Source organism: Saimiri boliviensis, chromosome 12 (genome assembly GCF_048565385.1).
Source record: "Saimiri boliviensis isolate mSaiBol1 chromosome 12, mSaiBol1.pri, whole genome shotgun sequence".
In the NCBI taxonomy this organism is placed as follows: Eukaryota; Metazoa; Chordata; class Mammalia; order Primates; family Cebidae; genus Saimiri; species Saimiri boliviensis.
In genome coordinates, this window is record NC_133460.1 from 62,649,673 (window position 1) to 62,720,302 (window position 70,630).

A 70,630-nucleotide genomic window follows, 5' to 3' on the forward strand; every position below is an offset into this window, starting at 1 on the left:
GCTTTTAGAAATCTTCTTTAGGTCACCTCATGTGGCACTGAGGATGGCAAGAGGAAAGAAGGACAGACAGAAGTAAATGGAAGAACAAGACTTTGAGGCAAAAATTATGTTAAGAAGAAGAGAAACAGACAGAGGAAGCACATATGGTTGGCAAGGATTTAAGAGTGGAATTTAGTCTACTGAGAAGCTTTTCCAGAGAGAGAACAGAGGCCTTAAGACTATATATGTATGCATAGATGTCTAAGTATCAGCTTTTAATTAAGTCAACTTTTGACTATAGAGTTCTTTAAAAAGTATTTTTATCAGATTTTAGCTGGGAAAAGAGCAAATATTCCTGTTTCTTGGCTTTTCCTTTCTTAAATTAACTCTTGTTTAAAATCAGATCTCAGAAGGAATGCTGCTTAGCTAATTCCCTGGATGTTAACATTTCAAAGACATGGTAAGATTTACATCTCCAAGGAACTGAGGGGCTTTCTTCAAAAAAGAAAAAGAAAAATACTTTTAGATACAAAAGCCTAAAATCCCAAAGGTATACCTACTTTAATTGTGACTTAAAACCAGTAGGTTTTTTATGACTTATAACCAGACACAAGAATTACGTCCCCCAAGAGGGTGGAAAAATGCAATCTCTTTTGAGATCTGAAGTTCTTCCAAAGATGGCCTAAGAAAGTAAAGACCCTCATTATTAGCAAGGCAATGCAGGTTGAGGCAATTAAGACAAATTCCCAAGAGCCAGCACATTTGGACAGACATCTCGGTCCCCCAGCTGGACTCTCAGCTGGCTGCCTGACAGAAGCCCAGGAACTTATGCCCACAGGGTGGCAGAGACTAGAGAATAAATTTGCTGGTTACAAAGCCACACTTCTCCAGAAACAAGAATTTTATTATGATGTTTCTTCTTATGAAAAACCACAGACAGGATTAGAAAACAAAGACCATAGTTAGAAAACTAAAGATCCCAATAACCAAGTAGGTACCTACAAATCCACATGTGTCACAGATTTGAAGAACTAATTACATACATAATCTATATTTGGGGTAGGGAGGCATCAATCTGAACCTATAAAGAAAAGGATAAGGAAGAAATCTGACCTTTTTCTGCTGGCATTTGCCAGTCCTCCCAGGATTCTATCCATAGGTCCTAGAGTGAGTGGAGTTGTTCCTGGAGGAATGAGATTTGGCTGCTTGTTCTCGTGATCTAATAACAAGATGCAGACAGACTGGGTAAGAAGGGAATTTATTTCTGCAACTGGTTATAAGGAGAAGATCAGGGAAACTCACCAGGCCAACTCAAAGTTACAAGTTTTGCTCCAGTACTTAGGTACATTTTAAGTTCTATGCCAACGTGTGGGAGTGCACTACTAGCAGGAGCTTTCATTCAATCGGTATCTAATCCTTAACTAGGGTCTGTGGTCTGGAACGTTTTCTCTAGAGCTTTGGAAAGTTTCTTAGTCTTAAGTGGGCCATGGTACGAGGTGTATATGTAAGAATGCTTTTATCGTTCAATCAGATTTTAGGGTCTGAGAAAACTCCGGTGGGGTCTTAATGAGTTTGTTTTTTTCATTGCACCCCTTATACTCAGGCTCCGGTTTCTCCAGTTCTTTAATGTTTAACATGCATTCATCAGATTTATAGTAAAGGGTTACTGGAAACTGGCCGCTCTGGTTGGTAACGGAAACCCGGCCTGCCACAGTGTCCCTGTTTCTCCTGGCTGGGTTGCCAAATCGTAGGGGAGAAAAACAATTCTCTTTTTAGGTTCTTAGTGGAGACACTCTCCTGAAAACAAAAGTCAGATTAACAAAAGAAAAACAAACAGAATTTTATTAACCTGTGCTTGTTAATGAACTCCTGCTTGTTGATTAACAAGCCTCAGTCCAGAAGTATTTCACTCTCAAGGAAGTGGCTTAGGGACCTTGCTTAAATAGTATGTTAACAAAGAGCCATAAACCCTACATTGTCACAAGACAAAAAAGAGAGCAGTTCTAGTCTTTAAAAAAAAAATAAAATGTGGGAAGATAGTAAAATCTGTTCCTGATTCCTGCTTTTTGGGGCTGCTATTTGACAAGAACATTTTCAAACATGGCAGGTAAGCTTCATCAGGGACTGATACAAAGGAATTCACTCCAAAAATAAATATATGATCTATATTTACAGAGTAATGAGCTCAGAACCATCTGTTATAAACCAGTAAGGAAGACATTATAAACTACTAAAGTGAGACACTAATCCAACATGATACAGAGGCTGGAAAAAGTGAGACATTAACAAACGCAGATTACAAATAGAATATAAGAAGGTATCCTAGAACACATAGTATCTATAATATATAAAAATCTATTTTATTCACCTCAAGAAAGATAATTGAAGCTATTGAAAAAAAAACAGAGAGAAGGGTAACTAAAAATTATGAAATGGTACTCTGGTTGTTTAACTCTGAATACCAGCCTAATACATTTTTCTTAAGAAAAGCTTCTGTAATTTCTGAATGTTGGTTTCCTGTTGGAAACCTGACCAGGAAGCATGACACTATTCTCAATTTTCTGCCAACGTCTGTCCCTCCACAGATACTACCCCATTAATGACCTTGTCCTTCGGCCCACTTACAGCATTTAGTTGTACATATGTGAGGCGTATTTATTGGGAAATTGTCAGTTAGGTGAATGCAAAATTGAGCTACATTTTTCTTTAAACTGCCATCGATGACACTTTCAAGGCTCCCGTCAGTTTAGAGCAGACAGCCTATTTATTCCATTCTGCAAGCTCAGAACAGTCTGACAATTTATCTGTCAGTTTCAGGATTTATCACCATCAGTCACATTGGAGTTCAAAGCCTTTTCTCCTATCCTGGGCCCTACCTGGATTAGAAACATTTACATTAAACAGGAGGGGAACAGTGCGGGTTCTCTGTCCCTCCACTCTACCTCTTGGTCAGTGCATTGTCATGCAGCTGCTGTTGAGCAGAATCTAGACGGAGCAGTCCCCATGGCTTTACTGTCTTTCTGAGGCTGGCAGGATGTAACTGTTGAGGTCGGCACAGTTTGATCTTTCACCCAAGCAAAGTCAGATGGCTCTGCCTTGTTGTACACTAAATGGTCTGTTGGCGCCCATCTGGGCATCTCACCCACGCATATTTCTAGTGTCACCTCACTACTGAGCAGCATCGTGAAGGGTGCAGACACACAGATGTGTGCTCACAACCACGTTCTCGTATTTATCTAGGCCTTGGAGATTCCGGGGGAAAACAAGACAAAGACAGGGAAGATCTACTCCCTTTCCTACCTGCTCTGCTGTCTGCCACTTAGCAACCACATGAGAAGCAGGTGTCAGTTGGTCCCTACATTCAGAAACATCTGTCACCTATCAGGAAGAAGCACCTTCCCCATCGGGGAGGGCAGAGGTTAAAGCTACAGCAAACTCCCTTTCAAACTCTCTTTCACTCACACCACATCTTCTGATGGGAAAGCGCAGTGGGGCAGGGTGAGAGCATTTATTTTAACTCAAAGTAAATAAAATATTTTCTCCTTTTTTCTTGGCTCTGAGTTTTCTTCACTATAATGCAGCACATCCCACTTAGCCAGTAAGTGGAGAATAAGGAACTCAGCAGCAGCCTGCAATAGAAACTCTGACCTAGGCCGGGCATGGTGGCTCACACCTGTAATCCCAGCACTTTGGAAGGCTGAGGTAAGCGGATCACGAGGTCAGGAGATCGAGACTATGCTGGCTAACACATGAAATCCCATCTCTATGGAAAATACAAAAAATTAGCCGTGCGTGGCGGCACGCACCTGCACTCCCAGCTACCTGGGAGGCTGAGACAGGAGAATCCCTTGAACCCAGGAGGCAGAGGTTGCAGTGAGCCAAGATGGAGCCACTGCACTCCAGCCTGGGCAACAGAGTGAGACTCCATCTCAAAATAAAAAAAAGTGACATATATATAGTCTTGGGATTTATGAATCTCATCTTTTCTTTTTTATTTACTTATTTATTTTTAAAGACAGGGTCATCCTATGTTGCCCAGGCTGGCCTTAAGCTCCTGGGCTGCCTCCCCACTAACTGGGACTACATGCATGTGCCACCATTCCCATCTTGTCCTTTCCACTCTCCTATGCTCTAAGACAGGCGTCCCCCAACTTTTTACACAGGGGGCCAGTTCACTGTCCCTCAGACCATTGGAGGGCTGCCACATACTGTGCTGAGGGGGAGGGGGGGCTGGATAAATGGCCTCAGGGGGCCGCATTCGGCCTGTGGGCGGTAGTTTGGAGACGCTTGCTCTAAGACCTTACAAGCAGACAGCTTAACAATTTAACACTTCAAATTAAGTTTTATGTATGTACTTACCCTCTTTTGCATCTCTCTCTGTATCCTATTGATAAAGTAATGATATAATTATCCACCCAACTCAGAGAGCTTCCCTCATTCTTATAGCTATATTTGATAGATCATTCAATCCTGCAAACTCTACTTCAGCAATATATCTATCATAAACCCCTCTGTGTCTTTCTACTGGCTTAATTCCAGCCTTTATCACCTTTTGCCTGAACAACTATAATAAATTCCTAATTGGTCTTCTGGTACATGGAACCTCTCCCTTCCAACACTTCCACAAGGGCATATCTTTCCCAACAATGTGACCAGATTCTTCCCCTGCCTCGAAATATCTGACACCTGTGGAAACAACAATATAGGCCCTTTGAGAAAGGAAAATACGAAATCAGGGAATTTTCCTTTCAATATGGAGAAAATAAGCTTTAAGATGAATCTTGAAGAAATCTTGAGTCATTAATGTCAGGATTTTTTATTCTGGTACTTTGTTGTAAATCCTTTCTCTTTGCTGTTAACAGAAGCTCTAGAAAAAAAGACTAGCAGGGAAGGAGCCAAACAGAAAACCCATTTGCTAGCTAATCAAATTGGGCATAGATTGAAAGAAAGATTAAATTGATCATGCTTAATCTGTTCAGTTTCACAAGTGAGATTTCTCTAGTGTTTTCCTGCCATTTTCAGCTTAGAGAGATAAGAATTGTGTTGCTGCCAGACTCTTTTATCATCCATATAGAAAGCAAGTCTTTTGTTAAGGTTAGGAATCATAAATCACAATTAACTACTGCTTAGCAGATAAAGGTTCATGAATTTTGCATGTTAATCACCTTATCTAAAATAGCACCCCTCCAGGGTTTTACTCCACTTTTTTTTTTTTTTTTTTTTTTTTTTTTGAGACGGAGTTTTCGCTCTTATTACCCAGGCTGGAGTGCAATGGCGCGATCTCGGCTCACCGCAACCTCCGCCTCCTGGGTTCAGGCAATTCTGCCTCAGCCTCCTGAGTAGCTTGGATTACAGGCATATGCCACCATGCCCAGCTACTTTTTTTTGTATTTTTAGTAGAGACGGGGTTTCACCATGTTGACCAGGATGGTCTCGATCTCTTGACCTTGTGATCCACCCGCCTTGGCCTCCCAAAGCGCTGGGATTACAGGCAAGAGCCACCGCGCCCGGCCGTACTCCGCTTTTTCTTAGCAGTATTAATAGCTACCACCTACTGGGCATAGTGGGTTATGCCTGTAATCCCAGCACTTTCGGAGGCCAAGGCAGGCAGATCACCTGAAGTCAAGAGTTTGAGACTAGCCTGACCAAAATGGCAAGACCGGGTCTCCACTTAAAAATACAAAAACTAGGGCGGGGCGCGGTGGCTCAAGCCTGTAATCTCAGCACTTTGGGAGGCCGAGGCGGGTGGATCACGAGGTCAAGAGATCGAGACCGTCCTGGTCAGCATAGTGAAACCCCATCTCTACTAAAAATACAAAAAAATTAGCCGGGCATGGTGGCGCGTGCCTGTAATCCCAGCTACTCAGGAGGCTGAGGCAGGAGAATTGCCTGAACCCAGGAGGCGGAGGCTGTGGTGAGCCGAGCTCGTGACATTGCACTCCAGCCTGGGAAACAAGAGCGAAACTCGGTCTCAAAAAATACAAAACAAAACAAAACAAAAACACTAGTTGGGCGTGGTGGTGTGCCCCTGTAATCCCAACTACTCAGGAGGCTGAAGCAGGAGAATCGCTTGAACCCGGGAGGCGGAGGTTGCAGTGAGCCGAGATCATGCCACTGCATTCCGGCCTGGATGGCAGAGCAAGTCTCCGTCTCAAAAAAAAAAAAAAAGTCATCACATCGAACGTATTTTTTCTATGTTCTATCTCCACCAGAAAGTAAAACCACAGGGCAAGGATTTTTTTTTTTTTTTTTTGCCAAAATAGTGGTAGCACGTGTTGGATTCATTTGTATGTATTTCTAGAACAGAGCTTGGTACCAAGTTGAGCCTTCAGTATTTGCCGCAGAGGGAGAGTGGGAAAAAAAAAAAAAAAAAAGTAACTCCCTCGCGCCAGAACTAGCTCTTCACCTATCAAATTACGGGCAACGGAAACATCCTGGTCGTCAGAGCAACCCAGATGCAAAGCAGAGGCGACTGTTATCAGGCCTGTCAGGCCTACTACAAATGTGAACGGGAATGTCACAAAGCAATGAAAAAACAATCTAGAAAAAAATCTTCTGGATTCCCCCGTCTAACCTTTAGCGTGAGACCCAAACCGGTCGACTCCGGTCAGAAGCAGCCACATTTGGAACGATATTTCTCTCAGAATACATTAAGGCACAAAAAGGCCTTCGAAAAGAAAAAAAAATGGGGAAACAAAATAATTTTCAACTCAAACACTACTTTCTTTCAATTTTTACATAATTATCATACCTGCGGCGAGTGAAAAGGTTAAAGAAAAAAGCAAGCGCTCCGCTGTCCAGAACAAAGATGGCCGAACGACTCCCTTGCCCACACTCAAAATGGACGCTGACTATGACGTTACCAGCAACAATCCGTAACTGCCTCGCACCACCAACTCGGAACCCCGCCTCCGCAAACCGGAACTCCGCCTCTCCCACTGTGCCCGCCTTTCCGACAAAGGCCTGACGGTGATTGGTTGCTCGTACTATTTACCTCACGCAGTACGCCGGAGGAACTGTGCGCGTTCAGGGCGTAAGGAGCGTGCGGGGGACCGGGTAGGTGGAGTGCGGGCTTCGCCAGCCCAGAAAGGAAACTGCCCGGCAGAGGTGACAGGGGGACCGAGGTACTGCTCCCGCTGGCCTGCGGGCGCCCGGGATCCCGGGTGCTCCCTACAGCTGGCCTCACGGGACCGTTGGGTGCGGCTGGGTAGGGCTGGAGGCGGCGATGCTGCTAGCTGCGTCAGGGCCGGCCTGCGCGCCAGTGTCGCGGTCCTGTGGGTAACCCGGTGGAGAGGGCGGCGGCCGCACGTCCGAGCCAGGCGGGCAAAGGCTCACTGTTCCTGTGTTTCTCTCCCCGAGCGACAAGGCGCTGAGTCATTCTTGCGGCCAGGCTGTCGCTGCGCTGGTAGCGGCCCCTGGGGCAGGGGCAGAGGGGTTTTGCGTTGCGGTGGAGGGTTGCTGCCGGGTTCTCACCGAGTCTAGCGGTCTGGGTTAACTTTCTCGGGGACCAGGCACCCAAACTCATCAATGCTCACAGAGGCCTGAGCCCTTAGGTTAAGGTCGGTAGCATTTTCCCCATTTGGTATCTGAGTCTTGAGATTTGTCTACCTTGCCGGGCGCGGTGGCTCACGCCTGTCATCCCAGCACTTTGGGAGACCGAGGCGGGTGGATCACGAGGTCAAGAGATCGAGACCATCCTGGTCAACATGGTGAAACCCCGTCTCTACTAAAAATACAAAACATTAGCTGGGCATGGCGGCGCGTGCCTGTAATCCCAGCTACTCAGGAGGCTGAGGCAGGAGAATTGCCTGAACCCAGGAGGCGGAGGTTGCGGTGAGCCAAGATCGCGCCATTGCACTCCAGCCTGGGTAACAAGAGCGAAACTCCGTCTCAAAAAAAAAAAAGAAAAGAAAAAGAGATTTGTCTACCTCACAAGGTCACCTCTAACGTGTCGGAAGCAGGGATTCCCACTCTGGGCTGTTCCGCCACATAGGGGTCACTCTGAGCTGGACCTCTTCGATCCCGACCAGTGGGCTGAGTACCGAGGAAGTTACAGGACAGCTATAGGTTGAGATGATGTAATGGCACGAAAGTTCCAGACGCGCTGAGTGTTTTCCCATAGGCCAGGTGCCGAGCATTAAGACCCTTCATAGTTCGGTTGCTGAGCTAGGACACTCAGGTATCTTAAAGCAATAGGTCTTAGCTTTTGGAGTGTTCGTCAAAACATATATTTTTGGTCCTATTATTCCTAGAGGTACAACCATTAGGAGCAAAGTAAGACCCAGGAGCCTACATTTTAAGATGTATCGGGCACTTTCAAGCAGGTAATCCTAAGGTCAACACTGGAGTCGGAACACTGAGAACCATTGTCTTAAGTTACAGATGGGGAAATGGACCCGGAAGGATAGTCACCTGTCTGAAATTCACTACGTATCATTGGCAGAGATGGGCTGGTAGCCCCAGTTGGCTTACACTTGTCATGTCATTCTGGCCTATCATAGTCACCTCACATTAATTGAGCATTACAGAAACACGGTCAGCTGACTTCTGGTTAACCACCCATCTAGTACAAGGTGCCCTGGAGCTAAGAGAATCCAGTTTTTAGCATGCTTTTTTTTTGAAGACACCATTAAAGGAATCTAAGGGAAACCTGATTGGTAACTGAGTTTAGTTTGAAAGACTAAATGTCCTTTACACATTATAGTAGAGCATATAGAATAGGTTAACTTAGAATATTTTTATATCTTATGTTGAAGGAAAGTACTATTTGGTATGATTAGCTGAAATTCATATAGTTGGGCTTCTTTAATATCTTTTAACCTTGTAATGCAGTATAACCTTGAGGAGCTATTCATGCTTTCTTTGGATGACATTATTCCTCTGCCCAAAAGTTACGTAGATTCTTTTAAATAATTTTTTCACTGAATACTGGTATAAATCTTAAGCCAGAACTACATTTGTAGAAGCTGTCACAGACCCTGTAATTACGTTCAGTTATTAATAGCCATTCTGTGTTACACGTAGTTTTTGCAGTCGTCTATCCTGTTATTGCTCAAACTGGGACTTAAACTTAATTTGTTGCTCCATCCTCAGCTGAGTTCTCAGATGGGTTTCTTGAATTACAAGGGATGGGCAAAGAATTTATTACTGAAGATTAAAAAGATTGCTTTATTTCCTTTTCTACTAAAATATAATATGTTCCTTCTTGACTCAGACTCTTGTATGTCCTTCTCTTAATTGGTTAATGGGTTGTTTTGGTTTTCTTTTTTTGGTTGTTTTTGCCTTTCTTACTAGCATTTCAGATCTGCTTGGTAGACCTGGTGCAACACCATGCTGGCTGCAAGGCTTGTGTGTCTCCGGACACTACCTTCTAGGGTTTTGCATTCAGCTTTCACCAAGGCCTCCCCTGTTGCGAAGAATTCCATCGTGAAGAATTCCATCACGAAGAATCAATGGCTGTTAACACCCAGCAGGGTAAAGATAATCTGAATGTTTACTATATTACTGCCTTTTCTATTTGTGCCCTTTCTTTTTAGCAAAGGATGGCCTCTCTGCCTTTAGTGAGTTATGTATGAATTAGCCCTGATTACACCGCCAATCAGCTCTTTCTCCCCATTAGTTTTTATCATTCTATTCCCTTCTTATTCCACATGGAATAGAAAATTAGTTTCTGTAACTCTGACTTTTGCTTACAGCTTCTGGAGTTTCTCATTTAGAAAATTTAGAGTACATTGTGAGGGATTCAGAGTTATATGCTGTAACGGAGATCCTGGAGCACACAGAAGTTTAAGAACCTGGGGATATTACCACTTGGCCAATAGCTTATTAATAAGTTATTAAAGATATTATTTCAGCTCTTTTTTTTTTTTTTTTTTTTTTCTGTTTGAGATGGAGTTTCGCTCTTGTTACCCACCACGCTGGGGTGCAATGGCGCGATCTCGGCTCACCGCAACCTCCACCTCCTGGGTTCAGGCAATTCTCCTGCCTCAGCCTCCTGAGTAGCTGGGATTACAGACACGTGCCACCATGCCCAGCTAATGTTTTGTATTTTTAGTAGAGACGGGGTTTCACCATGTTGACCAGGATGGTCTCGATCTCTTGACCTCGTGATCCACCTGCCTCTGCCTCCCAAAGTGCTGGAATTACTGGCTTGAGCCACCGTGCCCGGCCGTATTTCAGCTCTTATTTCAAGATTGATAGTATCTGTCAGGTTAGAAAGAAATCCATCTTCTTTTACAATAGATTTCTCTACTAGCATTTAAATTATAAGTTTTTTTTTTTTTTTTTTTGAGACGGAGTTTCGCTCTTGTTACCCAGGCTGGAGTGCAATGGCGTGATCTCGGCTCACCGCAACCTCCGCCTCCTGGGCTCAGGCAACTCTCCTGTCTCAGCCTCCTAAATCGCTGGGATTACAGGCACGCGCCACCACGCCCAGCTAGTTTTTTGTATTTTTAGTGGAGACGGGGTTTCACCATGTTGACCAGGATGGTCTCGATCTCTCAACCTCGTGATCCACCCGCCTCGGCCTCCCAAAGTGCTGGGATTACAGGCTTGAGCCACCGCGCCCGGCCTAAATTATAAGATTTGAAGTGTGAGGTAATGAGGACAATATACAGAAGCTAGAAGGAGACTTTTTTAAATTAACTGTTTCACTGTTGAAAAAGAGCCAAAATGGCAGTAGTAGTCTTCCCTCTTCTTAGCTTCATTTTAAGGAAGGATGGCTTTATTGAGTTCCTAACTCAGATGACACAATATAGCTAATAATGCTTATAGAATGCATTTCTTAAAAATGCAAATAGATTCTCATCTTGATATTTGATTAGGATTTAAAATATAACAGTTCTAGGTATGTAAATCTCTAGTTTGTAAAAGAAACATTTTTTCTGAAGTTGAAACTAAGAAGAATATAATGAATTACTTCCAAAGGTGGAACACAGGTAAGATCTACATTTATTTATTTTATTTTTACATTTAATTTTTTAGGTTGGCTAATAAATTTCCATAGTGAAGTTACGTATATAGAACGCACCAAAGAGAGCTTGCATTTTATTTTACTAACATTCTATTTTCATGTGGGTCGTATGTGTCTTTGTTTGCATGTATGTCAGGAATATGCCACCAAAACAAGAATTGGGATCCGGCGTGGGAGAACTGGCCAAGAACTCAAAGAGGCAGCATTGGAACCATCAATGGAAAAAATATTTAAAAGTAGGTGGCTGTCTGTAGTTTTTAACCTGGAATCTATGGATATGTTTTAAGAGATCCATGCACAACTTCCTAAAAATATATGTAGTTGTGCATTTTCTGAGAAGACCACGTTATTATTCTCAGAGATCTGATGACCCAGAAAAGTTTGGTACTTTGCACTGGATTCAGTGGTTATCAGTCATATTTCTTCCAGTGGAAATTTTACTTTCCTTTTTTTTTGAGACAGAGTTTCACTCTTGTTACCCAGACTGGAGTGCAATGGCACGATCTTGGCTCACTGCAACCTCTGCCTCCCGGGCTCAAGCAATTCTCCTGCCTCAGCCTCCTGAGTAGCTGGGACTACAGGCGCGCACCACCATGCCCAGCTAAGTTTTATATATTTTTTTTTGGAGACGGAGTTTCGCTCATTACCCAGGCTGGAGTGCAATGGCACAATCTCGGCTCAGCACAACCTCCGCCTCCTGGATTCAGGCAGTTCTCCTGCTTCAGCCTCCTGAGTAGCTGGGATTACAGGCACGCGCCACCATGCCCAGCTCATTTTTTGTATTTTTAGTAGAGACGGGGTTTCATCATGTTGACCAGGATGGTCTCGATCTCTCGACCTTGTGATTCACCCACCTTGGCCTCCCAGAGTGCTGGGATTACAGGCATGAGCCACCGCGCCCGGCCCTAATTTTTATATTTTTAGTAGAGGCGGGGTTTCACCTTGTTGACCAGGATGGTCTCAATCTCTTGAACTCGTGATCTACCCACGTCAGCCTCCCAGAGTGCTGGGATTATAGACGTGAGCCACCATGCCCGGCCTTTTTTTTTTTTTTTTTTTTTTTTAAAGAAAAGGATTAATTAATATGCCATGGTCCAAAAGGTATAGACTGTTGAGAAATTTCATTTTAAGTGTATAGAATCCTCATTCAAGCATATATTTGTTTATGTTTCAGATTAAGAATAAATCACCAACATACAGTTGTTAATAAAAGCCTAGCTGTCCAAGAAGAATCCTTTAACTGACTGCTCACATAGGGCCTCAGGAGGCCAGTACTTAAATATATTGCCAGTTTGGATGTGAACTTTTGCAAGTTCAGAAACTGGATTGTTAATCATCCTAAAGCCAATCAAAGAATACCACTGCTCCTTAGCAATCTTGCAAAATGTTTTTACAGTGGGAGAGAGCCCTAACCGGTATCCTTCGGGTCATTTCTTTCTGAATTGACCCTAGAGACCAAATCATGCAAATTATATAGTGACAGCCTAGTAATATTCTTAGTAAACAAATTTAGACAAAGAATAAGATGCTCTTTATGAATACCTCTATTGAGTTAGAATTGATAAGTTAGTTGTGTCTCAGTACCCTAAAATGGAGGCATCCTCTCACTTGATTCTGCTGCATAAACACTAATTATATTTTTTTCTCTTTTTTCTTGATTTCCATGTAAAGCATCATCTGTGTTAATACCATGCAGTGTGGTTATGCCTATTAACATTTTCTTCTCGTTTTTTACTTTGTAAGAATGTCATGTGAATATACTTCAACGTCTTATTAATAAAATAATATGTATCACAGAAGTAACTCCTCATCTATAGATATATTCCCCACTCAAATATTGTTGGAGTGAGTTTGAAGATTCACCAAGTCTGATCCTTTCCTTTTTGTACTGATTATTACACCTTTGTTTCAGGGGTGTTTTTTTCTGCTGGTTACCTAATCTTGAGGCCACCCCGTGTGCACTAATTATGGCTGTTCCTGAATATGGTACCTGATATGATTCCCTTCATAAATATTTTAAAGGCTTTGTCCAGACATGCCAGTATTAACCTGCGTTTCCTTCTGTGTTCTGCAGTTGATCAGATGGGAAGATGGTTTGTTGCTGGAGGAGCTGCTGTTGGTCTTGGAACACTGTGCTACTATGGCTTGGGAATGTCTAATGAGATTGGAGCTCTTGAAAAGGCTGTGTAAGTAAATTGTTCCTAAACAACTCCAGCCTTAAAACATCCTATCTTTAGTCGCTTTGGAATGTTTTGTGTCTAGTCTTTATCCCTGTATACACATAAATAGAGAATCTCTTCTTGCTTTCTTGACATTTATTCAAATCTTAATAAAAATCATTTAGCAAGGTTATGTGTGTTTAAGCAAGGAGAAAATATGTTGCTTTTTGTTTGTGTCAAGTGCTTGTATGTTTTATCTCATTTAATCTTTGCAGTAACTCCCAAGTGTGCATAATTATTTCCATAAGAAATGAAGTGAATAACATTTTAAAGTATAAGTGACCTATCTCAAGGTCACCCAGCCGGTATATGACTCAACCAGATACCGAATCTGTAATTTCATAAATGAACCATGTCATGTTTCTTACAGAATTTGGCCTCAGTATGTGAAGGATAGAATTCATTCCACCTATATGTACTTAGCAGGAAGTATTGGTTTAACAGCTTTGTCTGCCATGGCACTAAGCAGAACGCCTGTTCTCATGAACTTTATGATGAAAGGCTCTTGGGTGGTAAGTCAGCTATGTTTGTTTTTCTTCTAAAGATCAAAAGATTAGATGAAATATATTGGAGGGAAGGGGTATTAAATGGAAAGAACACTGTATTGAACAAGTTTTTGTCCAATTAATGTATGAATTACAGTTTGATCATCCCTAATTTGAAATCCAGAAATGCTCCAAAATCCAAAACTTTTTTTTTTTTTTTTTTTTTTTTTTTGAGACGGAATTTCACTCTTGCCCAGGCTGGAGTGCAATGGCGCGATCTCGGCTCACCGCAACCTCCACCTCCTGGGTTCCGGCAATTCTCCTGTCTCAGCCTCCTGAGTAGCTGGGATTACAGGCACGCGCCACCATGCCCAGCTAATTTTTTGTATTTTTAGTAGAGACGGGGTTTCACCATGTTGACCAGGATGGTCTCGATCTCTTGACCTCGTGATCCACCTGCCTTGGCCTCCCAAAGTGCTGGGATTACAGGCTTGAGCCACCGCGCCCGGCCAAATCCAAAACATTTGTGTCAACATGATGCTCAAAGAAAATTGTAGCATTTCTGATTTTGGGTTTTTAGATTAGGGATCCTGAACCCTAGTAACAATGAAGTGTAATGTAAATAGTCTGAAAGTTGAAATCTGAAACACTTCTAGTCCCAAGCATTTCTGATAACAGATATTCCACCTGTATTAGTGCAGCTGAGAAAAGTAGGAAGTGCATTCCAGGTAGGTCAGCTGTTATTCTTTATTAAACATGTGTTCGAATACCAGAGGAGTTAGAAATCAGACTTAGAAGAACAATGTTCTTGTTTAACAGCAGATGCCAATCTCTTTTTTTTTTTTTTTTAAGCAGTTTACTAAAAAAAAAAAAAAGCAAATGCAAAATCATCTTAGAAGTCAGAGGGAAATGCCCATCACAAAGACCTAATCATTTTATGCAGTTAAGATTAGAATAGTGCGGCTACTGTTATTCATAAGATCTTGGCCTTATAGAAAATTTTTTTTTTTAATTCAATGAGTTTCTTGCCAGGCGTGGTGGCTCACGCCTGTAATCCTAGCACTTTGGGAGGCTGAGGTGGGTGGATCACCTGAGGTCAGGAGTTCAAGACCAGCCTGGCCATCATGGAGAAACCCCATCTTTAAATAAATAAATAAAAGTAAATTCAATAAGTTTCTCTTGAGCACTTGTTATTTTGCTAGATACCAGAATATGAATATGTGTCCCCTATTCTCCTATTATTTGGCAGAAGAGATGAACTGGAATAAGTGGCACAGATACGCAATAAGAAATAGAAAGTGCAAAGTCAGTTGAGAGTTTCTGTCTTTGCATTATTAGGCAAGGTCCATGAAGGAGACATTTATTTTATCAGGATTGTTGAAGGCTAACATATTTCATTTATTTTAGAAGTAGACAAGAGGGCCGGGCGCCGTAGCTCACACCTGGAATCCCAGCATTTTGGGAGGCCAAGGCAGAAGGTTTGCTTGAGCCTAGGAAATTCTTTTTTTTTTTTTTAAATATAAATGGAGATGAGGTTTCACCGTATTGGTCAGACTGGTCTCGAACTCCTGACCTCAAGTTATCCACCCGCTTCGGCCTCCCAAAGTGCTGGGATTACAGGCTTGAGCCACCGCACCCAGCCAACACTGTCTATAATTTTTAAACAAATACGAAATACTAAAATTTTATAAAACTGGACAAGGGTAGTCCAGTGGTACCAAACAGTTTAAGCAAAGAGGAGGTAAGAAACCCCAATTTTAGAGGTGACTTACATCCCCTTGGAAGAAAGTTCAAGTGTTTCAGGTCTGGAGTGTGAAGAAGACGTGGTTAGAAATGATATGATTGTCAAGGCCAGGCGTGGTGGCTCACGCCTGTAATCTCAGCACTTTGGGAGGCCAAGGTGGGTTGAGGTCAGGAGTTTGAGACCAGCCTGGCCAGCATGGTGAAACCCCATATTAAAAAAAAGAAGAAAGGATATGATTGTCAAGCTGTGGAGAGAACCTGCTAAGCATTCGCAGGCCATTGAAGATAGTGGAACAACAAAAGTGTGATTTATATTTCAGTTTTAAGAACTAATGTGGAAGAGGCATGGAGCAGATGTACCAGCTGTGCCTTTGTAGGATCTGAAATGAGGCATGATAAGAACCTGAACTAGAGCAGAATGTGAGACTGGAGGGGAAGGAGAGTTCATGTAACTGGGCAGCCAGAGTACCTACTAGAATACTGACTCCCCACATAGGGAACTGAAATCCGTAATATTTCCACTGTATTGTACTTTACTAAAGGATAACCATTTACGGTAGCATCGCCACTTGGACATTTATATATTTTTAGGATCATGCTTTTCACGTAGATGTCATGAATCTCCCAACACAGGTTCACGAAGACACAGAATGTTCTCACTGGAAATGTCAATTTTAATCAAAAGCAAGTTGTTTAAAACAATACTTTTGTAATAACTATGACAATATTTACCTAAAATGAGGCTTCAAAGAAGTTTTGCGTTTGGATCATATCCTCAGTCTGAGCAAAAGATTACCCTCTTCCACTGTTAATAATATAGAAAATACTTGGGAAAGCCAAAGGCAAGTGCTACAGAGATGAAGGTAGAACGTTTTAGGGATGACAGACATACATATACAAACACACACATAGACACACTGATAATGTCAGTTTGTCCCAAGAGCTTCTGAGGAGAGGTATCTCACCCTGCTCCTGGGCAGCCAGGGTACCTACTAGAAAAAGCTTTTGAAGGCCGGGCGTGGTGGCTCACGCCTGTAATCCAGGCCCTTTGGAGGCCAAGGTGGGTGGATCACTTGAGGTTGGGAGTTCAAGACCAGCCTGACCAACATGGTGAAATCCCATCTTTATTTAAAAAAAAAAAAAAAGAAAAAAAGTTTTTGAGATGAAGAGGCAGTATCTCAGTAAGTCCATCAGATGTGGAAGGGGGAGGTATTCTTAGGCATGATGGTCTGAATCTGGGGCATGTTGGCAACCCTGCCAGTTCAGTATGGTTGGAATGCAGAGTTTGAAGTGAGACTGGATCATAAAAGAGCTTAAAAAATTTTAATTGCAGTAAATATCCCAAAAGTGTGAATTAGTTTATAGTAATTATTTCTCATTAGAAAATGTTGGAGTGACGATTGATATGCTTTCTTTTTAATACTTTTTAAAAATAAGAGACTTGGTCTCTATGTTTGCTGAGGCTGGACTTCAATTCCTGGGCTCAAGTTATTCCTCCCTCCTCAGCCTCCCAAGTAACTGACACTACAGGCACATACCACTGCACACCGCTCACTATGCTTTTGTTTATTAAGGTTTTCCCATACTTGGCAAAACCAGCTGTTTTGTTTACCTGTACTTTATATCAGAAGTTGAATATTTTGATGTTCGTGGGTGAGACAGATAATACGGATGAGAAGGCCTGGTGTGTCACACAGGAGATTATTGACATCTAGAGGTTACTGACCTCTAGAGTAGCCTTCTCAACTAAAAGTGGTCACCATGTTCTTTTTTTTTTTCTTTTTTTTTCATAGATTGCCAGACAAAACATCTGCTGCCTGATTTTGTCCAAGGGTTACAAGTCTGTAATCTCTGCTTTAAATTTCTTGAAGACTATCACTGTCTTTTTTCCATTATATATTACATTTCTTGTCATACGAAATGAATATTTAAATATTATAACACTGGAAATCTAAGATATGCAAAGAAAAGGAATGAGGGGGCTGGGCACGGTGGCTCACGCCTGTAATCCCAGCACTTTGGGAGGCTGAGGCAGGTGGATCACGAGGTCAAGAGATCAAGACCATGCTGGTCAACGTGGTGAAACACCGTCTCTACTAAAAATACAAAAAATTAGTTGGGCATGGTGGTGCACGCCTGTAGTCCCAGCTACTCGGGAGCCTGAGGCAGGAGAATTGCTTGAACTCAGGAGGCAGAGGTTGCGGTGAGCCGAGATCACGCCATTACGCTCCAGCCTGGGTAACGAGCGAAACTCCATCTCAAAAAAAAAAAGAAAAAAGAGGCCGGGCGCGGTGGCTCAAGCCTGTAATCCCAGCACTTTGGGAGGCCCAGGCGGGTGGATCACGAGGTCAAGAGATCGAGACCATCCTGGTCAACATGGTGAAACCCCGTCTCTACTAAAAATACAAAAAATTAGCTGGGCATGGTGGCGCGTGCCTGTAATCCCAGCTACTCAGGAGGCTGAGGCAGGAGAATTGCCTGAACCCAGGAGGTGGAGGTTGCAGTGAGCTGAGATTGCGCCATTGCACTCCAGCCTGGGTAACAAGAACGAAACTGTCTCAAAAAAAAAAAAAAAAAAAGAAAAAAAAGAAAAGGAATGAGGGGCTAGGCATGGTGGCCCATGCCTGTAATCCTAGCACTTTGGGAGGCCAAGGCTAGCGGATCATGAGGTCAAGAGTTTGAGACCAGCCTGGCCAATATGGTGAAACCCTGTCTGTACTTAAAATACAAAAATCAGCCGGGCTTGGTGGCATGTACCTGTAGTCCCAGCTACTCAGGAGACTGAGGTGGAAGAATCGCCTGAACCCAGGAGGTGGAAGTTTCAGTGAACCAAGATCATGCCACTGCACTCCAGCCTGGGCAACAGAGGGAGATTCTGTCTACAAAAAAAAGGATTGAGGACCAAATTATCCATAAACCTAGAAGGGTAGAAGTATAGAATCTTATATCTCAGCCGGGCACGGTGGCTCAAGCCTGTAATCCCAGCACTTCGGGAGGCCGAGGCGGGTGGATCACGAGGTCAAGAGATCGAGACCATCCTGGTCAACATGGTGAAACCCTGTCTCTACTAAAAATACAAAAAATTAGCTGGGCATGGTGGCTTGTGCCTGTAATCCTAGCTACTCAGGAGGCTGAGGCAGGAGAATTGCCTGAACCCAGGAGGCGGAGGTTGCGGTGAGCTGAGATCGCGCCATTGCACTCCAGCCTGGGTAACAAGAGCAAAACTTTGTCTCAAAAAAAAAAAAAAAAAAAAAAAAATCATATGTCTCATGTGCTCTGATACCTACTTTCTATTTTTCCAAGTCTTCATTTAGCAAATACGGAGTTCAAAGCAATGTGCTATATGCAATTTTTTCTTTTTTAAAAACTAATTTGTAAGTGTGACATTTCAAAGAAAATGCTATTTGTGTTATACAAAAATATGTTTTTAAATTAAGAGTTAATTATCATGGGATCCCTAAAGGGTTTTTGTTTCACCTCTGTCCAGCAAAAGTAAAATTGTTAAAAAATATGGTGTCAGGCCAAGCTTAAGTCATGAATTTGAAACTGTCTGCAAGACCTCATATATGGCAGTAGGGGGCACTCATGCTAACTTGGCCAAAATAAATAATCTGAAATAAACCTAGGGCCTTTAATGTGCCAGAAAAATATAAGCTTTCATTTTTTTAAAAAAAAAGTTTTCTTTTTCTTTTTTTTTTTTTTTTTTTTTTTTTTTTTGAGATGGAGTCTAGATCTGTCACCCCGGCTGGAGTGCAGTGGCATGATCTTGGCTCACACCAAATTCCACCTTCTGGGTTCAAGCAATTCTGCCTCAGCCTTCTGAGTAGCTGGGACTACAGGCGCATACAACTCCACCTGGCTGATTTTTGTATTTTTGGTGGAGATGGGGTTTTACCACGTTGGTCAGGCTGGTCTCAAACTGACCTGAGATGAGCCACCATGCCCGGCCTAAAGCTTTGATTTATTATCTTTAATGTTTTTACGACTTGTTTATTAGAAGTAACTAATTGTACTTCAAACCCATGGGTTTCTGCTTTGTTTTCATATAAGGATCAGTTTTTCTTAATAGTATTTGTCTTTCAGACAATTGGTGTGACCTTTGCAGCCATGATTGGAGCTGGAATGCTGGTGCAATCAATACCATATGACCGGAGCCCAGGCCCAAAGCACCTTGCTTGGTTACTACATTCTGGTATGTTCTGTTTTAAATTGTTATGAGCCAACCTTGACTAATAGCTGTTTTGGGTGGCTCTTCACAGTTTTAAATGACCTACATGTAATTTAAACCTCATGTTTGAAAAACACAATTTTCTTCATTCATTACTGGCTGCTTTATTGTAAAGACCTTTGCTTTGAAAAGTTGATTTTGCTACTAAGACCATGGACATCTTCAATACAAAACTTGTCTCTTCTGACAGTCTAGTATATGCAGAGATTTAATTTACTTTTGTATATTTTGTTCAATACCAGGAGGGTTTCATATTTAGTACACATCATTTGAGAGTTGTTTTTTGTCTGGTATATTTAGAAAAATTAAAAACTGAGCATAGAGAAAGTTGTGCTAAAAGTGTTGCTGCACAATACAAAACTGAGAGGAGTCCTAGTAGAAGTGTCTTGTTTAGAAATTTCACCCAGTGTTTTGCTTAGAGCAAAAAGTATTTTTATATTATTCATCACCATGAAATGGTATACCTTATTAGCCATATACCTTGATCTAGAAATGTTAGTCTTTAGACTAGTATTGGAAATTCAGTATCTTAATACTTTGTGCCTTGTCTGAGGTAAACTGCATTTAAGGAAAGGGTAACTTATTCTGCTTAGCACTGAAATAATGCATTATCTAAGATTTTTTTCATTTGAGTTCCATTTACCTTTGTTAAATTTTGGTGAATTTTTTACTATAATTTTTATGAAGATATTTATAAATGTCTGACAACTAAAATTACTTATATATAAACTGTTAGCAATCCTTATTATGTAAATTAACAGCAATGTCTGTCTTAGAAGTTCCCACATTTTAAGATTATCATCCTAGGCTTTTTCTCTCCTTTTACTTTATTCCCTTTTAGCAGCAGTGGGTTTGGCCTTGAGTTATTTGTTTTAAGATTGTTTATCTCAATTCTTATGTGAATGCTGTAGAAACCGGTGGTAAGCTAAGATTCAAATAGCTACGTGTAATTTAATGGTTACTAAAAATGTAGATTAGTGTTTGCTTGTGAGTTGTGATTGATTCGGAATACTGTTAATAATTTGAATAGTCACCAGTTTTTATTGTAGAATTTGGTGGGGTATTATTATCTAAAGGCAGAACTTTTTATAATCATAGTGCTTAAACAGTAAGGTAAAATATAAAGTAGCAGTTAGAAGTGATATTTTCCTTTTGGTTTTTGTTAGGAAATACTTAATGAGCACTTGCTCTTTCTCCAGGTGTGATGGGTGCAGTGGTTGCTCCTCTGACGATATTAGGGGGTCCTCTTCTCATCAGAGCTGCGTGGTACACAGCTGGCATTGTGGGAGGCCTCTCCACTGTGGCCATGTGCGCACCCAGTGAAAAGTTTCTGAACATGGGTGCACCCTTGGGAGTGGGCCTGGGTCTCGTTTTTGTGTCCTCACTTGGTAAGTGGCTGTGTTTTCATGCCTAACTCTTGGTGCATAGTTTCCTGTAATCTGAAATACTCCAGTATCCTAATTCATTGAGTCATTTAGTTTAAAAGTTCTTTTAAAGATTTATGCTATGGGGCTGGGCGTGGTGGCTCAAGCCTGTAATCCCAGCACTTTGGGAGGCCGAGGCGGGTGGATCACGAGGTCAAGAGATCGAGACCATCCTGGTCAACATGGTGAAACCCCGTCTCTACTAAAAATACAAAAGATTAGCTGGGCATGGTGGCGCGTGCCTGTAATCCCAGCTACTCAGGAGGCTGAGGCAGGAGAATTGCCTGAACCCAGGAGGCAGAGGTTGCGGTGAGCCGAGATCGCGCCATTGCACTCCAGCCTGGGTAACAAGAGTGAAACTCCGTCTCAAAAAAAAAAAAAAAAGATTTATGCTATTTTAACTGGATTTTACTACCTGGCATCATATAAAAATCATGGCAACATAGTTAACCATTATTACTGGTTTTACCAAACACGTCTAAAATGGGAAAGTTGGTCTGAAAAATGTGAATATTGCTGTGATGCAAGAACCTTCTTGTGAAATGGGCAAGTGACTCATTAGAGCAGGCATCCCCAAACTGCGGCCCCCTGAGGCCATTTATCCCACCCCCCGCCGCACTTCAGGAAGGGGCACCTCTTTCATTGGTGGTCAGTGAGAGGAGCACAGTATGTGGCAGCCCTCCAACGGTCTGAGGGACAGTGAACTGGCCCCCTGTGTAAAAAGTTTGGCGACGCCTGCATTAGAGGAATGAGTATCATGGATTTTGAACTAATGTAAATAAGGTTGGGCAGTAAGTATACCCGAGTGTCTTCTTACCTATACGGTATACCAGGGAGATTTTTTTTAAGTAATATAAATCTTAAACTCAGTTATCAGAAATCCTTTATTAAAAAAAAAAAAATCTTAATTGTTTTCCCATTTTGATTTCAGGATCTATGTTTCTTCCACCTACCACTGTGGCTGGTGCCACTCTGTACTCAGTGGCAATGTATGGTGGATTAGTTCTTTTCAGCATGTTCCTTCTGTATGATACCCAGAAAGTAATCAGGCGCGCAGAAGTAACACCAATGTATGGAGTTCAAAAATATGATCCCATTAACTCGTGAGTAATGCTTTTTATTTCACACTGTACTCTGTCACATAAGGATGCCTTTGTTTAACCTGTTTTGTTTTATGGCTGTATTAGTTTTTCTAGGGCTACTGTTTGTAACAAAATATCTCAGACTGGGTGGCTTAAAACAAAACTTAATTCTCTTGCAGTTCTGGAAGTCAGAAATATAAAATCAAGGTGTTAGCAGAGATGTACTTCTGAGGGCTCTGCGGGAAAACCTGTTCCCTGCCTCAGCTTCTTGCTACTGCTGGGAGTCCTCGACATTTGTTGGCTTGTAGATGAATCATTCCAGTCTCTCCCTCCTGTTTCACACGGTGCTCTTATGGGAGTATTTTGTCTATTTTTATGAGCTAGCCTCGGGGTTCAATAAATAATGTGCTCTTACTGGTCAGTTAATTTTTTTGGTAGTGTATTTTTACAGATTTTCAAACTGAAGAAATGAAATGTGTTAATCAAGTATTATATATTGGAAAATGTATATAATTGGAATTTTTAATGAAAGCCATTTTTATACTTCTAGAAATTAGAAACTTCAGTGTAAAGATTCTAGTTTCAGAAATAGCCAACTTTGGTTGGCATTGTTATAATTTTTTTTCTTTTCTTTTTTCTTGGAGTCTACCAAAGTAGGTTATTTTATTTAAACAATTTTCTTGAGTTTCATGGTGTCTGTCACTTTTTTTTTTTAAAGTAATTTGTTTTTCCTTATCTAAAAATAAAAATGTAATGGCTTTGGAGGGAAAAGTTGCTGTAAAGCTTACAGATTTGTAGAAGTTTTTTTTAGAGGAGTAAAGTGGATTTATTAAATGCCAGACTTGTGTCTAACAGGTTTTAATAAGGGTGTTTCTTCGGTGTTGTTTTGATTATTTTATTGTCTGCCACCCAGTTTTTTTTTGCAAGTTGATACATGCAGAGTGTCAGAAAATAAAGTAATAATTTTTTAAACTGCTCTTTAACATTTAAAAGATTAGTCTGCCAGAAAAAAAGACCTTAACTATTTTCTAATCTAAGACTTCCTTAGTAGGCAGTTAATACATTTTTAATTTTCATGTTGTATCACCAGGACAAATAGTATTGCTTTTTCTTCTTTTCTATATTAAGAATTCATCATTGCTATTAGAATTGCATCATATGTAATGGGCATAATTTTCTTTTCTAGGATGCTGGGAATCTACATGGACACATTAAATATATTTATGCGAGTTGCAACTATGCTCGCAACTGGAGGCAACAGAAAGAAATGAAGTGACTGAGCTTCTGGCTTCTCTACTACATCAGACATCTTGCTTGTTTCATAGGCAGATATGCATTAAATAGTTTGTACAAGCAACTTTCACTGAAGTTTAGAAGATAAGAACCTGTCATTATGTTTAAATGTTCCAGTAATGTGATGCCTCAGGTCTGCTTTTTCTTCTGGAAAATAAATGCAGTAGTCCTCTCCCAATAAGCACACACATTTCCAGTTCTCACATGTGCGTGATTTTAAAATGTTTTAATGAATGTGAAAACTAAAGTTTGTGTTACGAGAATGTGTTTTAAAATTTAAAAAGTGTTTTAAAGTAATTTAGGGCTTTGATAAAGGGACCAAAGAGAAGGCAAAAGTCACCTGCAGTCTTTTGATTTTTAAATACTTAAGACTTAGCACTTGTGTGATTGATGAGTGAAGAGCCAGTGAGAAAAGTCTGTGTATTTGGAAACAAGTGATTGTTGTTGTTACATTGATCTGCTAAACTTAACAAAACTGCTAATCCTGAAACAGACACAGTTGATGCATTCTCCTGCTATTGCTTCTTAGTGCTCTTTCCAATATAGATGTGGTCATGTTTGACCTATTTTTAGGAAAGCACAGAATATTAATCACACTGAGAATCCTTGATGGAATCATGTATGTGTTTTACTTTTGAATGTTACAAAAGGAAATATTCTTAAAAGTATTCTCAAGATAAAATATTAAAAGCATGCAATTTGTTGCTTTTTCAAGAAATACAATATATTCATGACTGCTAGGTATTTATTTTTGTATATTTATTGAATTGTCTAATTGAATACAGCTTGCTTTTGTCATTTCTTCAAGCTTTCAGGTCTTTATAGAAAAGCCTGTTTGTAGCTTACACTTAAATATGAAAGCAGTTTTTCTCCTAAGACTTGGTTTCTTGCATTCCCTCGCAGAATAAGCAGTAAAGGCAGAGCAACACAAAACTAGCTCTGTCTTAGTGAAATGTATCAACCCAAAAGTGTAATGGGGAAAATGCTTCATTAATTTCCCCAGCAGAATTTTACTTCTGTGCATTGCTACACCATTACTTTCTTAAGACATTAGTTAAGTTTTTTGATATAGAAGTGTTATTTTTGGAAGTCTTTAGTGAAGGGAAGGAAGTCCGTATATTACTGAGATGGTTGCTATTTTTGACAAATATTTATTACAGTAAACCGGAAATACTATTAATCATCTCAAAATACATAGGATACGTATTTCTGAAACAAAGGTTTCATCTAGATGGTGATTGGTCTTAATTTTTTCAAGTGAATCATATGCATGCCATTTGAATAGGGATTCGTTCTAGAAAGCAACTTAATTTCTTGCCAGAGTAGGATAGTGCAGTGTGACAAGTCCATAGTGCTTGTAACTAGACTGCCTTTACTTGAACCCCAACTCCTCTTATGTGACCTTCATGGACAAATTACTTAACCTCTCCGTGCCCAGTTTCCTCTCCTGTAAAGTGAAGATACTGGAACCTGTCTTAGAGGGTTATGGTTAAACGTGAAGGCACTTAGTAAGCATTACATGTCTTAGCTGTTGATGTTTTTACAAGTAAAAATATAAATGCCGATTTTATATTTTTCTCCACACCATCCTGATACCCATACCACTATGATCTTAAAGTGCCTGTTTTGTTTAGTCACCTTTTAGAACCCAAAGTTTGTATCTTTCTAAAATTCGTGTCACTCACACACAAAATGATACAATTTCAACAATGGTGTCAGGCAGTTTATCTAAAAAACCAAGGGTTTTTCTTTTTTTTTTTTTTGAGACGGAGTTTCGTTCTTGTTACCCAGGCTGGAGTGCAATGGTGCGATCTTGGCTCCCCGCAACCTCCGCCACCTGGGTTCGGGCGATTCTGCCTCAGCCTCCTGAGTAGCTGGGATTACAGGCACACACCACCATGCCCAGCTAATGTTTTGTATTTTTAGTAGAGACGGAGTTTCACCATGTTGACCAGGTTGATCTCGATCCCCTGACCTCATGATCCACCCGCCTCGGCCTCCCAAAGTGCTGGGATTACAGGCTTGAGCCACCGCGCCCGGCCCTATTTTTTTTTTTTTTTAATAGAGATGGGGTCCATATTGCCCAGATTGGTCTCAAATTGGGCTCAACTCCCTCACCTTGGCCTTCCTAAGTGTTGGCATTACTGGCTTGAGCCACTTCCCCTCTCCTGGGTTGTTTTTGTTGTTTTTGTTTTTAATTTAACATTATTTTATCGGACAACTTCTGACTTTGCTAAGACAAGACTATGTAAAATATATAAAAGATAAGCTGATATGTAAAATGTAATTATTTGTGAAATATAGTTGTAAGCCAGGCATGGTGACTCATGCCTGTAATCCCAGTACTTTGGGAGGCCAAGGTGGCAGATCATGAGGTCAGGAGATTGAGACCATCCTGGCTAACATGGTGAAACCCCACGTCTATTAAAAATACAAAAAATTGGCCGGGTGCGGTGGCTCAAGCCTGTAATCCCAGCACTTTGGGAGTCCGAGGCAGGTGGATCACGAGGTCAAGAGATCGAGACCATCCTAGTTAACATGGTGAAACCCTGTCTCTACTAAAAATAAAAAAATCCAAGCTACTCAGGAGGCTGAGGCAGGAGAATTGCCTGAACCCAGGAAGTGGAGGTTGCGGTGAGCCAAGGTCGTGCCATTGCACTCCAGCCTGGGTAACAATAGCGAAACTCCGTCTCAAAAAAAAAAATTAGCTGGGTGTGGTGGCACATGCCTGTAGTCCCAGCTACTCAGGCTGAGGCAGGAGAATTGCTTGAACTCAGGAGGCAGAGGTTGCAGTGAGCCGATAAGACACCACTGCACTCCAGCCTGGGCAACAGTGAGATTCCATCTCAAAAAAAAAAATTTTTTATATATGTATATATACATACACACACATACATAGTTGTAAAACAGTAATCAAAAAAAATCACTAGCTTCTTGGCTCTTATTAAAATACCATAGGGTTGTTTTTCTCTCATTCACAGCAAAGGCTTTAGATTAATAGGCTTTAGGTGAAAAAGGAAAATGTTCATTTTTTCTTTTTTTTTTTTTTTTTTGAGACAGAGTTTCGCTCTTGTTACCCAGGCTGGGGTGCAATGGCGCGATCTCGGCTCACCGCAACCTCCGCCTCCTGGGTTCAAGCAATTCTTCTGCCTCAGCCTCCTGAGTAGCTGGGATTACAGGCATGTGCCACCATGCCCAGCTAATTTTTTGTATTTTTAGTAGAGACGGGGTTTCACCATGTTGGCCAGGATGGTCTCGATCTCTTGACCTCATGATCCACCCGCCTTGGCCTCCCAAAGTGCTGGGATTACAGGCGTGAGCCACTGCGCCCAGCCTCATTTTTCATTTTCTGACATCATCTGAAATACTAAAGGATGAATGAAACCTGTTTTAAAATAATCAAAAGAAAAAGGCTCTGAGTTGTTAGTTAAAATGGTATTTATTGAACATTCAGTCAGAAAACATGAATTTTTAATGTAACAGGTGCCATGCTAGCTGGACCCAGGGGAGACAATGATGAATAAAAGTAATTGCCTTCTAAAGCATAGCAAATCCGTGTAAACACGGCCATAGGCCATTGGATGAGTGTCATAGAAATGTATCCAAAATTGGCCGGGCGTGGTGGCTCACACCTGTAATCCTAGCACTTTGGGAGGCCGAGGTGGATGGATCACCTGAGGTCAGGAGTTCAAGACCAGCCTGGCCATCATGGAGAAACCCCATCTTAAAAAACAAAAAGAAATGTAACCAAAATTGAAATGCAGACTATTTTTGAAGATGTCCCTGGAGGAAGTTTTCAAGAGTAAGCATAGTAGGTAAGGCACATAGAAAAAGGTAGTGTGCACAGTTCATACAATGGACCCTTGTTGGAGAGAGTTGCAGGGAGAGATGGACAAAGTGGAAAAAGATGGTAAGAAATGGAAGTTCTCTTGAAGCTGGCTTTCCCACTTGCTGCAGGTGTGTGCCTTGCCTAAAATGTTAAAATCTCCAGGTGTGGTGGCTCATGACTGTAATCCCAACATTTTGGGATGCTGAGGCAGAAGCATTGCTGGAGCCCAGGACAAGACCCATCTGCCAAACAAAATAAGGCTCAGTGGTGCATGCCTGTAGTCCCAGCTACTGAGAAGGATTGCTTAAGCCTAGCAGTTTGAAGCTGCGATGAGCTGCAGTTGTGCCACTGCACACCGACTGGGCCAAAAAAAAAAAGGCATATTTCTCTTGAAATTGCAGCCGGGCCAGGTGTGGTGGTTCATGCCAATCCCAGCACTTTGGGAGGCCAAGGCTGGTAGATCACAGGTCCTGAGTTCAAGACCAGCCTGGCCAAGATGGTGAAACCCCGTCCCTAAAAATACAAAAATTAGCCCATCGTGGTGGTAGGCATCTGTAATCCCAGCTACTTGGGAAGCTGAGGTAGAGAATTGCTTGAGCCCAGGATGCGGAGGGTGCAGTAAGTCAAGATCACACCACTGCACTACAGCCTGGGTAAAAGAGTGAGACCCCATCTCAAATTGTAGCTGGGTAGGATGTGTCCAGGTTAAAGGTACTAAAACAGTGATAACCCAAAACTTGTTTAATTCCAGTAGGGTAGGGTGGCCCAGCTACATTAGTAAGAGCTGATGTTTGAATTGAACTCTGACCAAAGTTTGATCTTTGTACAAGGTCATAAGGCTGGGAAGAATAATGAGACAAACTCCCTAACCAATTATGCAGGGAAGATAGAGGATAGATCTAAAATCATGTTTGACACAGCCATATAAAAGAAAGCAAGCTTGTCCTTATAGAGTTAGAGGCCATTATCCTATTACGAACAACAAATTAACTCGGGAACAAAAAACCAAATGCCCATGTTCTCACTTACAAACAGGAGCTAAACATTAGGTACTCAGGGACAGAAAGATGGCAACAGTAGACACGAGACTCGGGGAAGGAGTGGGGCAAGGGTTGGAAAACTATTGGGCGTTATGCTCATTATCTGGGTGATGGGGTCATTGGTACTCCAAACCTCAGCATGATGCAGTATACACAGCTAACAACCTGCACTTGTATTCCCTGAATCCAAAATAAAAGTTGAAAAAATAAAATTATGTTTGAGAGTCACAAAAGCACTGTACGAATTAAATAGGTTGAGATTCTATTAAATTGTAACTCACTTTTAAAATCTTGGGAATCAGTATTCTGAGTAAATTAAAGGAAATAGAACATGGACATTTTAGTTTTTTGCCAAATTGACCTCAGTGAAGGATAATAGAAATCGTGCCTTCCTCACACTTATTTCTTACATAGGGTACCAAATAGTTCTTTTTTGTATTGCCCACTCCACTTGAAGCACAAATCAAATCACTTTTTTAAGGTCAATTTAATCAATAAGAAGAAATCCTTCCTAAATGCATTCAATTTTTTTTTCTTTTTTCACACAGAAAATGATTCGGCGCCAATGCAATGCATTCAATTTTTAACTAGCACAAAATGGAAACGATTTTTCAGGAATAGATTAGAAAGCTACGACCTTGAGGACTTTGTGCCTTTAAAGGAAGATTCTTTTGTAAAGCAGTTCAGGAAGATGGAAGGTGAACATTCAATTCATTTACATTTGAGAACCACGAAGAGCGTATGTTGTGCCAGAAGCAAAAATGAACCTAAATGAAAGACTGGTGGGGGAGGAGAATCATAAGGACCATGCCGCCCCACATCTCACGGGCTGTTGCCCAGTTAGCATGGGGGCAGGCCTAGCATAAGCTCTTCCCCTCAGCCTCAGCCTCAGCATCAGCTTGCATCAGACTGAGTCACCCAATGCAATGTCAGTCTTCTTCCTCAGGGGACTTCTCTCAACCTCCCATCTTCCGTAGAGAGCTCGATGGACGGTGAGGGTGTTGCAACCTCACTGGACACAGATAGTAGAAGTGTGGGGGTCCCCGTGGCTACACTCAGATACAATTAATGTGTTCTGGCAGGACTAACTGGACATTTTTCCTCTCAACTGTACACAAGTTTAGTAGTTTTTAAACATTCAATTCATGCTCTCCACTGGACAATTTGTAAAAGCAGCATGATGATCCATAGGTATGTCATTAGTGGGCCATCATTCATTCCTCCAAGTTACCTTCCATATGCCTGACATGGATTTTCTCACCTGTGTTCCCAGAGTGGTTTTACACAGTAAACAGAGAAAACAGGCCTATGGCCTCACTGGAGGAATGTTATAGGTTGATTTTATTTGCTTAGTAGTTGCATTATTTCTAAGATACAGCATTTTTCGCATGTCATTTCTGAAGTGCATGTTCTATTTCGGGATTTTTTTTTTTTTTTTTTTTTTTTCCAAAACTAGCATATCTTAAAGTCAGTGGCATTTTAAAATGGAAAAAATAATTCTGGTGTTTTTCTTTTTCCCCCATGATTTTCTAATACTTTAAAGAACAGGTATCTAAAGCATTGTCTTTTGATAAATGACTGTAGTAACTAATTACTACTTACTGATGATTCAGAGGGCATCTTCTGAAGTACAGACAAGCTGACCCCACCCAGTTATGTACTTTTTTGAAGGTTTCTCTCTCTCTCTTTTTTTTCTTTTGCTTAAACAACAAAAATGTATTTTCTTACAGTTCTGGAGGCTAGAAATCCAAGTCTAAGGCGACAGCATGTTCTGTTTTTGATGAAGAACCACTTTGTGTGTGTGTGAGAGATCCAGTCTCACTCTGTTGCCCAGGCTGGAGAGCAGTGGCATGATCTCGGCTCACTGCAACCTCTGCCTCCCAGGTTCAAGTGATTCTCCTGCCTCAACCTCCCGAGTACCTGGGACTACAGGTGTGCACCACCACACTCAGCTAATTTTTGTATTTTAGTAGAGACAGGTTTTCACTGTGTTGGCTAGGCTGGTCTTGAACTCCTAATCTCAGGTGATCCACTCGCCTCAGCCTCCCAATGTGCTGGGATTACAAGTGGGAGCCACTGCACTTGGTCAAAGACGACTTTCTAGCTTGTAGATGACAGCCTTCTTGCTGTGTCCTCACATAATAAGACTGGGGAAGGAAGAGAGAGGGCCCAGTTACGTACAGGTTGAATGGACATCAGCAATGCAGAATGACTCCCAAACAGGAATGTGAACGGAAGTTAGGAGAGGGCGCGTTCCTGGTTTGGTATGATCTGTTAGTGAGTAGAGTTGGGGATTTAATAGGTTTGTTCCATTTGAAAGAATGAACTCTTAGTACCAGCTGTGGGGAAACACAAGGACAAATGGTTGGAAACCCGTAGTTCTAGAAGACAGCATCCAATGGGCAGTGGGAGTGGGAGGTAGCCAGAAGGGATCTAATTCTAGTGAACGAAGGCAGTGCTGGAGGCAGAAGCCTTTAGTGTGGGTGGGGAATGTTAATCATTAGAAGCCACTGTTTAAGACATTAAATCAACATATTTACTAGGCACTCTAAAGTAGTACTGTAGTTAAATCCAATAGCAGCACACACTTCAGTGACTCAAACTAATTACAAAATCATTATCCAGAAACTATAAAAGGTTTATTCAGACTTAACTGCCACAGGAGTTTAGAGGAAGGGGGCAAATCTGAGGAGTCCACATAGGGACATTTGAGTCCACATGTACCAGCCCAGAAGGGTTGGTACTTTGGTGGAAAGGGGAATGTCTGGCTCAGCTCCCATGTGGAGCATCATGGAGAGTTCCTGACCTCCTTTGCAGAGACCCCAACCTTCTCTGCCTGCAATACTCTGACAAAAATATGGGCATTCTTGAAACGCTATAAAATGTCCTTCAGGGCACTGCTGTGTGATAATCAAATGATGTCACCCTTAACCACACTGTTTCTCACAAGATGCAAGCATGATTACCTTCCTCATTTAAATAGAAATTTATTTTTAAATTATTAAATTAACTGAAATAAAATAAATTTCAGTTATTTAAAATGAAGTTGGAGAAATTATGACAAGACTTTCACTGTTAATTCGGAGTGGCAGAAAAAAATGGGCATTTGATAAGAAAATGGGGCTTTTGTTATCTTTTTCAGCATATTATAGCTGCCCTTAAGTAATTAATTTTTAAAAAAAGCGAAGTCCACAAGGAGAGAAAATGAAAATTACGGAAGCACTTTACAAGCTTTCCAGATCTTGGAACCAGTGGAAAGGCCCAGGAAAGCAGAGTCTCTCCATCCTGCGGAACTGAACCCAGGGCCTTCAGGGTCCTCCCAGTTTGGCTCCCTCTGTGAGGCTGAAGTTTACCCCAGGAGTACACTGCCCTGGCTGCACTTCCCACATCCCTGCCCTTTCCTGGTGGTGCTAGGTGTGGGGGTGAGAATGCGGAGGCAAGGTGACACATGTCTGCTGGGAAGCCTGCAGTCAAATTGCAAAGCAGAACAGATGCTGACAAACAGGATCCATCCCAGCCCCACCTGCAGTTTTCCAGCTCTAAGCACTGGCAAAAGAGGAAAGCTCTGGCACTGCTGATCCTCCTTTTTGCACGATCTACCTCCCTCCTGCCCGAGTTCCTCCTTGCACTTGCTCTATTTGTTCTCTCACCTTTCTCTATCAAAATCTGCACTTGGATATGGGCCTCAGATCAGTCATCTGGACCTAAATGTTGCTGTGTGTGCTTCCTTTGCCCCAAATTGTGGCAAGAAAAATAGTCATTCCCCATTCAAGCAGCATCGGCTATCCTTGAGCACAAGTGGGATGTGGGGTATGTTTTTAATTTTATTTTATTATTTATTTATTTTTAAAAAGACTAGCCAAGTGCAGTAGTGAGAAGGAGGGGAAAGACTAGAACAAGGAGTTCGATCTGTAACTGACTGTGAACAATCAATGGAGATAACTCACCACCTTCGGACCAGCCTTATTTATTTTTTATTGCATTTTAGGTTTTGGATACATGTGAAGAACATGCAAGATTGTTGCATAGATACACACATGGCAGTGTGATGTGCTGCCTTCCTTCCCATCACCTTTATCTGGCATTTCTCTCATGCTATCTCTCCGCAACTCCCCACACCCTGCTGTCCCTCCCCTATATCCCCCCGACAGACCCCAGTGTGTGATGCTCCCCTCCCTGTGTCCTTGTGTTCTCATTGTTCAACACCCACCTATGAGTGAGAACATGCGGTGTTTGATTTTCTGTTCTTGTGTCAGTTTGCTGAGAATGATGGTCTCCAGGTTCAGCCATGTCCCTACAAAGGACACGAACTCATTGTTTTTGATGGCTGCATGATATTCCATGGTGTATATGTGCCGTATTTTCCCTGTCCTGTCTATCACCAATGAGCATTTGGGTTGGTTCCAGGTCTTTGCTTTTGTAAACAGTGCTGCAGTGAACACTACTGCGTATGTGTCTTATAGTAGACCAATTTATAATCCTTTGGATACATACCCAGTAACAGGGTTGCTGGGTCAAATGGAATTTCTTTTTTTTTTTTTTTGAGACGGAGTTTCACTCTTGTTACCCAGGCTGGAGTGCAATGGCACGATCTCGGCTCACCGCAACCTCCGCCTCCTGGGTTCAGGCAATTCTCCTGCCTCAGCCTCCTGAGTAGCTGGGATTACAGGCACGAGCCACCATGCCCAGCTAATTTTTTGTATTTTTAGTAGAGACGGGGTTTCACCATGTTGACCAGGATGGTCTCGATCTCTTGACCTCGTGATCCACCCGCCTCGGCCTCCCAAAGTGCTGGGATTACAGGCTTGAGCCACCGTGCCCAGCCTCAAATGGAATTTCTATTTCTAGGTCCTTGTGAAGAGGGAGACCCAGGCATCTCAGATCAACTTCCCCTTTTCTTTTCATTCTTGATTGTAAACTGAAACGATTTTCATTCCTAAGATCCTAAACTTCCCCTTTTCATTCCTAAGATCCTAAACTTCCCCTTTTCATTCCTAAAATCATAAACTTCCCCTTTACATATGTAATTCTGAAGACTGTAAACTGAAACCCTTTTCATATGTAATTCCTAAGACTGTAAACAGAGACCTTTTTCATATGTTAAGCTATAAACCTAAGATTCTTCCACGTGTAACATCTAAAGTATAAGCCTATATAAAGAAGGAACCTTCCTTTGTTAGGGGAGCTTGGATATGAGGCAAATATGCCACCTGGCTCCCAGTCCAAATAAACTCCTTCCTCCAATATTCGGTGTCGGAGAGATCTGTTTCCCGCGGCTGCTCCTGCAACACTTGAGGAATCACCATACTGTCTTCCACAATGGTTGAACTAATTTACACTCCCACCAACAGTGTAAAAGTGTTCCTATTTCTCCATTCTCTCCAGCATCTGTTGTCTCCAGATTTTTTAATGATCACCATTCTTTTTTTTTTTTTGAGACAGATGATGAGCATTTTTTCATATGTTTGTTGGCCTCATGTATGTCTTCTTTTGTAAAGTGTCTGTTCATATCCTTCGCCCACTTTTGAATGGGCTTGTTTGTTTGTTTTTTTTCTTGTAAATCTGTTTTAATTCTCTGTAGATTCTGGATATCAGCCCTTTGTCAGATGGGTAGATTGCAAAAAATTTTTCCCATTCCATTGGTTGCCAATTCATTCTAATGACTGTTTCTTTTGCTGTGCAGAAGCTGTGGAGTTTGATTAGGTCCCATTTGTCTATTTTGGCGTTTTTTGCCAATGAACCTTGAAAAAAGATTTGGTAGGGTGTGTTTTGTAGACAGATAGCTGTTGAAAAAGGGAGGAAGATCAGCAATCCCACTATTAGCTATATATTCTAGGGGAATGAAATTCATATTTCAAGGAGATATTTGTACTCCTGTGTTTATTGCAGCACTATTCATGATAGCCAAGATATGGAATCAAGCTAACTGCCCATTAACTGATGAATAGATAAGGGAAATGTGCTATATATACATAATGGAATGCCACTCAGCTTTTTTAAAAGAATGAACTTCTGTCACTAGCAACAACAAGGACAAACCTGGATGACTTATGTTAAGAGAAATAAGCCAGGTACAGAAAGGCAAAACATGCATGTTTTCATTTCCATGTGGGATCTAAATCGAACTCATAGAAGTGGAGAGTAGATGGTGGTTACCAAGGGCTGGTAAGTGGGGGGGAAAGGGGAGATATAAATGAGGTGTATGGATATGGTAATTAGTTTGATCCCCTGATTCCACACTATGTACGGATAACATCACTGTGTCTGCCATAATAATATATGATTACGAATTTATCAAAAAATAAAATTATTTAAAAAATATACTTCTGGCTGGGTGCGTTGGCTCATGCCTGTAATCCCAGCACTTTTGCAGGCCAAGGCAGACAGATCACCTGAAGTTGGGAGTTCGAGACCAGCCTGACCAACATGGAGAAACCCTGTCTCTACTAAAAATACAAAATTAGCTGAGCATAGTGGTGCATGCCTATAATCCCAGCTACATGGGAGACTGAGGCAGGAGAATCACTTGAACCTGGGAGGTGGAGATTGTGAGCCGAGATCGTGCCATTTAACTCTAGCCTGGGCAACAAAAGTGAAACTCCGTCTCAAAAAGAGACTCTACTACAAAGAGTCTTTTGTCAGTCTTCATGTCTCTGTTTTAATGTTAATGCTGGTGAGCCGTGCCTGAATTCCAAAGGGAGGAGCAGGTAATGAGACCTGTCTTCTCACCCATTCCTATCAAGACAGAACTAGTGTTTCAGGTTTAGTTTAGAAGGCCCTTGGCCTCTCAAAAGAAAAATAAGTAAAATAAAAAATAAAGAAAAGAGAAGAAAAAAAGAAAATAGAATGCCCTTGGCCGAAAGGAGGGGTTCACTCATTTGGTTGGGGGGCTTAGAACTTTACTTTTGGTTTTCAAGTCTGAGGCTGCCAGGGGCTATTATTGCACCCATGAATAGGCACAGTACTACAGCATGAGCCGCATAGCAAGATGAGACCCTCTCTCAAAAAAGTAAAAGCCTTTTATCCTTAAGTATTGTCATACTCAATTATCATAATAAACATGGGGGTGAGAAAAATTGAAGAAGAAGGGAAAGCTATGTACCCCACTTCTGAAAATTAGCCACCTGAAATAAAGAAAAAATTATTTTCATATTGCATGGCACTTTTAGTATTACACTCTCTTCCAGTGGGTCTGTTCCTCTCCAGCTGCAACTACTATATTACATAGAAAATAACAGAGGCCGCCGGGCGCAGTGGCTCAAGCCTGTAATCCCAGCACTTTGGGAGGCCGAGGTGGGTGGATCACGAGGTCAAGAGATCGAGACCATCCTGGTCAACATGGTGAAACCCCATCTCTACTAAAAATACAAAAAAAAAAATTAGCTGGGCATGGTGGCTCGTGCCTGTAATCCCAGCCACTCAGGAGGCTGAGGCAGGAAAACTGCCTGAACCCAGGAGGCGGAGGTTGCAGTGAGCTGAGACCGTGCCATTGCACTCCAGCCTGGGTAACAAGAGCAAAACTCCATCTCAAAAAAAAGAAAATAACAGAGGCACAGAGAAGCTGAGCAACTCGTCCAGGTCACACAGCTAAAACCCCGTCTCTAAAAGACAAACAAACAAACAAACAAACAGAAACCAGAGCACTTAAGACTAACAAAACATTGAAAAAAATCTTGCAGGGAAATAAAAAAAGAAAAAAAAGAAAAGACAAAACATAATTTTTTTTTTTTTTTTTTTTGTCGGGGTTTCACCAGGTTGGCCAGGATGGTCTCAATATCATGACCTCGTGATCTGCCCACCTCGACCTCCCAAAGTGCTGGGATTACAGGCATGAGCCACCACGCCTGGCCAAAACAGACTTTTTATAGCAATAAGATACCAAATTGCAGCCTGACTCTAGTGTACCATCACATGACAGAGAGCAAACCCTGAAGGAAATTTAAGTATTTTACCCCAACATATATTTCTTTGACATATTTTGAAGTGGCCCTGCAAAACTGTACCTTGTGGGGAAAATCTATATTTTACAGAGGATCTCCCACCCTTTCCAGGTCTTTTCCCTGATCCAAGGAGAGAATTAACTGAGTCTGGCTCCTTTTTAGGCCTGAGAAGAGCTCGGAAGCCAGCTACCTGGAGACTTCATCTGCATAATAAGAACTTGTTCTCCACAATCTCTTATCTTAACCCAGACATTCCTTTTGATTGATCCCACGTCTCCGCCTATGACCTGTAACCACCACCCCTTCGAATTGTCCCCCCTTTCTGTACATCACTGTTACTGGAAGAGGGTCCCAATCCAGACTCCAAGAGAGGGTCCTAGACATCGCACAAGAAAGAATTCCAGGCAAGTCCATAAAGTGAAAGCAAGTTTATTAAGAAAACAAAGGAATAAACAATAGCTACTCCTTAGGTAGAGCAGCAGCAAGGGCTGCTCGACTGAGTATATTAGAGTGATTTCTTGATTATAGCTAAACAAGGGTTGGATTATTCATGAGTTTTCCAGGGGTGGGCAATCCCCAGTACTGACAGTTCTCCCATTTTTAGGCCTTATACGGTAACTTCCTGACTTTGCCATGGCTTTTGTAAACTGTCCTGGCATGGGTGGGAATGTCTTTTGACATGCTGATGCATTACAATTAGCATATAATAAGTCGTGAGGACACAGGGGTCATTCTCATCATCATCTTTGTTTTTGGTGGAATTTGGCCATTTGGCCGCTTCTTTACTGCATCCTGTTCTATCAGCAAGATCTTTGTGATCTGTACTTTGTGTTATCTCTCCTCTCATCCTATGACTAAGATTGCCTAACCTCCTGGGAATGCAGTCCAGTAGGTCTCAAACTTATTTTACCCAGCAGCTATCTGAGATACAGTTGCTCCGGTTCAGATGTCTCTGATAGACCCAACAGACATCCTACATGTATCAATTGTCCTAAGTCTCCCTGAAATGTACAAAACCAAGCTGTAGCCCAGCTACCTTGGGCACATATTCTCAGGAGTTCCTGGGGCTGTGTCATGGGCCGTTGGTCACTCATATTTGGCTCAGAATAAATCTTTTCAAATATACAGAGTTTGACTCTTTTTGTTGATAAACAGTAGGGAAATTCACAGTGCCCACGAGAGCCAAGGGTATCCTCAAAAGGATCGGGGGTTGAGGGAACAGATCCCAGATGGACATACCAGCCTTGACCTCAGCAGCAGGATCCCCAGAGGCAAACAAGACCCAGTAGGCTGGAGACTTAACAAGGAATTTTGGACTAACTGTCAAAATAGAGGAAACTATTGGGTTATTGTACAGGTTGTAGGTTGTGGCAGGTGTGTGTACACTGAACATCAATGCTGTGAGATTCTCAACTGCATGAGCTCTCATAGAACTCTGGAAAAAACCTTTGGAGTCAGACAGATCTGGTTCCATTTGAGAAATTCCCATAACCATTTTTATGGAATGACAGGAAACTTCCCTTTCCCTGTTGAGTAAGGTAACAAGTAAATGCCTGTCTCCCTGAAGTGGGGAGAGAATTAAATGAGGACGCAAGCAAAGGACGGTGCCCAGGCCTGGTGCCTCCCTTCATTATAAGCTGAGTTGCAGTTCGCTGAGTAAATAAGGTGGGAGAGTCATTTCTGATAAATGTTAGGGTCTATAAAACACTTTCGAAAGAAGAGTATGGTGACTGGGAGTGAAGCGTGGGACTCAGGCCAAAAATGCTTTGCCAGTAATGGGTGGGAATGCTCCATGCCATTTGCTAACTGGTCTTAGAAATTACCAATCAAATTGAAGAAAAGTTTTTTCTTACAAATTCTCCAGTGGGTCAGGTGTGTCTCTGGAGACTTTTTTTTTTTTTCTCAGAAGGCAGCCAAGTTTTCAAAATCACCTTTGGAAATAATCTAAACCCTCAAATTTTAGTGTATATATATATATATATATATATATATATAATTTATTTATTTATTTATTTTTTGAGACAGAGTGTCGCTCTTGTTACCCGGGCTGGAGTGCAATGGCGCGATCTCGGCTCACCGCAACCTCCGCCTCCTGGGTTCAAGCAATTCTCCTGCCTCAGCCTCCTGAGTAGCTGGGACTACAGGCACGTGCCACCATGCCCAGCTAATTTTTTGTATTTTTAGTAGAGACGGGGTTTCACCACATTGACCAGGATGGTCTCGAACTCTCGACCTTGTGATCCACCCGCCTCGGCCTCCCAAAGTGCTGGCATTACAGGCTTGAGCCACCGCGCCCGGCCTTTAGTATATATTTTTTTAACCAAAACTGCATATGCTCAAAACTAACAGGTGTTCCTCTTAAAATGCCTCTCATTGGGCAACATGGTGAAACCCTGTCTCTACTAAAAATACAAAAAATTAGCTGGGGATGGTGGCGCGTGCCTGTGATTCCAGCTACTCAGAAGGCTGAGGCAGGAGAATTGCCTGAACCCAGGAGGCGGAGGTTGCGGTGAGCCGAGATCGCGCCATTGCACTCCAGCCTGGGTAACAAGAGCAAAACTCTTGTCTCAAAAAAAAAAAAAAAAAAGCCTCTCATTTTCACCTTTCTCAGCTCAACATGAGATTTTGAATATTCTAAAGAGCCAGAGGTGTTTCTTCCTTTTTTAAGGCAAGAATTTGACAGCTCTCTTTGAAATGTTAAAAGCAGGTGAAAATCTGTGAACAGTGATTGTCCCTGGGGAGTGGAATTGAGGTAGAGCTTCCATTTTATGCCCTGTGTTATTTAAATTAATGTGGCATGGATTGCTTCAGTCATTTTTCTGTAAGCCTTTTAAAAGTAGGTAGAATTTGAACATCTGAATCTTTCTTCCTTAGAAACATGTGGTCCCAGGAAAACCTGCAAATCTGTGAATTGTATGTGTGAGTAGGGGAGGAAGAGAGGCCCTGAGATAGGAAATTCTTCTGCTCTTAGCAGAGACTAGTGCCTTTAGTCTCTGTTCTACAGTGAGAAGAAGGGCTGTGTTGAGATCCTAGTCTATTTCTGACGCCATGGCTGAGTGGTGGAGGGAGCTTGAGAAAATTACCAAAGACCTGGTTCAGCTGATCTGTGGATCCAGATGAATCTCTCTTCACTAACCAGAGTCTGCCCCTAATTCCTGCACCACCGCTAAGCGATTACAGTCAGCTTTAGGAGTTGGCCTCGTCCCTGAACTCTGCCAGCTAGATTGTTCTTTTCCCTTCTGATGATGGTTTGCCAAAAGCAACAAGGAACTATTTGAACAAAGAGGGTACCTGTTACAACAGGTAAAAGGTGAGTGCCAGCTGAAGGTGTGATGCTGCACAGAGAACTCATGACAACACCCTCAAATGAGACCTGAGAAAAATTTGGTGCTGATCTTTGATATAGACTGTGAATGTAATTTTAAACTTAGGAAGCACCTTTAGGGAAAGCTGCTGAGTTGATTAACCCGCAGCAGGCACTCCAAGTAACGGCAGTGTCCTGGCTAGCAATGCAGCCTCAAGAGGAGCCCCATTTCTTCCTCGCCCTCAAGCCTCTCTTGGGCTCCAGCTCTGCAATTGTCCCTGGTAGACTCCTGCCCAAACCCTCTGCTGTGGCTGCTGTCCGCTTCATGCAGACATCAGGACTCGGAGCACAGCCTGCAAAGAGAAATCTCTCTGGGGCCAGACAGGTGACTGACGTAGCAGGATGAATACTTCAAAGAAACTAGTTTATTTGTGTAGATTAGTTTTAGGTTTTGCAAACACATAAAACTTTGCAAATATACCAAAATGTCTCCGTAAGGTCTGACCACGCCATGAATGGCATGGTACTCTCTGTGACCTGCACGTACACCCGAGATGAGTTCCTGGAAGAAACGATCAACAACCCCTGTGGTGCCTAACTAACTTGAGACATTCTTCTAGTGTTTCTTAATCCAGCCTCAATTGACAAGGCCACTGGACTTTGAAACCGACCTTGGCCAACCTCGTGACCCACACTCTATGACCCCCACCCAGCTCGCAAAAAACCGCCAACTGTAACTAATGTAACTTTCCACTGTTTAACCCTAACCTATAAAACCAACTCCTATCCCTCCGCCTTCCGCTGAACTCCATTTTCGGTCTCAGCCCGCCTGCACCCAGGTGAATAAACAGCCATGTTGCTCACACAAAGCCTCTTTGGGGATCTCTTCATTCAGAGCACGCATTTTAGCAGTCTCCTGCCGTTGATTTGCCCACTGAGCAGCCTGAGCATGTGGTCTAAATCGCTTCTCTAATCTGTAACAAAAAAAGAAGGCCAGTGAAGTGCACCACTGGCCGGTATCTGGCAGTGGGCAACGTCTGAATTGGCTTCCAGGAATCAGGAAGATCCTCAAGTGTTGAACCAAGGACTGGCATCTTCCTCCTTCGAGCTAGGAACCAGCTTCAGTTTTGGTGTTTTTTTTTGTTTTTTGTTTTGTTTGTTTTGTTTTTTTGTTTTTTTGGTTTTTTGGTTAAAAGCACATCGTTATTAAGGCAAAGGACAGGAAGACACCACAGCACAAGGGCAAACGCAATTCTGTGCATATGCACACATGCGTGACATGTGTGAGCGTCTTCACTTGCTGATTTCGAGAGGGAGCTCCTGTCTTCCTCTCTCCATCTACACAAAATTTACATTTTTTTCTTCGGCCATGCTCAATAACATGGAAACAGCCTCCCATACATCTTTGCACTCTCATCGCTGGAATGGCATTTGCATGTTCCTCAATTCCTTTATCCTCTAAGCATTGGGCTTGGTTGTCTCCTCTTGCCCAAGTCTGACCTCCAGGATGACAGCTTCCTGGGACCAGTGGGCAGGTGTCACAGTGAACCTTCAGCACACCCAAGACATTGCAGAGCTCTGAACTGCTCACAGCTGACCAGAGAGGCCTGACCAGGCATAAAGGTGCAAGGATCCCACGTGGCCTACCCCTAACTGCAGAGATCCTGCCCATCATTTACCCTGGGCTCAGGTGTTGAGTCTCCAGGAGCTCGCCAGCCAGTGGGAAACAGCATGCTGAGGTAAAGGTCACAACACTCATCAGCATTACCTGTACCAGGGCCCAAGGAAGGCTTCATTCAACACAGGGAGATTATTGAGCTGGGGCTGGAAAGATGAGCAGAGCTGGTTTGGGAGCGGAGGTTGGAGAGCAACCCAGGCAGAGGCTCATCAGGGTGCATGGGAAACGTCCTAATTTCTCCTGAAAAATGTTCTTTCTACCCACCATCTCTCATAGGCCCAGGGGCTCTGGACCCTCTGATACCATCTGAGGCCAGAGCCTAGCAAGTGTTCAGGCATCCATGCACCATTATTTTTTTATTTATTTTATTTTATTTTATTTTTTTGAGACGGAGTTTCACTCTTGTTACCCAGGCTGGAGTGCAATGGCGCGATCTCGGCTCACCGCAACCTCCGCCTCCTGGGTTCAGGCAATTCTCCTGCCTCAGCCTCCTGAGTAGCTGGGATTACAGGCACGTGCCACCATGCCCAGCTAATTTTTTGTATTTTTAGTAGAGACGAGGTTTCACCATGTTGACCAGGATGGTCTCGATCTCTTGACCTCGTGATCCACCCGCCTCGGCCTCCCAAAGGGCTGGGATTACAGGCTTGAGCCACCGCGCCCGGCTCCATGCACCATTATTAAAGGGAACTCAGGCCTGCTCTGATGGAAAAGGAGCCCAAAGCACTCCTTTCATCAGTTTCTACCCGGCTAAAGGACCTCCCTGTCTCCCTTTTGTCAGTCTGATTCCTCTGTTGGTCCAGGAAGCCCACCGTGACCCAGCCTACCATGCCAGGCCATCCCTGATCCAATCTAAGTCTCTGCAAAGCATCCCTCCCACCCCTACCTTCTGACTGAGCAACCTACCTGCCCTTCCTTCAGTATAGACAGCATTTGCAATGCTGTGAGACAGTCACTTGTCTGCACAGCTTCCTCCATCAACAGGAGCTTCTTGAAGAGAGCATAGCGTCTTCTGTGTCCCTGGGGCCAAGCGCACAGCTTAGCCCAGGTCACGGGTCCAGTGAATGAGTGGTGTCTGAGCCTCTTGCACCTGTCAGCAGACTTTCCCCATGCCTGCCCTGGGCAGAGGCTCCTCTCCTCCAGGCCTTGTTCAGGATGACCCTGTGCTTGAAGTGCCTTCTCATTTCCTCACTGTCTTAAACATCAAAGTCCAGCTGTGGCCCCACCTCCTTTAACAGCTGTGTGAGCACGTTGGTGCAGATGGCTTCTCATACATCCCTCATACAGGCTTGTGAGAGAGGTAGCCCTGTGTCCATTTTACAGATGGGAAGCCGATTCAAGGACATTCAACGACATGTTTGAAGTCACACAGCTAAGTGGCAGAGCAAGGACTCGAACCCAGGTCATCTGACTCCAGGGCCTGTGCTCCCTACATCTCACTGGTTGCTCAAGACTCATCCTTGGATGAGAACCTGCAAGTTTGTGGTCCTTTTCCCAGACACAGCTGAGGAATGAGCAGGAAGAGCTGCATTTGATAGGATTATTATGACACTAAAAGTTAACGTTCAACTCTAGACAGTGACTCTTCCTGGGCAGCTGGTTCCTGCTCTCACCACTGAAGCCAGGGCTGAAACCTCTCCGGGCTGGGCATTTACAGCTCTCCGTGTTACAGGTCACTAAATGCATCTCGAAAGGCTGGTTTTCCTCTTGGGAGGGGCTGACTTTACCCTTTAGAAGAATTCCAAGGCTGCTAGGGCCCTGCCCATTGGGAAACGCCTTTATAAATGTCCAAGGCATTTATAAAGGGAGGACGCTACAGCACAGCTCCCTCCCCAGGACTTGAGTCTGCCTTCTCACCATGAGGCTTCTAGTTCTTTCCAGCCTGCTCTGCTTTCTGCTTCTCTGCTTCACCGTCTTCTCCACGGAAGGTAAGGCAGCCCCCAGGATGCAGGTTTCTGAGCAGGATTTCAGCATCTGGGAAGATTGTGATCAGGATTTGTTGGAAGGCACGCCTTGGCAGGTAGTCCTGAGCCCTGAAAAAGCAGGCTCTTGCTCTTTTATAGAGCAAGCCCTGAAAAAGCAGGCTCTTGCTCTTTTCATATCTATAGAACCTACCTCTATAGATATGAATATTTAGCTCTCTTGCCTTTCTTGATTCAGGTAGCTGAGTGTTTCAATCCTTTTTTCTCTTGTCTAACCCTCTAGAAACTGCCTACATTTATTTTTTGTTTTAGTGGTTATGGTGATTTAAACATTTTGTGGGAAGGAGCTGGAGCTATACAAATCTATAAAGAGGAGAAAAACACTCATAATTTCATGACTCAAGAGTAACCATGTTCAACATTTTTTTTATTTCCTTTCAGTCTTGCATGTAGAATGTTAAAAACTTAATTGATGTATCTCTATATGTTCAAGGTTGTATCTTTGTTTATTATTATTATTTATTTATTTATTTTATTTTATTATTATTTTTTTTTGACACGGAGTTTTGCCCTTGTTACCCAGGCTGGAGTGCAATGGCGCGATCTCGGCTCACCGCAACCTCCGCCTCCTGGGTTCAGGCAATTCTCCTGCCTCAGCCTCCTGAGTAGCTGGGATTACAGGCACGTGCCACCATGCCCAGCTAATTTTTTGCGCTTTTAGTAGTGACGGGGTTTCACCATGTTGACCAGGATGGTCTCGATCTCTCGACCTCGTGATCCACCCACCTCGGCCTCCCAAAGTGCTGGGATTACAGGCTTGAGCCACCGCGCCCGGCGTTATTTATTTATTTTTAATATAAGATGACGTTTCACCATGTTGGCAGGCTGGTCTCGAACTCCTGACCTCAAATAATCTGCCCACCTCGGCCTCCCAAAGTGCTGGGATTATAGGCATGAACCACCATGCCCGGCCTGGTTATATCTTTTTAAATTATCACTATATTATTGTAATCACCCAAAATACTTATAATTGAAGATATTCTGGAAGCATTTACAACACAATGTCAGCAGCAGCCATCTCTGAGTAGTGGGATTATAACAAGTGTTTGTTTTACAAAGTTTCTGCAATGAAAATGTGCTACACATATAATGAGGAAAACAGTGATTAGAAATCCTCAGAAACAAGGCCGGGCGCGGTGGCTCAAACCTGTAATCCCAGCACTTTGGGAGGCCGAGGCGGGTGGATCACGAGGTCAAGAGATCGAGACCATCCTGGTCAACATGGTGAAACCCCGTCTCTACTAAAAATACAAAAAATTAGCTGGGCATGGTGGTGCGTGCCTGTAATCCCAGCTACTCAGGAAGCTGAGGCAGGAGAATTGCCTGAACCCAGGAGGCGGAGGTTGCGGTGAGCCGAGATCGCGCCATTGCACTCCAGCCTGGGTAACAAGAGCGAAACTCCGTCTCAAAAAAAAAAAAAAAAAAAAAGAAATCCTCAGAAACAGTCCATGACATGCAATTTATCAGATCTCTATTTTTGGACATGTTGGAGCTTGCCGATGATACCCTAGTGACAATTAAATGAGGATAGATATCTTCCCCATAAAGTTTCCTATCCATTTAGGACTATCTTTGGCAGATTCTTGAAGTAGCATTAATCAACTGATATTTTCAGGTATAACTTGCTATCAGGTGAATGTGCTTTTAAATATGAATTTACATGCTTAGATATTTAAATCGTTCACAATTTTGTGCTTTTCTTTTTTTGAAGCAGGATCTTGCTCTGTTGCTCTGGTTGGAGCTCAATGGCATAACCGTGGCTCAATGCAGCCTTGACTTTCAGGGCTCAAGTGATCCTCCCACCTTAGCTTTTCCAGTAGGTAGGAAAACAGGTGCACACCACAATGCCCTGCTAATTTTAAAATTTTTTTGTAGAGACAAGGTCTCTCTATGTTGCTCAGGCTGGTCTTGAACTCCTGGACTCAAGCCATCCTCCCACCTCAGCCTCCCAAAGTGCTAGGAATACAGGCATGAGCCACCACACCCAGCCTACTTTGCCCTATTTTAATTATGTGGTAAAAGATACATGTGTACATAAAATATGTCCTAAGTCCCGGCTTATTTTATTTTATTTATTTTTTCAAATAAATAGAGACGGGGTTTCACCATGTTGGCCAAGCTGGACTCGAACTCCTGGCCTCAAGTGATCCATCCACCTCGGCATCCCAAAGTGCTGAGATTAAAGGTGTAAGCCACCGCGCCTGGCCAGGCTTATTTTCTTAGACTAGATTGCCGAGGGGAAAATTACTGTGTCAAAGAAACTACTTGAACGGGAACGTGAGGAGGACACGTTCTGGGACCACTGTGTCTTCCAACATTGTTATTTCTGGAAAGTCAATCACAACAAGACCCACTTTTTCCCTGGGACCTCTTGTAGCCTGGCTGATCCTGAATTTCTCGGGATAAATATTCCTGAGCCCTGGGCCTTGGAAGGGAAGCTTACTCACTCATAGGCAAGCCAGCTAAGGACAGTCTCTGCTTTTTTGTGTCCACCATCAGGGAGGAGGCATCCTAACAAGGTCTGGCCAGGCACAAAAGCCAGGCTCTGCTGCCACCGAGTCCTTAGACCCAACCCGACAAACCTGAAAAGTAAGTAACCCCACCTCATCCAGACTGTTGGGAGAGGTTCTGTAGGGGCCATGGGACCAGCTACACATGCGGGTCAGCCCCAACCCATGGCTGGCATCAGGCACTGGTCTGTAGGGGTCCACGTGCAGATGTCCTCCCAGCCCCACAGAGCTTAGAGGCTAGTGGGAGAAACTGACTTTCCCAAAAAAGTCAACAAATTAATCATTTTAAACTGAATACATACTGCCATGGAAAATAGCAGGATACAATTAGAAAATGGTGTAGGGGAACACTCTTACCTTAGGTGGGAGGTGTCAGAGGAGGTGACATTTATGAGACCTGAAGAAAGGCCAGGAGCCTGCCTGAGGACTGTGGAGGTGAGGGATGCAGACAGAGGAGGCAGCAGGGGTGAAGGGCAAGAGAGGGGCATGGAAGACAGAGGGCTGCAGGGCTTGGGAGATGCTCTCGGAATGTGGGGACCAAAGCTGCCTGTGAGCCCTGTGGACCTAGGGCACAGATCAGCATGCAGATCACCAGCAGGGGAGTGGGCGTGAGAGTCCAGAGATCCACAGGTTGGCAGGAGGTAAGGCAGCCCCAGAGATGCTGGCAGGCAGCAACCAGGCTGCAAGACCAGGGGAAGGCCCAGAAAAGCAAGGCTGCCCCCTCCCTGAGGCCTGGGGACAGTGGGAGGCCTGCGGGGGATAGGCCCAGGTCCAGAAGAGCTGTGGGCACCCAGTTCCCTGCACAGGGGCTCCCAGCCTAGGGCAGACATGCACTGGAGTTGCCCAGCCCAGGTGGACGAGTCAGGCTGCTGGAGCGTGGGTAGGACAGGCAGAGCCCCAGGCTGTGGAGACTGAGTCAGACAGCCTGACACCAACCTGGGGATCCTGACTGGACTCTGCAGCCCCAGTGCCCTCTCTTAGGAGGCAGAGGAGGTCCCAGCCCCGCTTGCTCCTCTGAGGCCATGGCCCATGGAGTCCACGACCAGCACCAGAGCCTCCATGCCTTTCCCAGCTACCAAGGGGGTGCTCAGCTGTGATGCAGGGAGGGACAGAAGGAGCAAGCCAGACAGGATGACTCCAGCCGCAGACTTTCTCCTGGAGATGCTGACAGCCCCTGCTTCCAAACTGGCATCACACCCAGCCAGCTGGGATAAAAATAACCAGCTCTCATACACCTCTCACTGAACCAGTGCAAGGCACCAGCCAGGCAGGGTGCAGGGTGAGGGCAGGCTGTGGCTCTGCTCCCCCAGGCCCCTGGTTCTGTGAAAGAAGGTGAAAACCTTCCGGAGAGAGGGGGAGGCACTCCCCAAGTGCTTTCACCCTCCTCTCCTGTTCCCCTCTCCTGCACAGACTGCCCAGAGGCGGGAAATTGGGGGAGTGTGTGAGTCCCCACCACAAACACACACATAACAAACCAAAACACACAAACACAAATACCTACACACAAGCAAGATACACACCACACAACCATACACAGATACACACAAATACATGCATACAGACTCTTAATATGCACTACAGACACACAGACACATACACACTACACAACTACACACAGACACACAGTATATACACACAGTACACAGCAGAGTGATACACACATAGACACATGCACACAGCACAAACACACAACTACACAGACACATACTACATGCACTCTACACACACACACCGTGCACTATACCTACAGACACACGGATACATACACACTACACAACTACACATATAGACACACACTATACACGCAAACACACTACACACAAATACACACTACATACAATCATACACACATATACCACACACACAGACATACACACAAATACATCTACACCCAAACACATACCACACAACTATACATGCAAACACATATAAATACATACACACAAATACATAACACTACACAACCATACACACAAACACACACACAAATACATGCACACACAGACACACACCACACTACACACACAGACACTACACAAAGACACACAATTACACACACAGATGGACAGATATTACACACACTACATTCCTATGCTACACACAGTACACACACACACACACTACACACACAGATGGACAGATATACAACCAAGCACACACAGTGCATAGGAGACGTGGCCAGATTAATTCCTTGTGCAAGTATTCGTGCATCTGTTTTCTTAGTTTTGTTACTTCGGGAGAATAAATCTAGGTGTGTATCTCCTGTGCTGAGACTGGGTTTCTTTTTGTGTGTATATTTTTTAAATTTCACTGTAGAAATTTATAAACAGGCCGGGTGTGGTGGCTCACGCCTGTAATTCAAGCACTTTGGAGGCCAAGGCGGGTGGATCACCTGAGGTCGGGAGTTCAAGACCAGCCTGACCAACATGGTGAAACCCAATCTTAAAAAAAAAGAAAAAAAAAGAAGAAATTTATAAACAACTTAGAACAAGAAGAACAACACAAACATATTTATTGGGTCCTTGCCACATGATCTCATTTAAATCCTTGAGACCACCGTGGGGCAGTCTTGTCACCATTGTGTAGATTGGGAAACTGAAACTCAGAAAGAAACAGGCAGAGCCAGAAACCAGGATCTGTCCATCTCTTTCCACTATAACAAACTGCCTCTCCCATAAACAGAAAGTTTCCTGCAGACTGTGTATGAAGACATGCACGCAAGCCAGACGGCTGACTTCCGGAAGGAAACAGCCATCTGGGCTGGGATCTCGACTCCACCGTTCGCTGGCTGTGTGCTCTGGGAGCAAGTCAGCCAGCACTGCTTAAGCCTCAGTCTCCCCCTCTGTGAAGAGGGAGTGATAATAGAATGTACCTCACTGGGCCATGATGAGGAGCCAATGGGGTCATGTCTATACAGGACTTGGCATCAAGCCTGCCACACAGTGCCCTGTAAACATATCCTGCTGTTGCTATGGAGAGAGGGCTGCTGGCACAGGAGATGAGCAGCTCCGGCACTGACAACCAAAGCCTACACATTCTTGTCCGGGCTTGGAGTTTCCACCTTCTGTTTTATGTACTGATAACTGGGATTCAGCAGGGAGGCAGAAGATGAATCAGGGCTCCCAGGGTGTTGTGTAAGCAACAGCAGGATTGCTAGAAATCTGGCCCTGTGTGCTCCAGTTCACAGACTTATGACAAAGTCTGTGCATCTGTCTATGGAAATACAAATTAATTCAGGATTGCCTGGAAGATGCCCCTGAGCCAGCAACACCAGCTAGGACACACACTTGCTGAATACTAACTATTCGCTGATGGTGTCTTTCTTGAGCACTGCTTTATATCTCAGCACTGTGGTAGGCCCAGGGGGATGACAATATGTGGAAGGCCCAGGACTCTGGGTCAGTGTGACAAAACCATCTTTGAAAATTAACATGCTAAATGGCTGATTTGCTGAATTTATTACATTTACCAATTTACTTTAAAAAGGCTTTTTAGGGCTGGGTGTGGTGGCTGACGCCTGTAATTCCAGCACTTTAGGAGGCTGAGGCGGGCGGATCATGGGGTCAAGAGATCGAGACCATCCTGGCCAACATGGTGAAACCCCATCTCTACTAAAAATACAAAAATTAGCCGAGCATGGTGTCATGCGTCTGTAGTCCCAGCTACTTGGGATGCTGAGGCAGAAGAATTGCTTGAACCAAGGAGGCAGAGGTTGCAGTGAGCTGAGATTGCACCACTGCACTCCAGCCTGGCAACAGAACGAGACTCCATCAAAAAAAAAAAAAAAAAAAAAGAGGCTTTTTGAAGATTATTTAGACAATTTAAAGTAATCTTTATAGCAGCAAGCCTTTTTGTTGCTGTTTTTTAAGAAGCAGGATCTTCCTCTGTCACCCAGGCTGGAGTGCAGTGGTGCAATCATAGCTCACTGCAGCCTCAAACTCCTGGACTCAAGTAATCTTCCCACTTCAGCCTCCTCAGTAGGAGGCGGAGGTTGCGGTGAGCGGAGATCGCGCCATTGCACTCCAGCCTGGGTAACAAGAGCGAAACTCCGTCTCAAAAAAAAAAAAAAAAAATGGGCCAGATGCAATGGCTCACGCCTGTAATCCCAGCACTTTAGCACTTTGGGAGGCCAACGCAGGGTTGCTGGAGTTTGAGACCAACCTGGGCAGCATAGTAAGTCCCTGTGTCTACAAAAATAAAAAAGGTAGCTGAGTGTGAAAACAAAGGAGAAAGAATAATCTCATGACCATAACTAAGTAACCCTTCTTATTCTTGTGTTCTTTGTTTTTTATACAAACATGTTTACTTGGTTTTATTTTTATTTATTATTATTATTTTTTTGAGATGGAGTTTCGCTCATGTTACCCAGGTTGGAGTACAATGGCGTGATCTCGGCTCACCGCAACCTCCGCCTCCTGGGTTCAAGCAATTCTCCTGCCTCAGCCTCCCGAGTAGCTGAGACTACAGGCACACGCCACCACACCCAGCTAATTTTTGTATTTTTTTAGTAGAGACAGGGTTTCACCATGTTGACCAGGATGGTCTCGATCTCTTGAACTTGTGATCCGCCCGCCTCGGCCTCCCAAAGTGCTGAGTTTACGGGCTTGAGGTACCACCCTCGGCCTGGTTTTATTTATTTATTTATTTATTTGTTTATTTATTTATTTTTGAGACGGAGTTTCGCTCTTGTTACCCAGGCTGGAGTGCAATGGCGCGATCTCGGCTCACTGCAACCTCCGCCTCCTGGGTTCAGGCAATTCTCCTGCCTCAGCCTCCTGAGTAGCTGGGATTACAGGCACGCGCCGCCATGCCCAGCTAATTTTTTGTATTTTTTAGTAGAGACGGGGTTTCACCATGTTGACCAGGATGGTCTTGATCTCTTGACCTCGTGATCCACCCGCCTCGGCCTCCCAAAGTGCTGGGATTACAGGCTTGAGCCACCGCGCCCAGCCTATTTATTTATTTTTAAGACGGGGTTTCACCATGTTGGTCTGGCTGGTCTTGAACTCCCGACCTCAGGTGATCCGCCCACCTTGGCCTCCAAAGTGCTTCGATTACAGGCGTGAGCCACCACGCCCAGCCTTATTTTTAATTAATTGTAACTCATTTAAAAAAATTTTAGGCCGGGTGTGGTGGCTCCAGCCTGTAATCCCAGCACTTTGGGAGACCAAGGCGAGTGGATCACAAGGTCCAGAGATTGAGACCATCCTGGTCAACATGGTGAAACCCCGTCTCTACTAAAAATACAAAAATTAGCTGGGCATGGTGGCACGTGCCTCTAATCCCAGTTACTCAGGAGGTTGAGGCAGGAGAATTGCCTGAACCCAGGAGACGGAGGTTGTGGTGAGCCGAGATCGCACCATTGCACTCCAGCCTGGGTAACAAGAGTGAAACTCTGTCTCGAAAAAAAAAAAATTTTAAATTTAAGTCAGAAGTATTTTTCTTCTTGTTGCTACACAGTCATCATAATCACTGGGTTTTGTCCCCATGAAACATTTTTATCATCATAAATTATTATTCATTGTTATTTTGTTATTATTTATTTATTTATTTATTTTGAGACAAGGGTTTACTCTGTCATCAGCCTATAATACAGTGGCTCAATCATGGCTGACCACAGCCTCAACCTCCCAGGCTCAGGTGATCCTCCCACCTCAGCCTTCTGAGTAGCTGGGACCACAAGTGTGCGCCACCATGCCCAGCAAAGTTTTGTATTTTTGGTAGAGACGGGTTTCACCATGTTGTGCAGGCTGCTCTTGAACCCCTGGGCTCAAGTGATCTGCCCAACTCAGCCTCCCAAAGTGCTAGGATTACAGGTGTGGGCCGCTGCCCCGGCCAAATTATCATTACAAATTAACAATTTCTTTATTACAGGATATTCAGATTGTTTCTAGACTTTTTTTTTTCTGCAATTAAAAACAAAACTATGGCTGGGCACAGTGGCTCAAGCCTGTAATCCCAGCACTTTGGGAGGCCGAGGCGTGTGGATCACGAGGTCAAGAGATCGAGACCCTCTTGGTCAACATGGTGAAATCCCGTCTCTACTAAAAATACAAAAAAATTAGCTGGGCATGGTGGCGTGTGCCTGTAATCCCAGCTACTCGGGAGGCTGAGGCAGGAGAATTGCCTGAACCCAGGAGGCAGAGGTTGCGGTGAGCCGAGATCGCGCCATTGCACACCAGCCTGGGTAACAAGAGCAAAACTCTGTCTCAAAAAAACCCAAAAAAACAGAAACTATGGGCCAGGCATAATGGCTCATGCTGTAATCCCAGTACTTTGGGAGGCTGAGGCAGGCAGATAGCTTGAGGCCAGGAGTTCGAGACCAACCTGGGCAACATAATGAGACCGCCTCCCGCCCCTGCCAATCTCTCTTAAAAAGAAATAGTTTAATGCATGCAGCTTTTTCTTTCTTGTGTATTATTCCTTCCATAAATGGGACTGGTGTGTCAAAAAGATGCAAATGTGCTTTGGGGACACATTGTCTGGCATGTGCTGTCTGGAGGAAGACAGCTGGGGGCCCAAGGGCCTGCACATCCATCTGCAGACCCTCCTACCAGAGTCATTAGAAACAGGCCTCCCAGACCTGAGGCAGCTCAGGTAGGCTCCACTTAAGATCAGCCACCCTCTCTTCCTATTCTGCCAATCAATTAGATTTCTTTTCCCCTGTTGGGACTGAAATAATGTGGGCTGGTCATGTTTGCCATGAAAAGCCCCTTCTGGGCCTCCAGGGAAAAGGATAAGACCTAATTATTGCTTTGATTTTTTTTTAAATTGTGTTTGAAAATGCATCCTAGCTGGGCGCGGTGGCTCATGCCTGTCATCGCAGCACTTTGGGAGGCCGAGGCGGGTGGATTACGAGGTCAAGAGATCAAGACCATCCTGGTCAACATGGTGAAACCCCGTCTCTACTAAAAATACAAAAATTAGCTGGGCATGGTGGCGTGTGCCTGTAGTCCCAGCTACTCGGGAGGCTGAGGCAGGAGAATTGCTTGAACCCAGGAGGAGGAGGTTGCGGTGAGACGAGATCGCGCCACTGCACTCCAGCCTGGGAAACAAGAGCGAAACTCTGTTTCAAAAAAAAAAAAAAGAAAAAAAGAAAATGCATCCTAATTGTGTTTTCTTCTCTCTTCCCCCAATCTGGCTCTGACTTTGCCACCTTCCTGTCCTTGTCCCTCTTGTCTACTCATTGCTCCTCCCAGGACAACATGTGAGGCTCTGCAAACCATGCAAGATTGAGGCAGAGGTCCGCCCTTGGGTGGTGCCTGGGGCACTTCCACAAGTGTAGCACTCCCAAAGCAAGACTCCAGACAGCCGAGACCTTCATGCCTGGCACCTGAGATGCCCAGCAGCCTCCTGTCTCCCCTTTCAGACGTCACAGCAGCGAGCTGCAATGCTGGAGGGTTTCATCTCAGGCAGCAAAGATGCTGGGCAAGTTCTGGAACTTCACATCCTTGTCTCAATTGTGCCATCAACTTTTAGAGCTATGATGGTCCAACCTCAGCCCACACAGCCTCAGTCCACTATGTGAGCCTCTCCAAGGCAGTCAATTGTTCCACCGTGACTGGTCACAGCCACAAATCCAGAGACCATCAATCCTGCTCGGGTGCAGGGTGACAAGCCTCCAAGGGTGGCTGACCAAGACTGCAGAGTCAGCTCCATGTTCAGGTTCATTCAAACCCCTGGCATTTAACCACCAGCGTCCAGTGGTCCCCGAGGAATCCCTTCCTAGCCTCCTGACATGAGTCTGCTGGAAAGAACATCCAGACAAACAAGTCATCAATAAAATAAATCAACTCAATGCAGACATATCCTTATTTGACAAGGTTGGTAATAGAGCCTGAGGCACAGCTTTCTGCTGGAAGAAACCTGTCCCTAAAGCCTTACCTGCAGGCCACTCTTTGTCACAACACAGTGTAACTATGTTAGGAGCAGAGACAGAGGCCCTGGGTCCAGCACACCAGGGCTCGAAGCCCTAACCTGCTAAGGGTGTTCCGTGTGAGCTGGGCATATTGTGTCTTTTCTAGGAAATTGAGATGACGGGACCTACTCAGAGGGCAAATAGCCAGGTGTGGGAGTGCCCACAAAGGGCCTGGCACACGGAGGGACTTGGTTCAGGGAAGTCCTTACCTCTGCTTCCCCATCCCGGGGTGTTTGTGCTCCGGGTGAACACAGCTGAAGCTCAGAGGGCACAGATGGCTCAGGTCTGAGCGGCTTATCTCTTAACTAAGCTCCCTTCTAATCCGATTTTCACAGCAAGGTGAGAAGCCCCATCACTGCACCCTCCACAGCCGCAGAAGAGAACACCCGGCCCCCTCTGGGCTGATGGGCAGAGTTTCCCTGGCCCAGGGCTCTGGGGACAGTGGTACCCAGGGTAAGTCAGAGTCCTTGTTTTGTCACAGGCCAGACTTTCCACATCCCTTCCATACGTCGCACTCCCAGGCTCAGTTCCCAAGCTCTGCAGTGCTGTGTTCGCCGCGGGCATAAACACGCCTTCAGAATGGGGCAGGAGAGGTGGGGACCTCCCTGAACCCAGCTCCGGGCCCTTTTCTGCATTTCAAACCTGCCTACTTGGCCTCTGCTGTAGTGTGTGTGGTGTATGTGTGTCATGTGTGTGTGATGCATGTGTGTGGTGTGAGGAGTGTGATATGTGGTGTATGGTTGTGTGTGTGATGTGTGTGACATGTATGGTGTATGTGTGATGCATTTGTGTGGTGTGTGGTTTGTGTGTGTGGTGTCTGTGTGACTGTGTGCCTATTGGAGTGTATGGTGAGGGGTATGTGTGTTTTGGGGTGAAGTAAGGATGCAGAAAGGGCCAGTCAGGAAACATGAGTGTTAGAGGAGAAGTCAGCAACTGGACAGCAGCATCAGGACAAAAGGGGTGCAGAGGGTTCAGCGGGGGCTATGGAAAGTCCTGGAAAGCCCTCAGTGTTTGGGGTTTATCTTGAGAGCAATGAAGACCCAGAGAGTCAGTAAGCAGGAGAGAATGCCATGAAAAAGGACCGTTAAGAGACAGAAGGGAGCTGAGGCAGGGGTGGCAGGTGCAGCACCAAGGGCCAGGGTTGGGCCTTCAGAACAGCAGTGGAGAGGCCTTGGAAATGTATTAGCTGAGAAGCTAACACGTCTCCAGTGGCTGCTCCGTGCTGTGTCAGACCCTCACCAAGAACTCCTTTGGCAAGGTGAATCACCTACCAGCAATGCAAGAGCTGGCCATTTCTGTGTCTTTCTCTTCTTCCTTCATTCTTTTCCACCCCGACCCCCCATAAAAGGTAAAGAAATAAACCACACACAAAGTAAACACATGTGCTGGAGAGGCAACCAAAAGGAAGAATCAAAGGCCATGTGCCCCACTGATCACTGAGCTCACCTCCTCTTGGGAACCATGGAGAGGAAAGGGGAGCATGCATTCTGGAAGCCTCAGCCTCTGTGAGGAGTGCGGGTGAGGAAGACCAGATATCTGATACATACGAATAAAAGGAAGACACAGCCTTGCCTGTGGGAAGGAAGGAGCACCTTCTCTGAGGGCCAGGATTGCAGGGTCACAGCTGTGAGCTGGTCACAGCAAAATGGTGCCGAGAAGATCCTGGGCTTGAGCTGTATGGACAGTGACCCCAAGATCCCAAGAGGCCCTTAACGGACACCATCCCCTCAAAACAGCCTGGATCAAAGATAAGAACATAAAAGGAGCAGAGAACCCTGTACCTGCCCACCACAGCTTGTCCCATCTGTGCTTCTGAGGAGGGAGGGAAAGCCTGAGACAGGTTCCCAGGCCAACAGAGATGTTCACGTAGAGCCAGAGGTCTGTAGCTCCTTGGAAGCAGGTGCTGCTTCCCTTAAAAGTGCCAAAAAAATGTTCTACCCACTCTCACTGACCACCTTCAACACTTGCAACATGCACTTTTAAACTTTCTCAGCAATCACTTGAACCCAGGAGGCAGAGGTTGCGGTGAGCCGAGATTGCATAACTGCACTCCAGCCTGGGTGATAGAGCAACACTCCGTGTGAAAAAAATACTAATAATAAGAAATAAAAATAGATAAATGAATAAAATAAATTTTCTCATCAGTGGAAGAATTTTCCTCTCAAAGAGAGGTTGAGACTAAAGGGAAAGTCTTGAGAATAACACTTTTCCAGCTTGGTGAGAAAATCCAAACATCTGGAAGTGACTTTAAAATAATAAAACTGGAATTCTTATGTTGCCCTAATTGACGCTTGAAGAATCTAGATGAGTTGCAGATTACAGTAGCATCAATAGAGGAAGTGTAGTCTCCGTGGCAACTAAAGGGGTCCATACTCCCTGAAAGGGTAGGACACCGGTGTAATTGATAGAGCATGTGCTTCAAAAACAGATCTGGGCTCGTATGATGGCTCTGTCATACACCCGCTTTGTGACATTGGGGAGGTCAGATAACCTCTCAGAGATTCAGGTTCCCCATCTGTAGAATGAAGCTAAGACTGCCTATTGCACCTCCAAACTCATCTCTGGGCAAACGGCCCATGATAAACCACCTTCTGGAACCCTGCAGGAACCATACCCCTGGCTGGTTAATGCTCACTCAGTGACTCCCCTTATCAACTCTGAGGATTTTCCTGCTTTGGGAGCATGGGTGTGTCCAGGGCTCAAGTCTGATTTCCTGAGCCAAGGCTGGACCTTGCCCATTTACTAAGAGCCTGGTAACACAGTTAGCTCTGGAAGCAATGAGCAGATGCATGCTATCAACACCTCCATCTCAGGAAAAGGTCTTTGGCACTCATCCGCTTTTTTTTTTTTTTTTTTTTTTTGAGACGGAGTTTCGCTCTTGTTACCCAGGCTGGAGTGCAATGGCACTATCTTGGCTCACTGAAACCTCCGCCTCCTGGGTTCAAGCAATTCTCCTGCCTCAGCCTCCCTAGTAGCTGGGACTACAGGAGTGCACCATCATGCCCAGCTAATTTTTGTATTTTTAGTAGAGACGGGGTTTCACCATGTTGACCAGGATGGTCTCGATCTCTTGACCTCATGATCCACCTGCCTCGGCCTCCCAAAGTGCTGGGATTACAGGTGTGAGTCACCGCGCCCGGCCCACTCATCTGCTTTTTAACCTCAGTTAAACTACACTGCCCCTCAGGACATGCAAAGTATCAACCAGAATTTCGGGGAGGGTGTCAAATTATAAGATATCCACTCTGAGAAGTCTCTTTCCACATTAAATACAAGAATTTCAACTCAATGTTTAAATATGCTGTAAATGTAAACATTTATATATGTGCCATAGTCTCCACCACTCCCTACTGCCTTTCACCCAGCCATTTCACACATTTCCATTTCCTGCCTGGTTCAGCAGACATTTTCAGTTTATACCACTGGCTGTTCCACTCTGCCAATTTTTTTTTTTTTTTTTTTTTTTTTTTTTTTTTTTTTTTTAGATGGAGTCTTGCTCTGTCACCGGGCTGGAGTGCAGTGGCACAATCTCTGCTCACTGCAACCTCCACCTCCTGGGTTCAAGCAATTCTTCTGCCTCAGCCTCCCAAGTAGCTGGGACTACAGGTGCATGTCACCACACTCAGCTAATTTTTGTATTTTTAGTAGAGACGGGGTTTCATCATGGCCAGGATGGTCTCGATCTTTTGACCTTGTGATCTGCCCCCCTCGGCCTCCCAAAGTGCTGGGATCACAGGTGTGAGCCCCCACGCCCAGCCTTCCACTCTGCCAATTTATGGATGGATGGATAAGGAGCATGACAAAGGCCACAACCAGGAACCAAGTCTTCTGACATTGTCAGAAGCCTCTTTATTCATTCATTCAATATTCCTCTATTTGGCTAGGTGTGGTGGCTCACCCCTGTAATCCCAGCACTTTGGGAGGCTGAGGTGGGTGGATCACCTGAGGTTAGGAGTTCAAGACCAGCCTGGCCAACATGGAGAAACCCTGTCTCTACTAAAAATACAAAAAAATTAGCTGGGCATAGTAGTGCACAGTTACTTGGGAGGCTGAAACCGGAGAATCTCTTGAACTCGGGAGGGAGAGGTTACAGTGAGCAGAGATCACATCATTGCACTCCTGCCTGGGCACATATATATATTCATTCAGCCATTTATTGTTGAATGAATGAGAAGCTATTTTGTGCCAGGCCCTATGCTAAAGCAAACTATGAATGAAAGGAGGCATACAAGCAGACTACACAAAAGTCTTTTTCTTTTTTAGACAGGGTTTCACCATGTTGGTCAGGCTGGTCTTGAACTCCCGATCTCAGGTGATCCGCCCGCCTTGGCCTCCCAAAGTGTTAGGATTACAGTCATGAGCCATCCCACCCGATGACATTTTTTTTTTTTTTTTTTGAGACGGAGTTTCGCCCTTGTTACCCAGGCTGGAGTGCAATGGCGCGATCTCGGCTCACCGCAACCTCCGCCTCCTGGGCTCAGGCAATTCTCCTGCCTCAGCCTCCTGAGTAGCTGGTATTACAGGCACGTGCCACCATGCCCAGCTAATTTTTTGCACTTTTTAGTAGAGACGAGGTTTCACCATGTTGACCAGGATGGTCTCGATCTCTCGACCTCGTGATCCACCCGCCTCGGCCTTCCAAAGTGCTGGGATTACAGGCTTGAGCCACCGCGCCCGGCAAACCTTTTTTTTTTTTTTTTTTTTTTTTTTTTTTTTTTTGAGACAAGATCTCATTGCCCCTCACTCTGGAGTGCAGTGGTGCAATCATGGCTCACTGCAGCCTCAATCTCTCAGGCTCAAGCAATCTTCTACCTCCGCCTTCCGAGTAGCTGGGACTACAGGTGTATGCCATCATACCCAGCTAATTTTTCTTTTCTTTTTCTTTTATTTTATTTTACTTTTTTTTTTTTTTAAGATGGGGTTTCACCATGTTGGTCAGCTGGTGTTAAACTCCCGACCTCAGGTGATCTGCCCGCCTTGGCTTCCAAAGTGCTTGGATTACAGGCATGAGCCACCACGCCCGGCCTAATTTTTCTTTTCTTTTCTTTTTGTAGAGACAAGTTTTCATCATGTTGCTCAGGCTTGTCTTAAACTCCCAGGCTTAAGTGATCTTCTCACCTCAGCCTCCTAAAGTGTTGGGATTACAGGTATGAGCCACTGAGTCAATGGCTTTTAAAGTCTTTCAAAAGCTCTGCTGAGGTTTCAAGTAGGGAGCCATTCTGCCTGGAGGCAGAGGTATGCTGGGAAAAAGAATCATCTGGAAAGAGAGAGATCCTTCAATGTGTTTCTCTACTCAGGCTCAGCCATGTGGCAGGCTGAAAAAGCTAAGGAGACTACTGTGGAGTAGAAACAGGGTTAGAGGAGACTCTGCCCATCTGTGTGAATGCCCATACAAACCAGGAGTCAGGGCCAGTGGGCAAAATGGTTACTGGGACCACTAACCTATTAGATGGGTACAAGGAAACAGGTGGCACCCCAGAGTCCCTCAGTTAAAGAGATAGGCAAGGTCTCAGGCAGATAGGAGAAACGCCCCATCCTCATGTCAGCAAACTGGAGCAGCTACTCTACACCTGGCCTGGGTACAGCAAGGGGGCAGGAGAAGACACATGTCACAGTAGGTGGGTATCCAGGTTCCCCAGGCACACTGAGCCCACAGCTGAGCTACTAACTTCTGAGCCCACTGCTGCAGGGAAGGACTTCCAATTTCCAGTCAGGTGAGGACATCCTGGCCCAGACCTGTAGAGGACAGTCTTCAGGACCTCTCCTGGGCTGGGACAGTACCTGACAGAATTGTCTCCAGAGAGGGTATATCCAGTACACAGTTGACACATCCAGACTGACTCAGATACCCTGACCCTATGCCGTCAGGCTCAGTACCAAACTCTGCCTTTCTAGGACTTTCCTGTCATGAGCATCACTTTGTTGAAACTCTGGATAGAGCAGCTCAGGATGCCTGCCAACACGCCAGGACAGAGGTCAGTCTGCTAAACAGTCGCACCCTCCTTGTCTCAGACTGCTGGGGCAGAAGCAGGGCACTAGGGACCTGTTACGACTATCTACCTGACGTGGCTCCCTCCTCATAGTGTTAGGAAGTGAGCCTGAATTGCAGGCACCTGCTGCTCACCGCGTCCTCAGTACCATATGGAGCCTGGAAGGCACCTGGCCCAACTGCTGTCAGTGCAGGTACGCACGTGTATCTACGAGTGGAGATAAGATGTGAGTGGATTCACACATTGTTAGATATGTGTGTATGTGTGTACAAATGGGGCTATAACACATGTGTATGTTTGTGGGCAGCTGTGTGAATTTGTGTCTATGCACGTGGGCAAGGGGCTGTGGGTTGGCACACTCAGGTAGATCAGATAAAGAAAGGCAAAGATATGGATGTGCACATGAGCCTGAGTTAGAGTGTTGGCAAACTGAGTTAGACACATGCATGCCCAGGCTAACAGCTGACAAGAGAGTTCTCGTTTGTCAATAGCTGGAGCAGCTGCCATAAATCCACCAGAGGAAGAGCTGTCAGAAACTGACTTTAAGATGACACTATGTGGTACTGCACTGAAGGTACCATGGCAGGGAGGCCCCAGGAGACAGGGAGCTCACCACTCTTCAGGGGTGACGGGCGTTTGGAGGACGGGGTGACTGGTGGGCCTGAGGCTGCCCAGGCTGTGTAGATGAGGCCAAGTCCCATGTCTCATGGCAGATGAGCCCTTCTGAGCCCTGACAAACCAAGACCCTCCACACAGCAAAGTCAAGATCAGGGTCCATGGTGCCAACCCCCATAAAGAGCTGCTTTCTCCCCAGGTCCCTAGGAGATTTTTGAGGGCAGGGTTGTATCTAGGGTGACTGCCAAATACCAGGTTGCCCAAGGCTCTGCTGGTTTTAGCATTGAAAGTCCTGCATTCCTGGAAACCCCTCAGTCCCAGGCAAACTTGGGCAGCTGGTGACATTGGCAGATCTGAACCCAATACAATGGAAGGAAGTAGCGGGAGTTGGAGTGGGGGTCATGGAGGGTATTTCTCAGAAAAAGAATAGAAGTCAGATGTAATGGTGCTGCCTGTATTCCTAGCTACTCAGGAGGCTGACACAGCAGAGTCTTTTGATCCCAGGAATTCAGGGCCAGCCTGGGCAACATAATAACACCCCATCTCTAAAAAGAAAGAAGAAAATACAAAGTAAAGTGCAAAACTGGGGCTCTGGAAGGAATGTAATGTATGAGAGACCCAGAAGCTGAGGCTTCAGTAGCTTTAAGATCATTTACTTCTGCCAGGAAAAGAGTTTGAATAGGCCAGGTGCGGTGGCTCACGCCTGTAATCCCAGCACTTTGGGAGGTTGAGGTGGGTGGATCACCTGAGGTCAGGAGTTTGAGACCAGCCTGGCTAACATGGTGAAACCCCGTCTCTACTAAAAACACAAAACAAAACAAAACAAAACAAAAATTTGCTGAGCATGGTGGTGCACACCTGAAATGCCAGCTACCTTGGGAGGCTGAGGCAGGATAATCACTTGAACTCGGAAGGTGGAGGTTGCAGTGAGCTGAGATCACATCATTGCACTCCAGCCTGGGTGACTGAGTGAACCTCCAACTCAAAAAAAAAAAAAAAAAAGAGTGCGAACCCTGTTTGAAGCCGGCCCAAACTGTATGTGAACCCAAGCTCTGCTCCTCAAAGGCAATAAGTCACTTGCTTAGGCTCACACAGCCAATGAGGACATCTCCTTCCTCTGTAAAGCAGAGACAATCACACTGGGAGAGAGGTGCAGGTCTAATAAGTTAAGGGTGAATATGTGTCAGCACAATCCAACACATAGCAAGCATGCTGCTTCTTCCCCTTCCTTCTCCAGCGCATGGCTGTTGACTGAGGGAACCGAGGAGAGAGAAATCAACAGCCCTAGAACCTCTTGGTGAGGAGCAAGGCTAACAAGACCCAGGGAGAGCTGGCTCTTCTCAGCACACCAAGACATCTGCTCCAGGAAACCTTGGCTCTGCCTCTGGCTCGAGGAAACCCACAGCAGGCCTCAGTCTCCGCATCTCTATACGGCACTTGCAGGATGCTCGCCTTAGCTTTGTCTCAGCATTTTGTGAAGCAGAGATTCAGAAATGTCTGTGCAATTTAAAGCATGTCTTTTCAGCAAAAGAGCCAAGCCCAAGGAAACTCAACAAGAAGGGTTTCAGCCAGTTAGGCCCGAAAACTGCTGCACATTCTAAGACCACTGATTCATCTTCTCTGCCAACCCCTGCCCCTTGTTCACAGTAGGTCAGGGACGGCTAGACCAGAGGATTGGGGGTTGCTGTGTTCCCTCAAAGGGATGGGCTGGGGGGAAATGCTGAGACCTCAACTGTGAGGACCTTTCCTGGGAGCACACAGAGGGGTATCCTCTATCTGAGAACACGTCTGCCCAAAGACATCCTGGGAAGTGACCTGGCTTGGGCTTGAAGTGACCACCCTGTGCCGCCCATAAATAGCCTCACCAGGAGAAGGACAGGCTGCATTTCCAAGCACACTCCAGTGTCAGAACAGGAGAATGAGGATCTGGCCCAGGGAGCTTTACCAGCAACCAAAAAGGTTCTTGTGCTTACCTGTGTCTCCAAGTTACCAGCATCCAGGACCCCAATAGCAGTGCCTTGCTTTGTGTAAATATCCTCTAGGGATGAGAGCTCACGCTTTCCGGGCCATTCAGATCTATGTTGGCCAGCTCTGTGCAAGTCTGTCCTGAGATGGGGCTTAACTCTGCCTTCAAGCCCTTCACTCCTTCTTGGAAGGTTTGAAAAGTGGGTCAGCCGCTCCATCATGGTCCCAGACTGGGCACCGACTGGGGATGGGGAGCAGAACTGCCTCTCACCCTGGTGGAGACTTGAGAGTCCTCCCTGCTGCCCACCACACAGATTAGATCCTTTGGGAGAGCTGGTCCATCCTCGGGGACAGGGCAGGAATGGGTTGAGATCACTGAGAGGGAGTCCTGATAACCCCTCACCATCAGCTGCCCACCCACCACCCTTTTTCTTAGCTTTTGGTCTCACGCGGCACATGGAACCTGCTTGGACTGCTAAGGCAAGGCCCTCCCGGCCGCTCCGCTAACTTTTCTTCCGCAACGCTTAGCTCAGAGAGGACGGCTAAGCCACTGAAAGTCACAGAGGAAGCTCATGAGGAAAAAAAACTCCTGCGAAGGCCGAGCCCCACCAGGACTTAGGGACCTGGGAAAGCCCAAATTTCCACGCCACTCCTCGACAGAGTCCTGTCGGGGACCCCGGCGGCCGGGCAAAGGGGGCGTGGTGGGCGGGGAGTCCTCTGGTCACGCCCCCTGCCCCCGCCCGCGGCTGGGAGCTGGTCCCTCCGCTCTGCGCAGCTAATTGGTCTCGTCAGGGCAGGAGCGGATCCGAGCCGTGTCATCCTCTTAGCGCCCTCGCGCCACCCGCGGCTCCCGCCCCGCGCCCCCTCCCGCCGCGGCTGCCGCCGCCGCTGCCCCCATTGTCGTCTCTGCACTCCCCGCGGGCCCAGGGCATGCTCCGCGCCCCTGCGCCGGGCCTCGGCGGCGGCAGGCAACGCTCCGCGCCGGCGGAGACATGAGGCGCGGCGGGTGGGCCGCCCTGGCCCTGGGGCTGCTGCGCCTCTGCCTGGGTGAGTGGCCGCAGGGCCCCGCCGGCCGCGCGGACGGCGAAGGGGGTGGGCGCCGGGGCCACCCAGCTGGCCACAGGGACATGGTCCTGGACCACTTCCAGAGTGGGATTCGGGCTGGTGGACGGGAGCGGGGAAGTCCTTCCATCAGCCTGGCACATTCGGTAGTGGGTAGTGGGGTAGCGGAGGAGTGGGGCGCTCCGGGGCGCTTCTCCAGAGCTGGCGTCCTAGAGCCCCGGGGTTTGGCGTCCGGACGGACCCCCGCGGCTCTGCACTTGTTCGGAAGCAGAGCTGGAGGCTTGGTGGCAGCTCCGATGCTGCGTGGGGCAGGGGATAGTGCCCTGGCCCGCGGCGTGACCTTGGCTGGGGCACTACCGGTCTCTGAGCGCAGGTGCAATCTGCCCATTGATGAAGGCGGGGTTAGGTTGCTACCTGGGTTCTCAGAGCCCACCTGCTACGTGTCCCTGACAAGCCCGAGCCCACTGGAGGTGGACTGGGGAGTGAGGGGCATCCTCTGGGCGGCGCCCCATCCTCAGTGCACTTGGGTTGGGGAGACCGAGCGCCTTCCTGCCCAGGAGCCGGGCCTGACGCGGGATGGCGCTGGTGCGAAGCTCCCTCCTGGTGTCTAGGTGTCCGTCTGTTCTGTGTTCTTCTCCCAGCCCAGGCCAACTTCGCCCCGCACTTCTTCGACAATGGGGTCGGCAGCACCAACGGAAACATGGCTCTGTTCAGCCTCCCAGAGGACACCCCTGTAGGTGAGCAGCCCTGGCACTGGCTCCCGACAGGTCTCCCTGAGGGGTGGCTCGCGTTCCCCTGGATTCAGGGACCAAGCCTGTGTTTCACCCGAGCCTGTATAAGCGGCCAGCGCCAAGTTGCTGGGCGCGGCCGGGGGCTCCCTGTTTGCTCTCCGAATTCCCCCGGGGAATGGCAGGAAAGAAGGTCATCGCTGCCATGGCGACTTAAGCCTGGCCAGTCCTGGAGACCAGGGCTACCGTCCAGAGACAGGGTGGCTCCTTGAGGCAGGCAGCTGTAGGAAGCAGGCGGTAAGGTTATGGCTGTGTGACCTTGAGCAAATGTATTTACCTCCCTGAGCCCCAGGTATCTAGGCTTTAAAACAGCCTAAGAACATCCAACTTGCTGAGATGTGCAGAGAAAGGGGAGGAGAAAGGAGAGATTTCACACTCCCTTTCTCTTACTTTGTGGGCATTGGGATCTCCGGGAAAGCAGGAGCAGAGTAAAACAGGCACCCGGTTCAGAAATCCCTGCAGAACCCGGTCCAGGCATCTGGGACAATGCTGTACTGTGGGTCACCCCTCCTGCCTTAATGGCTGCTCCCATTTCCCCTTCCCTATACCCAGGAGCCCCTCAATCTTGGATCCTGAGAAAGGAGTTATTACCAAGCAGAGCAGAACACAGGTGCTACAGTTAGGCACGGAAGACCTGCACCTGCTCTGTAACCGGTGTTAGACATTACAATCTGGAAAGTGACTGATCATCACATCTAACCGCTGTGAAGAATAAAGATACAAAGTGAGAAGCAGCCAGCAGGGATGAGGCCAGCAGTGAGAGCTCAGTTCAGGGCGGTACCTTTGGCACTGAGTTGAATAGTCAGTTTATAAGCAGCTGAATCCTTGGTCCTGAGCAGCTGCCACTTTTGGGAAAAGTTGGGTCTCAGATTCTATGTCTCTCCACTGTGCCTCCTTCCAGGCTCTCACGTATACACCCTGAATGGGACAGACCCTGAGGGAGACCCCATCTCCTACCACATCAGCTTTGACCCCAGTGCTAGAAGTGTCTTTTCTGTTGACCCCACTTTTGGAAACATCACCCTGGTTGAAGAACTGGACAGAGAGGTATGGGGAGGTGTGGGGAGCCCTGAGGGGTGTCTGCCTGCAGGCAGATCTTGGTGGGCTGAAGTTCCCCTAGAGCATGTTGGTTAGAACCTCTTTGCAGAGGAGAGGATGAGGGGCACACCTGGGCATATCTGCTCTGTGGGATCTCTGGGCCATTTCCCATCACCAGAGTGGGCTTTACTCTCATGCTCCTCGTTCACAAAGACAGAACACTGGGCTCCTTTGATGAGCACCTAACAGCCCTGCTCATCTTTTAAGCATGTTCCACTAAAAATAAATCTGTTTGCACTTTGAGGTTTCTGAAAGAAACCTCACAAAGTGATTTTTCAAGTCTGTCCTTGGAAAGGTGCCATGAACCACAGGAACTCAGAGCAGGTCAGGGCTGGAAAGACTTGTTGGGAGTGAGTCTGAGTTTGGTAGGGCTCCTCCGCTTTACCCCCTTGGAACTTGCAGGCGACAAGGTATGGGATTTTTCAGATTGCACACCAACCTGGTGTATGGCTAACTGGATCTCAGCTGTGGGGATGCTGCCAGCTCTGGTGACAGCATCCACTAGCTGCAGGACAGGGTAGAGAAAGGAAAGGGAGGTCTCAGAGACTGGTGGGGGACAAAGCAGGGGAGCCCATCTGTGCTGCCAGTACCCCACTCCCTGGCACCCACGGGATCTGGCGACCTCCGATACTTCTCCCCATTGAGGTCTCACCATATCCTGGGGAGCACTGAGATACCATGGATGTGAGCCTCTGCAGAGCCCTGGATTGTGGAGAGGTGTGGAGAGAGAAGGGAGAAAAAGGAAAAGAAAGAGGAAAAGCCTTCATGGGACCTTGAGCACACTAAGGTCGGCGTCTCTCCTCACTGTGGCAGGAGAGTATTTTCTGTTGGAGCCCAAACAGATCCTCTGGGTCTCTGGGTTTATAAGAACCCCAGAGATAAAGTTCCAAAACAAGGTCTCTAGCTTGAGGGGAGGCAGCTTTCTACTCTGCCAGGCATGCTGCTGCCACCACCCAGCCTGCTCCAGGGATCTGTTGGCATGCCCAGGCCTCCTCTGATGAGTTCGTGGGCCAGGGAGAGCTCCACCCAGCCATGAGGGTCCCATGGAGTGTCAGACTCCTGTTCACTCACTCAGTCCCTTTACTTCACAGAGGGAGGATGAGATTGAAGCCATCATCAGCATTTCTGACGGCCTGAATCTGGTGAGTGCACGTCCAAGGTGGGACTGAGAAGGGTGAGGCCAGCATGATTCCTCCCCCAGCCTTCATGGGGCTTTTCTGTAAGTTTAAGCCAAGGCCCAGCAAGACCTGCCCAAAGTGCCCACAGGAGAGGGCTGCAGCAAGGCCAGAGGGGAAGGAAGGAAAAGAAGGAATGGAGAGATCAGGCTGTCTGAGCTGAGCATTCCACAGCATCTCCTGAAACTTGCCCCCCTCATCTGCCTCTCCCACCTGGGTCTTGGCCTCCTGCTCAGTCACCTGAGCTGAACACCTGGGCACCCCACAGCAACTACTTTCTCTCAGCATTCATTAGTGCTCCCTGGATGACCTAACAAACCCCAGGGGCTCACTGGTCTCCAGGCTCCCCCACCCCAATTGTCTCTGAAGTTGTCACTATGGGCCAGTCAGATCTGCCCACTCCAAGGCTCAGAAAGTGCTAATAGCTGGCATCCGCCACTGGCAGGATGAAAACCCAGCTTCAGTCTGGCGTTCCAGGCCTCCCCGTTGGGCACCATCTGCCTTGCTGCCTTTTCTCTCACATCCGCCCCACCCAGGCCATAATCTAGACATAAATCTACTTCCCTCCTCTCAGCTCACCATGCATGTCACGCCTCTTTGCCTTTGTACAATGCAGCCTCTTCATCCTGGCACACCTTTCTACCTCTTTCCTCCTGGCAAACCTCCCTCAGGGATTAATTCTCACTCCTCTGAGAAGCCTCCCTGCTCTCCGCCACCACAGTCCAGGCACTCCCAACCCTAACGGATGCATTTACATGGGCCATGTGTACATGGTACAGGGCAGGGCCCCGCCCCCAGTGCCTGACATACTGTTGTTATCACCTTGAGGAGATACAGCGTGTTTTTAAATATGCTTATCTTTGCCCTGATATCCCAGCCACTATGACTACTGCAAAATAACACACCATCAGACTGTCTTCTGTCACCAGGATGAAACACAGTGCTTGGCACTAAGAGGCTGCTTAATGTGTGTTGAATGAATGAGTAAAAGAAGGAAGGAGGGAGAGAGAGAGGAGGGATGGGAAGAGACACGTACCTTGGAGCGTTAGAGGTTGCTATCCATTCATCCCTCAGAAGGTCTCATTGCACTGGCTCTTGATCCCTCTGCCCCTTCTCAGGTGGCTGAAAAAGTTGTGATCCTGGTGACTGATGCCAATGATGAGGCACCCAGGTTCATTCAGGAGCCTTATGTCGTCCTGGTTCCCGAGGTGAGTGAGGAGCCACTGGAGGGGCCAAGTGTTCCACCCAGGCCCGTAGCTTACCCCTGGGGCTGCCCTGTGGCCTTGCCATGGCTCACGGCTCTATGGAGAGCCTCTCTGTCACCACCTGCTTCCTCTCACATTCACTTTTATTCCAAAGGAATGTTCATTTGCTATTTTCCATTGTAGTCATAATATATGTTTAGTGTAGAATTGTGATCTACGTAGAAAAGTAAGGAAAACGAGTTTTCAAAATCACCCTCACTCCCTCCAACTTGAGACATTGTTAAATTTTGGTGTATTTCCTTCTAGTCTTCTTGTCATTTATAGAGTTGTTTTTTTTTTTCCCTGTTTGTTTGGCATAGTTGTGATTATACTAAACATATGCTTTCAATATCCTATTTGCACTCAAGTTATAACATAAGCATTTTCCTCATTAATTGTACAGTTTGGGTAACTATCGTTTTAATAGCTTTCATCAAGTGAATGATCTATCATTTACAGAATCATTCCCTGATGTTTGGATATTTAAGGTGCTTTAAATTTTGCTGTCATGAGACACATCAACTTCTGAGCATCCATTTATTTTCTGTTAATTAGGATTCTCTCCTTAAGATACAGTTTGGGATTTGAAATTACTGTATCAAAAGCACGTATGCCCACGGGGCGTTGCCAGATTGCTTTTCCAGAAGGCATCTGTGTGCTCCCTCCCCACAATGTGAGGGTTTTTCTCCCCTGCCCCTTGACAACACTGGATTCTCAAAGTTTAAAATGTTTGCTAGTTCAGGCCAGGTGTGGTGGCTCACACCTGTAATCCCAGCACTTTAGGAGGCCAAGATGGACGGATGACCTGAAATCAGGAGGTCGAGACCAGCCTGACCAACATGGTGAAACCCCGTTTCTACTAGAAATACAAAATTAGCCTGGCATGGTGGTGGGCACCTATAATCCCAGTTATTCAGGAGGCTGAGGCAGGAGAATCACTTGAACCAGGGAGGCAGAGATTGCAGTGAGCTGATATCATGCTGTTGCACTCCAACCTGGGTAACAAAAGCGAAACTCCATCTCAAAAAAAAAAAAAAAAAAATTTGCTAATTCACTAGGAGAAAGATGTCACATTCTTACTCTAAAATGTAGGTATATGGTCCCTGGTGATCCTAAATATGTCTGTGGTTATGAATCATTTCCTCCTTTATGGATTGCTATTTCATAGGTAGACCCTTTATCTGTCTGGGGGCTTGGTTTTTTCCTTCTCCCTCTCTCCTCAAGCACCTCCCCCAGCCCCTCACTACGTCTTTTTGCTCCAATTTCCCTTTCCGTCTTTCCTGCACCCCCTCTGAGCCACTGCCCCCATTGGGTGCTCACACCCTTTATCCTTACCTGTCCACCTCTTTTTGGTGCTTCACTCCCCTGACCCCACTGCTGCATGCCCCTATGCCTCTGTTCCCCTGAGAACACTATCACTGTCTCTGACCCTCCCCTGTGGCTGTGATCCCCTCAGGACATACCTGCTGGGAGCAGCATCTTTAAGGTCCATGCGGTGGACAGGGACACAGGCTCTGGAGGGAGTGTCACCTACTTCCTGCAGGTAAGGTGGGACATACAGGATGTGACCTGGGGCTGGGCCAGAGGGGACACCTGGGCAGCCCCTACCTCCATTACCCAGGCATTTAGGTTGGTGCCTCTATGATTCCCGAGGAGTCCACGAAGGATTGGGATGGGCAGGAGGGGATGTGAGAGGGACAGAAGCCTTTTTCCCCTGATGGGCCCATCCTGACTTCCTCTAAGTCAGCCTGTCCCCTGCCTCTTTCCATATCCCTGGACCCTCAGCCCTCCACATCCCCAGCCCTTTCTTCAGGGGCTGTCACATGGGTGGAGAACCCTGTGTAGGCCCAGAAAGGTCAATAGAAAAAAGAGCAGAAGGGACAACACTCAAAAGAAGCAGAGCTCTGTTGCCCCTAACAACACAAGCCCAGAAGTCCCCTGGACTGCATGGGTGCTGGAGAGACCCCACCCCTCACCCTTCACATGACCCTCAGTGTGTTATCTAACTTTCCCAGCTGAATTTCCTCATGTATCACATGGGAGAGAGAAAAACACATCCTTGCTGCATTGTTGTGAAGATTACATACATGTAAAGCCCCAATAACAGCACAAGGCACTAGCGCCTGACCCTACCCAGACAGAAGGTCCCCCGGGACCCCACTGGAGGCCAGTGCTCCCTGCCAGCCTCCTTCAGGCTACATGCCCTCTGCCCCGACGCCAGGCTGCCCGGGACTGGCCCGCAGTCACTTGTTTGTTGTAGGTTTGAAGGTCCCAACGTTTCCCTCCTTCACTGTGACTTTTAAGCCCAGAATGGTCAATAGAAAAAAGAGCAGAAGGGACAACACTCAACCCTGGCCACCTCCAGGTTAAATTACTCTGCAGACAGTGCCACCTGCTGGACCCTCCAGTCCAGAGCTTTGCCCACAGCGGAGGCCAAGAAAACTGGTTTTCCAGCTGAGCAGGAAGAAAAGCAAAGGCCCAGAAGGGAACATCGTGTTTTTGACTGAGTGTGGGAGGGAAAGCCCCCAGTCCTATGAAGGAGAACCTGGGACCAGAAAAACTGAGTGCTCTGAAGCAGGAACCTCAGCCCTGAGGTCCTGTGACAAGAGGCAGTGAAGACTCCCTTCAGAAAGCAGAGTGGGCATTCCTGGGTCTGGCCTGGGTTCTTCCTGAGGTCCAGCTGCCTCCTAATTCTTCTAGAACCTACACTCCCCATTTGCTGTGGACCGCCACAGCGGTGTGCTGCGCCTCCAGCCTGAGGCCACTCTGGACTACGAGAGGTCCCGGACCCACTACATCCCCGTGGTCGCCAAGGTAACACAGCGGGACAGGGGAGCATCTAGTCTCTCCTCAGCCCTTGGGTTGGAACTGAGTAGGTTCTACAGGGGAGGGGGAGCAGTTTGGAGAGCAGGAGACATGGCAGGTGTGGGGAGATAGGGCGCAGCTGCTTGGAATCTTTTCTGCCTGGATATATTCTCCAGGGAGGCTGGGCTTTGTGGGCTCGAGGAGGGCATATGCCTCCTGGAAACGAATGAGCCAGGATCCCCTAGGTAGGACCAGGTGGGAT

At 45.6% G+C, this 70,630-nt stretch overlaps 3 protein-coding genes across 5 annotated transcripts in view; all 3 read left to right on the forward strand.

Annotated features, from left to right (window-relative positions):
- The first annotated feature begins 6,948 nt into the window (after positions 1-6,948).
- GHITM (growth hormone inducible transmembrane protein) lies at positions 6,949-24,162 on the forward strand. 2 transcript variants are annotated; one of them, XM_039478397.2, is made up of 9 exons: positions 6,949-7,035; positions 9,274-9,453; positions 11,088-11,187; positions 13,026-13,137; positions 13,541-13,682; positions 19,482-19,590; positions 20,826-21,014; positions 21,982-22,153; positions 23,319-24,162. In XM_039478397.2, the coding sequence occupies exons 2-9, from the start codon at positions 9,310-9,312 to the stop codon at positions 23,401-23,403; spliced, it is 1,053 nt and encodes a 350-aa protein (XP_039334331.1). In that variant the 5' UTR covers positions 6,949-7,035; positions 9,274-9,309; the 3' UTR covers positions 23,404-24,162. The 2 variants fall into 2 exon arrangements, with proteins under 2 accessions (XP_039334331.1, XP_039334330.1); XM_039478396.2 differs by having other exon boundaries at positions 6,993-7,103.
- An 18,866-nt stretch (positions 24,163-43,028) lies between these two features.
- On the forward strand, positions 43,029-53,506 carry GPR15LG (G protein-coupled receptor 15 ligand). The gene is made up of 3 exons (XM_003942559.3): positions 43,029-43,144; positions 45,698-45,787; positions 52,908-53,506. Exons 1-3 carry the CDS (start codon positions 43,075-43,077, stop codon positions 52,991-52,993), a joined length of 246 nt encoding a protein of 81 aa, XP_003942608.1. The 5' UTR covers positions 43,029-43,074; the 3' UTR covers positions 52,994-53,506.
- Positions 53,507-62,962: 9,456 nt separating this feature from the next.
- Positions 62,963-70,630, forward strand: part of CDHR1 (cadherin related family member 1) — a 23,877-nt gene continuing 16,209 nt past the window's right edge. For both annotated transcript variants that reach the window (XM_039478405.1, XM_039478406.1), the window contains exons 1-7: positions 62,963-63,243; positions 63,900-63,995; positions 64,948-65,093; positions 66,236-66,286; positions 67,438-67,527; positions 69,020-69,106; positions 70,264-70,377. In XM_039478405.1, coding sequence (XP_039334339.1) covers positions 63,189-63,243; positions 63,900-63,995; positions 64,948-65,093; positions 66,236-66,286; positions 67,438-67,527; positions 69,020-69,106; positions 70,264-70,377 — 639 coding nt within the window. In that variant the 5' untranslated portion in view covers positions 62,963-63,188. The remainder of the gene's footprint in view (positions 63,244-63,899; positions 63,996-64,947; positions 65,094-66,235; positions 66,287-67,437; positions 67,528-69,019; positions 69,107-70,263; positions 70,378-70,630) is intronic.

Coding starts and splice junctions, on each gene's coding strand:
- GHITM (XM_039478397.2), top strand. CDS start 9,310: ATGCTGGCTGCAAGGCTTGTGTGTCTCCGGACACTACCTTCTAGGGTT. Junction 19,591..20,825: donor TGCTTGGTTACTACATTCTG/GTATGTTCTGTT, acceptor CTCTTTCTCCAG/GTGTGATGGGTGCAGTGGTT. Junction 22,154..23,318: donor AAATATGATCCCATTAACTC/GTGAGTAATGCT, acceptor TTTCTTTTCTAG/GATGCTGGGAATCTACATGG.
- GPR15LG (XM_003942559.3), top strand. CDS start 43,075: ATGAGGCTTCTAGTTCTTTCCAGCCTGCTCTGCTTTCTGCTTCTCTGC. Junction 43,145..45,697: donor CACCGTCTTCTCCACGGAAG/GTAAGGCAGCCC, acceptor GTCCACCATCAG/GGAGGAGGCATCCTAACAAG. Junction 45,788..52,907: donor CAACCCGACAAACCTGAAAA/GTAAGTAACCCC, acceptor TGCTCCTCCCAG/GACAACATGTGAGGCTCTGC.